General features: G+C 37.1%; 1 protein-coding gene and 1 long non-coding RNA gene across 3 annotated transcripts in view; both read right to left on the bottom strand.

Moving 5' to 3' along the window:
• Positions 1-35,565: 35,565 nt before the first annotated feature.
• Positions 35,566-51,979, bottom strand: LOC115215247 (MIEF1 upstream open reading frame protein). 2 transcript variants are annotated; one of them, XM_036505358.1, is made up of 3 exons: positions 51,808-51,979; positions 41,572-41,754; positions 35,566-36,073 (listed from the first exon to the last, which is right to left on the bottom strand). In XM_036505358.1, exons 1-3 carry the CDS (start codon positions 51,853-51,855, stop codon positions 35,999-36,001), a joined length of 306 nt encoding a protein of 101 aa, XP_036361251.1. In that variant the 5' UTR covers positions 51,856-51,979; the 3' UTR covers positions 35,566-35,998. The 2 variants fall into 2 exon arrangements, with proteins under 2 accessions (XP_036361251.1, XP_029640348.1); XM_029784488.2 differs by having other exon boundaries at positions 35,566-37,735; positions 51,808-51,955.
• A 2,272-nt stretch (positions 51,980-54,251) lies between these two features.
• Positions 54,252-65,000, bottom strand: part of LOC118764537 — a 21,771-nt gene continuing 11,022 nt past the window's right edge. The window contains exon 3 of the long non-coding RNA XR_005000347.1: positions 54,252-54,523. This is a non-coding gene — a long non-coding RNA (uncharacterized LOC118764537). The remainder of the gene's footprint in view (positions 54,524-65,000) is intronic.

The raw sequence follows: 65,000 nt of genomic DNA, 5'->3' as shown, positions 1-65,000 counted from the left end.
ATTATTATATTATTATTATTATATTATTATTTTATTACTATTATTCATACTATTATTATTATTATTATTATCATTATTTTTATCATCATTATATTTTATTATTATTATTATTATTATTATTATTATTATTATTATTATCATGATTATTATTCTGTTGTTAATAATGATGATGATGATGATGATGATGATGATGATGATGATGTGATGATGTGATAATAATAATAATAATAATAATAATAATAATAATAATAATAATAATACATATGATGATGATAATGATTTTTATTAAATAATAAGGTGCGCTTGCAGAATCTTTAGCACGCCGGGTGAAATGCTTAGCGCTAATTCGTCTGCCGTTATGTTGAGAGTTCAAATTGCGCCGTGGTCAACTTTGCCTTTCATCCTTTCGGGGTCGATTAAATAAGTGCCAGTTACGCACAGGGGTTGATATAATCGACTTAATCCGTTTGTCTGTCCTTGTTTGTCCTCTCTGTGTTTAGTCCTTTGTAAAGAAATAGGTAATTCGTCTGTTGCTAGGTACTAAATTTAAATTCCGCCGAAGTCGACTTTGTCTTTCATCCTTTCGTGGTCGATAAAATCAAGTACCAATAAAACACTGGGGTTGATGAAATTGACTAGTGCCTATATTAGTAAGGATTATCATGATTATTATTATTATTATTATTATTATTATTATTATTATTATTATTATTGCCTTTCCACAGCTTCTAACGCTGAAGATGTACTACAGTATCAGCTGTTCACTACCAGTGAACTAAGGTAGCTCCTCTTATTTTTCGAGCACCTTCCAGAGTATTCGAGCGGTTCCAAGCAGTGCTGTTTTTTGCAAGTGCTTCACCCTTATTGCAGCCACTATTTGTTCCAGGTACGTCTCGAGATTTTTGCTCACAGTTCCCAGGGCTCCGACAATTATTCATACTACTGCTACCTTTTTCATCGGCCACAACTGCTTTACCTCCCAAGCTAACCTGTCATGTCTCTCGGCTTTTCTTTCTTCCTTATCGCATACCTTGTTGTCAGCTGGGCATGCTATATCTATGATCCAGCATAGTTTGTTTTCTTTCTTAATTAAGACTATATCCAGCTTCCTATTCTCTGCCTCATGGTTGCACTGAATCATAAAATCCCTTTGTATTTTTGCCTTTCTACTTTCGAAGATGCCTTCAGGTTTGTGGTCGTACCAATTTTTTGCTCTGTCAAGTCCATACTTGTTGGAAAGTGTCCAATGGACAAGCCTGGCTATATTGTCGTGGCGTCTCTTATATTCCTTCTGGGCTAGTGGCGTATATTGGCTGGTATTATGCCATACGGTTTCATAGTTTTGTCCACAGATTCTGCACTTATTACTTTCGGCTATGTTATCTATTCTGTATTTTATGTAGTTTGTTCTTAGTGCTTGCTTTTGGGCAGCACAGATTAGAGCCTCTGTTTCCGGTTTTAAATCACTTTTAGTCATCCACAGCCATCTCTTTTCTCTGTCTGTCTTATCTTCACCATCCCTATGAAGTTGTCTATGCACTCTTTTCTTTGCCCACCTATTTTCAGTTTCATTCGTTTTCAGTTTCTTGTATAGTGCTTTCTCTTTGCAATCTTTCATCCTACAAAAGCTTGACCTTCCTACTTCTAATAATAGTGGTTCTGTGGCATATTTTTTACATATTATGTTATGTTGTTTTCTTCTGCTCTAATGCTGTGTTCGCATCCAACAAGTCCTCTTCCTCTTCTTTTTCTTGGTACATACAGTCTGTTTGTGTCACTTTTGGGGTGGAGTGACCCATACCTAGTCAGCAACTTCCTTGTCTTTCTGTCTAAGCTGTTTAGTTCGTATAGTGTCCATGCGATTACCCATGCTTCATATCTAAAGAGTGAAACCGCCCAGGTGTTGATAGCTTCGATCTTATTCCCTCCGTTTAATTTCGACTCAGTCTGCGCAAGTACTCCATTTTTCTCTGTCATTTCTTTCTCCATTAATTTATCCATTTCTAAAATCCCAAAGTACTTATTGCCCGTCTCTTCGATCTGCTTCATAACCTCCCCGACGGTATCGTTAGCCTGTCCATACATTTGATTTTGCGTCTCTTCAACACACCACACTTTCTCAGTCCGAACTCCATTCTGATATCAGCACTGAAGGTATACACCGTATCAACGAGGGAGCTGACTTGGGTTTCATCTCTATCATAAAGTTTGAGGTAATCCATGAATAACAAATGGTTGATTTGTAGTTGGCGGTTTTTGAATACATAACTAGCTTTTGCTTTCCTCAAAATCAGTGTTAGTGGTATCAAGCACAATACAAAGATCAGTGAGTACAAGCAGTCCCTCTGGAAGATGCCCCTCCTAATTTCTACTGTGCCTTAACTTCATCCGTATGCTGTCAGGTCCATCCTCCAATTCGCTATACTTTTTCCAAGCAAGCGCTCAACATTTGATGCACTACCAAATAGGTCCATACACTCCATAATCCAAGAATGTGGGATCATATTGTACGCCTTACGATAGTCGATCCATGACATGGCTAATTTACTTTTCCTCCTCTTGCAGTCTCTAAGTACAGTTTTGTCAATCAGGAGTTGATCCTTGGTACCTCTGAACTTACGCTTGCAAATCTTCCGCTCATGTGGCAGGATTCCAGTTTTTTTTACAGGTGTTCGTACATTGACTCTGCGACTATTCCAGTCAATAACTTCCACATAACTGTCAAACAGGATATCGGCCTGTAATTGTCTACTGTATTGCCTTTTTCGATGTTTTTCAGGCACAGCACTTTCCTACCCAATGTCAACCACTCTGGTGTTACTTGGTCGGCATTTAACAGAGTTTTGAGTTGTGCAGCTATTCGTGCATGGCATTCACCAAATCTATTGATCCAGTAGCCTTGAACTCCATCTGGTCCCTGGGCCTTCCATTTGCCCATTTTTTTCTGATTTCCTTCACTTTCCTTACTGAAATTACTAGTTTTGCCTGTTTTGGACTGGCTACTGTTTGTTCCATTTCTTGCAACCATTTAGCATCCTTCTTGTGCTCCTTATCTTTGCTCCAGATGTCACTCCGAAACCTTTGACTTTCAATGTTATCTGGTATCAACTTTTCATCTGTACACTCTCCATTCATTTCTTTATAGAATATCTTTCGATCTACTCTGAATAACCTATTCTGGTGGTAACCTTTCATTCTTTGGTCGTATCTTACCAGCTTTGCTTTCTTTGTAATGAGGCGCTGTTTCAGTTCCTCCACTACTACTTTCGCCCTGTATTTTTACTCGCTTTTAAGCTCACCTTTCTCTTTTCGGTCTAACACAGATTTCATTCGAGAGATTGTCTAACCCTGCCTGGATTCTTCTTTTCCACCATGTCACTCCCATTATGTTTCTTTTTCTTGACATCAACACCCACGTTTTCTGCTATAACAATCCTTGCTGCTTTGATCAAATTATTTGTTTCTGTGATGTTGTTTGTTCTGATGTATTTCAGAATTTCATTGACATTTTTCCTTTCTTGGTTTAATTTCCGTCGATCAACTTTTTAAGGTTGCAAATAATGTCGCTATCTTTCTCCTGTAGTCTTGCCATTATTCTGTCGTAGATTGCATTTTCTTCTTCTGCCATGTCACCATTAGTTTTATTGTCTTCTTTTAGATCATCCATATGTTTCTCATCAAATAAACTACTACTGCTGTTGAACTTATAACACCTTTCTTCATCCCCTTTAATTTTCTCTGTCGTTTGTATTGTGTTTATGTTTGATCAATTAATATATAAATATCTATATATTTATACTTAAATAATCGTCATCTCAAAATCTTCAGTCTTTGCCTTCTTTCTGTTTACAAGTGCACACACAAACACACACGCGCGCGCACGCTCACACACACGTACACACACTCTTTACCTTGCAGAATTGGTCCCGCGTAAAGAACTCGGAGTCTAATTTCAAGTCATTTGAGGCTACCAAGCGTTCTCTATACCGAGAATCTGGATCTCATCCGTTACTGTATATTTATATGTATGTATATATACATATATACGTATATATATATATATATATATATATATATATATATATATATATATTATATATATAATATATATATATATATATATATATAGGTAAACGTTAAAAAAACACAAACTGGGACAAGAACGTGAAACATTTTGAAGACGGCAAAAAAACACACAGACGGAACTTTCGAAGCTCTCAGTCATCAGTCAAGAACCAGATCATCTTCGCAATTTCGGCTGATTAATCTTGAGATTGCTCCAATCTGGGCAGCCCGCCAAGGGAAATCTAAGCCAATCGCATTAGATTCCTTGGAAGAAAACCTCGAAAGTATACAACACGGTGACGGAAAAACGGACGATGTTACTCGAAAAAAAAAAAAAAAATTCAACAATACGTAAAAACAATAAAGATAGCACGGATAAAAATACAAAATAACGTAAAAACAATCATAACAATATATATATATATACGTATATATATATATATATATATGTATGTATGTATGTATATACATACATACATTCATACACACACACACACACACACGCACACACACACACACACACATATATATATATATATATATATATATATATATATATATATATATATATATATATATATATATATATATATATATATACGTATGTACATATATATGGAGAGAGATAGTGAGAGAAGTGGAAAGAGGGGGGGAGAAACTGACTGACAAAGCAAAGAAAGAGAGAAATGTTTGAATACGTCTTCTATACATACATACATACAAACAGGACAAACGGTTTATTCTTACATGCTTCAAAACTTTATTTTTTCATATCAGTTACCAATCAGTGAGGATGGTGGTGATGATGATGATACATCGGCCACCATGGCACAACATTCAGTGGTGAATATATTTGTTTGTTGAAACAGGTTCGAGCACGCGTGTCGAAAATTGTACTCCCACAGCAAGCATACCTGCCTGGTATGAGATTAGATCCTGTTGGAAAAGTATCAGAAATTGCTTTTACAACACAATCGCAGCAAAGATCCTTGATTATATTCATTCTAGCTGCCCCGCAGTAAACGTCATATATTGATATTCTAGTGAGGTTTGATGAACCACAACATATATGTTCCAATCTGTTGAAAGCTACATTGGCAGAACAATGATCCATGGATGCATCTATACCTTGAAACGTACCTTAATACAACAAGTGATGTGCTCTTGCGAACTGCCCTGATGCATGAAGATTCCAAGCAAGCTTCAGTCATGAAGCTTAGTAAGAAATTTAAAAAGTCTCTTGACCTACAAGTTAACAATAAGAATGACCAAAGACACCTAAATACTGACAGACCTGATTTAGAAATTAATATTTAGAAAGACCAATGAGATCCAATTAGTGACAAACCCATCACTGATGCAAAGAACATCAAACAAAACGCAAAGAAGGCTTACATGAATAATATCGAAGACAACTGGAAAGGCAAATTCCTGCATGGAGAATACCCTAACCGCCTGTCCAAGCCAGATCCTAACACATCACTGGCTACAAGGGACAGGTGAGAAAGGGTAAACAGGAGGTTTTGTTACTGCAGCGCAAGATCAGAGCTTACCTACCAGAAACTACCATGCAAACGTCCTTAAAAATGGATCTGACCCCTTATGCAGAATTTGCGGAAAATTCACCGAGACAATTGATCATGTTGTTTCGGGCTGCCCAGTCCTCGCTGAAAGGGAGTACCTCATAAGACATGATAGATTAGGGCAGTACATCCACTGGAATGCTTGCAAATACTACAAAATTAAATTCCATGATAAGTGGTATAGGCACCATCCAGAGGATGTAGTAAATGGCGAGGGCGTCACTATCGTTTGGAACTTCCCAATACAAGCATATTAAGCAACTCCCTGGTAACTTCAATCTCCCTGATGGGTACAGCCCATATACTACGGAAAGCACACTCCATCTAAAATGGAATAAATGTGGTGATAATTTTAGCATACATAGCAAAACAAAAGTGCCCTTGCTACTCTTGGCCTTCGGAGGATGCCCGGTACTAAGGCAGCTGAAATAAAGTTATAATGAAAAGAAACCATAAATAATAATAATAATAATAATATAATAATAATAATAATAATAATAATAATAATAATAATAATAATAATAATAATAATAATATTGGAACTTCCCAATACAAGCATATTAAGCAACTCCCTGGTAACTTCAATCTCCCTGATGGGTACAGCCCATATACTACGGAAAGCACACTCCATCTAAAATGGAATAAATGTGGTGATAATTTTAGCATACATAGCAAAACAAAAGTGCCCTTGCTACTCTGGCCTTCGGAGGATGCCCGGTACTAAGGCAGCTGAAATAAAGTTATAATGAAAAGAAACCAAATATAATAATAATAATAATAATATAATAATAATAATAATAATAATAATAATATAATAATAATAATAATAATAATAATAATAATATGCCCTGATGCAGTACCAGGCAGGGCTCTCATGGCTTCTGATCTTAACTGATTGGAAGTGTTTCATGTACATTGTTTTGTCTTGGTATAAAAGATGGGCTACAGCAAATATTCTGCTCAATACCACAGATTTGCTTGTCAGTTTTTGACTTAACCAGTTGAGCATGTCTCTAGTGGCTGACGATATGTGCGTCTCTGATCACGAGCAGAAGTAGTGGGGGAGCATCATAGCCATGTATTGAGAGGGATTCTTTGGGGTTTGAATAGTTCACCTCTGGAAACATGGGTGGTTCTTTCAACATCCTTAAACAACCCTTATTCAGGGACGTTTGAGCGGGATGGGCTACTCAACCTGAAGAAAATTCTAACTGGGCCCCACCTGCAAGGTCATGTGCTGTTTATCTTGATATGAGATCACCATGTCGCGCACATATGGTTGTGATGCATGTGCCTGGTGTACCTTTATCAGACGGGTAGTCATGATGGGTATATTGGGCTTCGTATATTTTACCCCAGTGTCACTTTTATGGCATGAACTGCTCTCTCACTCAATAATAATAATAATAATAATAATAATAATGCCCAGATGCAGTACCAGGCAGTGGCTCTCATGGCTTCTGATCTTAACTGATTGGAAGTGTTATCATGTACATTGTTTTATCTCGGTATAAAAGATGGGCTACAGCAAATATTCTGCTCAATACCACAGATTTGCTTGTCAGTTGTTTGACCTTAACCAGTTGAGCATGTCCCTTAGTGGCTGACGATATGTGCATCTCTGATCACGAGCAGAAGTAGTGGGGGAGCATCATAGCCATGTGTTGAGAGGGATTCTTTGGAGTTTGAATGGTTTACCTCTGGAACATAGGTGTTTCGTTCAACATCCTAAAGCAACCCTTATTCAGGGACCGTTTGAGCAGGATGGGCTACTCAACCTGAAGAAAATTCTAACTGGCCCCCCTGCAAGGTCATGTGCTGTTATCTTGATATGAGATCACCATGTCGCGCACATTGGTTGTGATGCATGTGCCTGGTGTACCTTTATCAGACGGGTAGTCATGATGGGTATATTGGGCTTCGTATATTTACCCCAGTGTCACTTTGATGGCATGAACTGCTCTCTCACTCAATAATAATAATAATAATAATAATAATAATGCCCAGATGCAGTACCAAGGCAGTGGCTCTCATGGCTTCTGATCTTAACTGATTGGAAGTGTTATCATGTACATTGTTTTATCTCGTATAAAAGATGGGCTACAGCAAATATTCTGCTCAATACCACAGATTTGCTTGTCAGTTGTTTGACCTTAACCAGTTGAGCATGTCCCTTAGTGGCTGACGATATGTGCATCTCTGATCACGAGCAGAAGTAGTGGGGGAGCATCATAGCCATGTGTTGAGAGGGATTCTTTGGAGTTTGAATGGTTTACCTCTGGAAACATAGGTGTTTCGTTCAACATCCTAAAGCAACCCTTATTCAGGGACCGTTTGAGCAGGATGGGCTACTCAACCTGAAGAAAATTCTAACTGGGCCCCACCTGCAAGGTCATGTGCTGTTTATCTTGATATGAGATCACCATGTCGCGCACATATGGTTGTGATGCATGTGCCTGGTGTACCTTTATCATACGGGTAGTCATGATGGGTATATTGGGCTTCGTATATTTACCCCAGTGTCACTTTGATGGCATGAACTGCTCTCTCACTCATAATAATAATAATATAGAGAAATTAAGGCCAACAGACCGATATAGTTGTCAAGATCATGAAGAAAAAAATGCTTTCTAATTGATGTATCAATACCGCTGATGACAACGTGTCTCTAAAAGAAATGGAGAAACTCTCAAAATACAAAGACCTGTAAATAGAGGTAACTAGAATGTGGAATCTGAAAACAGAAACAATTCCTATCATAGTAGGTGCATTAGGCATGATAAAAAAATATTCAGACAAATACATAACAAAAACACCAGGACTTACAAACACATATAACATACAGAAAATTGCTCTACTAGGCACTGCACACATCCTACGCAGAACACTTTCCATACAATAACCATCAGAGCATCACAACAAATCACAGCACATACCCAAGGCACACAGAGCTGTGCTCGGTAGTGAAGTGAAAGCACGCTATAAAAATAAAACTACTGAATAATAATAATAATAATATTATTAATAATAATAATAAATGCAGTGGCTCTCATGGCTTTTGATCTTAACTAATTGGACAGGTTATCATGTACATTGTTTTGTCTTGGTATAAAAGATGGGCTGCAGCAAATATTCTGCACAATACCACAGATTTGCTTGTCAGGTGCTTGACCTTAACCTATTGAGTATGTCCCTTAGTGGCTGACAGTATGTGCATCTCTGATCACGAGCAGAAGTATTATTTGGGGTTTGAATAATTTACCTGTGGAAACATAGATGTTTCTTCATCGTCCTGAAACAGATATACATTTTGAGCATGATGGGCTACTCAACCTGAAATTGTCAATAACCATTATAATTTATGCGTCTCGAAACAAGCCGATAGAAATTTCTAAGTGATTGCCTTTTCCATGGGTATGAGTAAGTATTTCATTTATGTCTTACGTATTTATCGCTGAAGAGGGGAAATTTCTTATGAATTAACTCCGAAACTGGGACCAATACGGTAATAACGAATTTTTTAGAAATTTCTATCGGCTTGTTTCGAGACGCATAAATTATAATGGTTATTGACAATTTTGTCTTTTTTTCGGTATATTTGGCATTAGAATTTTTCTTTTGCCCTTATTGTATAAGTTATTTATAAATTTAACCTTTAAAGGTATTTTTGATGTACTGGCCATTGATAAAATTTTTTTTCGAAAAACATTTTATCCTACATCAGTTGCATATATATATATATATATATATATGTATGCATGTGGCCGCGTGTGTACCGTTGGCGATTTTTTTCCTCTGTCTTCCCTTCTTTGGATCTTTCCTTTTCCTATGTTTCTGACGAAGAGCTCCGCTCGAAACGTTAAACCTTCCTTCTTTCCTTCCTTCCTGAGCGTCCAATAACACTATATTTGTTCTCTTTGTGTTTTCATGTTTGGATTAACTTTATATATATATATATATATATATATATTATATATATATATATATATATATATATATATATATATATATATATATATATATATATATATATATATATATATACATATATATATATTTATATGCATCGGATCAGCAGAAAATTTCACAAGCAGAAGCGTTCACTGGTCAAACACGAGAGACTTCCAACCGGATTTTGAAATATATTTTTGAATTATATAAAATTGTAATAGTACTTTAAACGTAAAACAGTTTGTCCTTGTTTTCACTTCTCCTTACAACTCTAAAAAGACTCTGAGTCGTCATCTTTGCTTGACAGAAAGCAACTCGAGTACTTCAACCCATGGAATGACACAAAATGTTGTTTCCATAAATTGAAAAGGTCATTGTATAATTTCCTTAAAGCAGATCCATCCGAGAGGTATTCACAACAGCAACTTTTTGACAGAGTATTTTTATTTTCCCAGATTAAGCTACAACTTTCTAAGTTTTAATTTCGTATTCTTGATCAGTTTCGTAAACTCCATTGATAATTGCCAGGATCCTGATCTTTTTTTGTTTTTTTTTGTCTTTTTGGTTTCAGCACTTAAGTCATGTTTCCAGGCAGTAAAATACTTTACTTTTAATCTTTTCCCTTTTCGTAGTAGTAGTAGTAGTAGTAGTAGTAGTAGTAGTTGTTGTTGTTGTTGTTGTTGCTTGTGTTTCTGTGTGCGTGTTTGTGTGTTTGTGCATGTGTATGTATGTACACGCCAAAGAGATGAAACTCACAATATTCAACATGTTGCGCTCCTTTCGTTTTTTTTTTATGGGAAAGTTCAGCATTTTAAGCATTTTCTCACAAAGTGAGAACCTCTCGCAAAAATTGCAATCGAATTATGGCAATAACATTATCATATGTCTGTTTTATGTTTACTGTGAACTATCTGTGAGCAATCAAATATCGTTTCATCACACATCCTACATTGATCCGGTTTATCTTCAATGCTTGTCTCTGTGCTGCTAATAATCAATCACTTCTCTCTCTTAAATATTCTTTTCTTAACCAAGGCCAGCTATACTCGTCATCCCTTATTCGTTTATCCTTTTCAACGACAGAAATTAAGTTTCACTAATCTTTTCTAATCACATTTTCTTGATGATTTTCTTTTTCCTTTCTTTTTTTTATCTTAGACTCTGCTAACTCTGCAAATAACTACATTGTGTATAATTTGTTATTTTTTTTAATGGCCGTAAGTATGAAAGCCACATTGGTTTTAAGTTTGCAAACCTTTTGAAACAATTTTCGCATCTGCTATGCTTTTGTTTTCGAAGGTGGCAGAGCAACTGTTATAACAGCTATCCTCGCCTGTTGAATGTGGAACGCGCTTTATGCTTATCTTTTAAAATCTACTTTGTATTACAGTGAATCAATTTCGTTTTTGCGTTCTGAGTTGAAATTTCACCGAAGTCGACTTTGCCTTTCATCTTTTCGAGGTCGATAAAGTAAGTATTAGTTGAGCACTGTGGTCGATGTAATCGATTAGATCCACTACAAATTGTGTCTTAAGCGGAAAGGATTATTTCGATTTAATTTTCCAACATAGCTAAATTATTTTTAAACAAGGGAGTTTTGGTAGCAGATATATTTATAATATGTCCTACCTCATCTTGAAACAATTTCAGGTTTCACTCTTGCTTGCAAAGGCGACATTATAGCTACCTTAGGAGATAGCCACTCAGTCTCACCAGGTTTCAACAACGATAACGACAGCCCACTAAAATGCAACTACGACAATAACAACAAAATATGAATTAAGCTTCGTCATCATTTCCAACAACAATGGCGGCATGGAGGCGCAGTGACCCAGTGGTTAGGGCAGCGGACTCGCGGTCGTAAGAACGCGGTTTCGATTCCCAGACCGGGCATTGTGAGTGTTTATTGAGCAAAAACACCTAAGCGCCTCGAGACTCCGGTGTGGGGTGGTGGTGATCCTCGCTGTACTCTTTCACCACAACTTTCTCTCACTCTTTCTTCCTACTTCTGCCACAAAGCAGAGTAACCATGGCGTAACCCACTATGGTGTGGTAAACTTGCAGAATCCCAGGATGGTTCAGCTCTCCACCGTTTACGGAATGAGAATAACAACGTAACTTTCGCGTCCGTGCAACGGCCAGTCTATCTTCAAGTTGCCACACGCATTCTTAGTAGCTTAGAGTAGGCTCGAATTAGAGATTATTCTTTGTGGCTAATGATTGGAAGAAGAACAACAAGAACAACAGCGCCGACGATAATGACATAGCGACAAAGCCACAATTCGGTATCTTACGGACCAGAACGGAGTGCGTCCTCGTCCTGGTCTGTCAAAGATATATACAGTTTTCGTCGTTGTTAAGCTCGGAATTTATTGAAAGGTAGGTAAAAGTTGTAAGAAAGGCTAGGACGGGTGGCACTACGATAAGAACAGACCTGTGAATAGGAAAAAAGAAATTAGAGCAGGTATTTCCCCTTGGTGTTCAGAGCGATCTTGGTTAGTGGGTTTCCTCGATTGGCCCTAGAGTTCTTCCTGTATCAAGATTACACTACAATCAAGTGTACTTTTCAACTGATGTATACTATATATATATATATATATATATATATACTTCATTTCTTTTGTTTATATTGTATAGCGCTTATATTTTTTCTTACCATTTTATGTAAATCTCACACTTTAAGTCCATTTTTGTATCGTCCTCCTCACTTGTCACAAATAAAAGAGGCAAATAAAAGAAATCAGTGGTGGTGGTGGTGGTGGTGGTGGTGGTGGTGATGATGCTGCTGCTGCTGTTGCTGCTACTGTAAAATGTTATCCTATTAAGAAAACCGTCAAGCCTCTCCGGTGAGATTTGTTTCTTTATTTGGTTTCTTTTTCGATAAAATTAGATTTATTAGGGGAATTCTTTGCATTGTCCTTACATAAAAAAAAAAACAATCAGAGGTAACACGTTTATTATTCGCTAATTTATTCTAGCATCATACGAAAAGTTCCCTTACAACAACATAACAATTACTATGACGATTGAAGGAGGTTGGTCTCAAGAGAAGGGAATAAATATTCTGAGGCGGGGGAAAATAAAAGAAACTGACATTTGTTGCTGTCTTTTAGAGTAGGAAATATCTTTAGTAATTACTACGACTACACATAAATAATGTCAATACCAATAAATAAATATGTTAACGTTGAACTCACTTTAGGAGATGGATGAAAATATTAACCGAGTGGCTATGTGGTAAGTAGCTTGCTTACGAACCACATGGTTCCGGGTTCAGTCCCACTGCGTGGCACATTGGGCAAGTGTCTTCTACTATAGCCTCGGGCCGACCAAAGCCTTGTGAGTGGATTTTGTAGACGGAAACTGAAAGAAGCCCATCGTATATATGTATATATATATATATATGTGTGTGTGTGTGTGTGTGTGTGTGTATATGTTTGTATGTCTGTGTTTGCCCCCCCCCCACAACATCGCTCGAAAACCGATGCGGTTCGGCAAAAGAGACTGATAGAATAAGTACTAGGCTTACAAAGAATAAGTCCTGAGGTCGATTTGCTCGACTAAAAAGGTGGTGCTCCAGCACGGCCACAGTCAAATGACTGAAACAAGTAAAAGAGTAAAAGAGTAAAAGAGAGTAACAAATACAGCAGTAGGCGCAGGAGTGGCTGTGTGGTAAGTAGCTTGCTAACCAACCACATGGTTCCGGGTTCAGTCCCACTGCGTGGCATCTTGGGCAAGTGTCTTCTGCTATAGCCCCGGGCTGACCAATGCCTTGTGAGTGGATTTGGTAGACGGAAACTGAAAGAAGCTTGTCGTATATATATGTATATATATATATATGTATGTGTGTGTGTGTTTGTATGTCTGTGTTTGTCCCCCTAGCATTGCTTGACAACCGATGCTGGTGTGTTTACGTTCCCGTCACATAGCGGTTCGGCAAAAGAGGTCGATAGAATAAGTACTGGGCTTACAAAGAATAAGTCCCGGGGTCGATTTGCTCGACTAAAGGCGGTGCTCCAGCATGGCCGCAGTCAAATGACTGAAACAAGTAAAAGAGTAAAAGAGTAAAGAGTAATCCGAACAACAACAACGATAATAATGCTGTCAACAACAGCAACGACGACAAAAGACATACTGTCAACAACTACAATAACAATAGCAAAGTAAATAACAACAACAATACTTTCGAAGACAACAATGACAGCCGTTATGCTGTCGGCATCATCAATAGCATTGATATTGTCAGTAACAACAATAACAGCAATTGTATTGTCAATGAGAACAATGACAAGTTATAATACTTTCAAAAGAACAACGACAGCAATAATGCAGTCAACGGCAACAACAGTGAAAGCAATTCTATTGTCAACATGAACAATTATGTAGTCAGCAGCAATAGGGATCTTTTCCTTTTGAACGGCAGTTTTCAACACAATTTCTAGTTAACTAAACACTTTTAAACTTCGTATACTGGTAGAATGCGTCAAAATAAAACATTTTTTTCTCTTGGCTTTCTTGAGAAAATTGTAATTTGTAAGTTCAACGTCTAAGAAATGAAATTTAAACTTTTATTTATTGAATTTGTGTGTGTGTGTGTGTGTTATTATTTAGCAGCAGATCTAATCTAGTTGAGATATGATCAAAGATATTCTAACAACTGATCAGACTACCGTAGTCTTTTCTAGATAGTTTATTTGAGGCTACGTCACCCAATGTCTTCCATATTTGTTCAAGAGGACATAATGTGATTAAGAGAGAAACGTTTATTTCAATAAGGTAGAAAGATTTCCTCATCTAACATTCTTGTTGTATAAGGCGGCGAGCTGGCAGAAGCGTTAGCACGCCGGGCGAAATGCGTAGCCATATTTCGTCTGCCGTTACGTTCTGAGTTCAAATTCTGCCGAGGTCGACTTTGCCTTTCATCCTTTCGGAGTCGATAAATTAAGTACCAATTACGCACATGGGTCGGTGTAATCGACTTAATCCGTTTGTCAGTCCTTGTTTGTCCTCTCTGTTTTTAGCCCCTTGTGGATGGTAAAGAAATGAGTAGTTCGTCTGCTGCTACGTTCTGAATTCAAATTCCGCCGAGGTCGACTTCGCCTTTCATCCCTTCGGGGTCGATTAAATAAGTATCGGTTACGCACTGGGGTCGATATAATCTGTCCTTGTTTGTCCGCTCTGTGTTTAGCCCCTTGTGGGTAGTAAAGAAATAGGTATTTCGTCTGCCGTTACGTTCTGAGTTCAAATTCCGCCGAGGTCGACTTTGCCTTTCATCCTTTCGGGGTCGATAAATTAAGTACCAGTTACGCACTGGGATCGATGTAATCGACTTAATCCCTTTGTCTGTCCTTATTTGTTCCCTCTATGTTTAGCTCCTTGTGGGCAATAAATAAATAAAAAACGTTATCACGCCGGGCGAAATGCTAAGCGATATATCGTCTGCCTTTACGTTCTGAGTTCAAATTCCGCCGAGGTCGGCTTTGACTTTCATTCTTTCGAGGTCAGTAAATTAAGTACCAGTTGCATAATGGGGTCAGTCTAATCGACTGCCCCCTTCCCCAAAATTTCAGGGCTAGTGCCTAGAGTAGAAAGGAATATTCTTGTATCGTTGGAGGATATTTCCAGTGAGAGTAGTTAGTACTTGCCACAAAGTCAGCAGCAAGTGAACCTATCACATGTAAATTCTCATTTGCAAATCATCAGTATGATTTCTAACACAAGATCGTTCATTCTGTGGGAAGATGTCTTCGATTAAATCAATCCAGTATTTGATCATTAATTATTTTTTTCAAATGCAGAAGGATGAAATGTCAAATTGTATTGTGATTTGAACTTAAAAACACAACTAATACATTTTGGTTGGCGTTTTATCGATCCTGCCACCATCGTTCTTTGAAAGATTTCTTCTCCCCACCCCCTCCTTCCACCCACCATGAATGAATTGTAGAAGGAAGGGCAGCACTTTTTACCTTTGTAGGGTTTCTGTTACTGGTAGAAAAGAAATGTATACTCAGACCGAAAATCTGGTCAGTATGCTTGCAACGGAACAGACTCGCTTGTTAGATGTGATAACTAAGCGGTTCTTGAAATGTGATAAATAAACACCGAACAGCAAATATCATTTATTTTATAAACACATATATTTTTATTCAAGTAAAATTTAATTAACATTTTGGAGCATATCCCATTTCTTCGGTGAAGTTCCTTCATAAAGGTTCAATAAGCCTGGAACACTAATTATTTTTAAATCATTTTCTAAACTCACATCTTGTATAAAATACGGTAGGAAGGCGAGTTGGCAGAAACGTTAACGCATCGGCCGGTACCTCGTCTTGTCTTGTTACGGTACTCACCTGGAAGGAGTTAAGCCGGCTCCTATTGAGTTCACTGCGCCACGGGCTCAAAGCGGTCCACGCACATCAGTCAAGAGCCGATTCTGCCACATGTTGAAGCCATTCCCTGTTGCAGCGACGAACGCCCAAGACTCGAGGGCCGGAAACAAGTTCCTTATCTGCTTTGACAGTCATGACCCACACCTTCAGCTGACCACCTCTCTGCTTACACGAACCCAGGGTAGGATCTGATGCTATCGCCTTACAGACGAGTTTGTCATGAGAGCGGCGCAACACGTTGCCCCCATGACAAACTCATCTGGAAGACTGCTCGTCAGAAGAGTTCCCTCAAGAGGTGAGAAACCGCAGTGATGGTAGCTGCTACATTTACCAGGCGCTTGTCCGAACGGTTCTCTTCTGGTTGTGAGACCTGGCCAATGCGTGTTGCTGATCCCCAGAAGCTGGAGGTCTTCGATCGCTTCTGTATTCGTCGTCTTCTCAGACTGCGTTTCGAACCCGCTAATTTACATTGGGCGGTACCCGAAATTATCTAAATAGTCCTTTGTACTATACGAACAAAACCTGAAAATATGGGAGAGGAAGCTAGCTGATTACATCGCCTGTAGTTCTTTATCGACCCCGAAAGGATGAAAAGTAAAGCCGACGACGGCGGAATTTGAACTCACAAAGTAAAGACGGACGAAATATCGTTTAGCATTTTGTCTACTGTGTAACGAAATGTATATGTATATATGTATATGTATGTGTGTGAGTAAGTGTGTGTGTGTGTGTATGTGTGTGAAACCTAACATTCTACATTCCTCATATTTATGCTTTCACAAACATCACATTCGAAAAATTTCCAACTACGCTATTTTTATATAAAATTTTATTATCTAATATCTTTATATGCGAGGTAAATAAACTAATACTTTGAATATTCATAGCCTATCAAGTGAACATTCTCAACAAATTTCGTTTATTAACAATAGTGGTTATTTTTACAAGAAAACAAAAGGCACAGATTTTTACTTACTAATTAGATGGATTGTTTTTTTTTCTTTTTACAGTGGGGAGGAATATTTTTCTACTCTCATTAAAATATATACCATTGTTTTTTTGCAGTGCAAGTTGATCTGAACAGGTGGAAGCTTTTAGAAAACGTATGGGAAAAAAACTGAAAAGCATTTTATTTCGCTAGAATTATAAGGTTCCAACTGGTCTAACAGGATACATGACCTTGAAAGGTTTTAGGAAACAAAATCAGTTTTTTTTCTTTTATGTTTTGTTTTTGTATCGTTCATTTTAGCTTCTATTGTTTTTCAGTTCCTATGTAATGTTTTAATGCTGATATTTTATTAATGAAGCTTCTAATTAATTATAACACCGCATTCATTTCAGATTTGATCAAACCAGAGCAAAAATTGTACATAAGTATATCAACGTGACAAGAGTGTCATGAGAAAAATAATAATAAATCTTAACTTTGTGTTTGTCTTCTAAAATTCATACTTATATATATATATATATATATATATATATATATATATATATAATATTACTCCTACACACGTACTTTCCACACACACACATACACATGAGTGAGTATGTGTGTATGTGTGTTGTGCATATGATAAAAAATGTGCGACTGAATTCTATGGTCCTTCGTAGAATTTTTTTTTTTTCTGTGGAAAACATTAGAATGTTTAATATGCACTCACCTCAAAGCGATATATATTTGCTTAGTACCAATTTTTATTTCCAGCCCTCTGTTTCTTCCAAAGTAGCTAGTTAGTTAGTTAGTTAATTTGGCTCAAAAGCAAATAGCAAGGCCATGTAGGGGGACATGGAGTTAAGTAAAGGGTGGTGTTCATGTAAAGAGTTCAGGCCACTTGAGGTCCAGGGAGGCTTTGAACAAAGCGGTCGTCGGCATCTTCACCATCTCGTCTGGCAGCTTGTTCCACGGATCCGCAACCCGGACGGAGAGAAAGCTCCTCTCCTTCGATTGAGATGAAATCGTCGCAGGTAGAGCTTTTCGGAATGACCCCGCAGCCGACGCTCTGGAGCAGGAGTGAAGAACAGCTCTTTCGAGAGGTACACTTTCCGCTTATGATGTTGTGGGCGAGAATGAGATCACTACGGCGGCGGCTTTTCAAGAGAATAAAGGTCGAGCGTCCTCAGCCTTTCTTCGTAGGACAAATTTTTGAGACCATGAACCATGCGGGTAGCCAGCTTCTGGACTCTTTCGAGATGCTGTATGTCTTTGAGGAGATAAGGAGAAGAGGCTTGAATCCCATACTCCAATATGGGTCTCACCAGCGTGACATAGAGTGGTAGGAATATGGCTGCTGTGAGCATTCCGAATGACCGTCGAATCAAGAACAGAATTCCGCGTGCTTTGTTGGCAGCATGGACGCACTGGGCCGAAGGCGAAAAGGAGGAATCCACCAAGATACCTAGGTCCTTTACCTGATCGGTCCTCTCCAGCAGCAGACGACCCGGCTCGAAATCAAGTTGAGTTGCAGGAGTAGAGCCGACAGGCAGATGACAGCACTTTGACACGTTCAGACACAGGTCCTAATCGTTAGACCACTTCCAAATTTGGTGGAGGCATCGACGAAGATCTTCTATATTACCGCGAGGAGCGACCAGTTTGATATCGTCGGCAAATAGAAGGGTGTTTTGCGTGAAGTCGTCGGGCAAGTCATTTATGAAGACTAAGAACAACAAGGGCCCAAGCACTGAACCTTGAGGCACGCCACTGCTCGCACTGGAGACGTCGGACCGCGAACCATTAACTTGGACTTGGAAGGAGCGATCTGAGAGGAAGGCACCAACCCATCGTACAATATCCGGATGGAAACTATATGCTTGAAGCTTGACAAGTAATAGGCGGTGGTTTACCGAGTCAAAAGCTTTGGCAAAGTCCAGTAAAACGATGTCAACAGCATCACTATCATCAAGGATGCGCGTCATCAATTCTTCCATTACTAGTAAGTTGGTCAAGCATGATCTCTTCGGCACGAAGCCGTGTTGGGAATCAGAGATAGAGGCTGTGTTTAGGAGGTGGAGCATCATACTTTTCTTAAGGATGGTTTCGAACATCTTGCTGATTATTGATGTAAGGGAAACCGGTCGGTAGTTAAGCGGGTCTTCGCGGCTCCCTTTCTTGAAAATTGGGCAGATTATCGCTGTTCTCCAGTCTGCAGGTATAACACCCGTCGCCAATGACCGGAGCCAACGCTTTGATAACCCGTGGGTGTATGCCGTCAGGGCCGTGACCCTTGTTGACATCGAGGCCTTGAATAACACGTTTGACTTCGTCCCGCGTGATGACCAATCGAAGCATTGGAGGTACCGATCTATCAAATGGAGGGGGTTCACGACCATCATCTTGTTTGAAAATAGTTGCAAAAGCCTCGGCAAATAATTGACTCTGTTGATAAGGGTCCTCAATCGATACGCCTGTTGAGTCTACCAACGTTGCAATCTGGTTGTTCAAGCGGGAATTCCGCTGGACATGGGCAAAGAAGGTTTTTGGATTGCTACTGGCATTTGCCGCGATTTTGTATTCATAACTGAAGCGTTCTTTCTTTTCGATTTTCACGGCTCGGTCTCGTTGAGTTTTGTACACCTCAAAAGCTGCAGTCGAATCCAGATTTTTGAATTCAGCCCAAGCAATATCTCTGAGTCGACGTTGAATCATATTACTATAGTTACGTACGTACACGTGTGTGTGTGTGTGTGTGTGTGTGTGAGAGAGAGAGAGAGAGAGAGAGAGAGAGAGAGAGAGAGAGAGAGAGAGAGAGAGAGAGAGAGAGAGAGAGAGAGAAAGTGTCTGGCTAAAGGATGGTTTTATAAGTGTAATAACTGTGAATATGAACTTGGAAAAAAGTATTCTCTACATGTGCGAAGTCAGTGTCTATTGAAAGTGTCTTCGAAGTTTCGTCAGGATATATTTAAGGCGAGCTGGCAGAATCATTAACACGCCGGGCAAAATGCTAAGCGGCATTTCGTCAAGCTACACGCTGAGTTCAAATCCCGCTGAGGTTTACTTTGCCTTTCATCCTTTCGGGAATTTGTAAAATAAGTACTAGTTGAATGTAATGGATTTATCCCTTACCCTGAAATTGCAGGCTTGTGCCAAACTTTGAAACATATATATATATATATATATATAATATATATATATATATATATATATATATATATAAATTAGAGAAATAACCACTATTATGCAATACAAACAATGATAGACAAACCAAATCATAAATAAAAAATAAAATATATTTTTATAAAACATATAACTAGATCACAAAAAGTATAAAAATGAATAATCAATATATAATAAGTATAAAAAAACTACGTATGTTTCATGGCTATAATTAAATTCGAATTACAATTATATAGATATCTTTCAAAAATATTTATGAAATAAAAGATAAGAATTGAAAAATTCCAAAGTAAAAACGTATAATTTATCTTTATAAATACTTATTATTACTATTCTTATTAAATGCAATAGTACTAGAAATATAATAAGACTATAAATATAATAAGAAACTTATAGTTAAATTAAAACATTTTTACGATCTAGATCCCAAAGTGACTAACTAATATTTTTAAATTTGCGTTCAGATATAATAATTATAAAATAATAATAATTAAATAAATGTGCATATCTAAATTATCATTAACAAATAAGAAATTATAAATACATATTTAACAATCAATACTTATATAGAGTACAATAATATTACTTAAATAAAAATATGCAATTGTTTACATATATATTATATATATATATATATATATATATATAATATATATATATATATATATATATATATATATATATATATATATATATATATGTATAAACAATTGCAGCGTGGTAGGTGTCTATAATCCGTTTAAAAACACAAAGATTAGATTCACTTCAAAATTTTAATTTAATTTGTGTCGAAATATTTTCGCTGCTTTGGAACTGCAAAACTTCGTGCATATATATATATATATAAAATTAAAATCATGGTTGAGACTCATGCGGATCTCTCTTTAGCGTAAGGGCGTCCACATAGTGGATTCTCTCTCATATTTGTATATATATATATATATATATATATATATATATATATATATATATATATATATATGTATTATATATATATATTATATATGTATCATATATATATATATTATATATGTATTATATATATATTATATATGTATTATATATATTATATTATATATATATAATATATATATATATATAAACGGCAGTTTGTCTGTCTGTGTGTCTGTCAGGTTGTACCCTCACCCTGACCACGGCTTTCAACCGATTCTGATGAAACTTGACACACACATAGCCCAATGTCATAATTCAAAACTAACGCAGCGAAAATTTAGAAAAGTTCCCCAAGTTCTGAAAATAATCGAAAAATACGACATGGGGTCGAGAATCTAAGCTTTTTATATGCAACACATTTTCTGTTGTAGTTTTCGGAACTTGCAATCGATTTTCACCAAACTCATGGTGAAGCTTAATGTTACCCTAAGAAACTTATTTCTGACGTTAGTTTTCCATGCAATACCTTACCATCAGAAAAAAATCGATAAAATCATGCCATTTTGGGAAATCGCGTTCAAATTCAAGATGACATATTTTCGACAATATCTTTCACAAATTGGCAGGAATTTTTTTAAAAATTCACAGCGAGCATCATGTCTGCTCCAAGGAGCTATATGGCCCTTTTTATTCCAATAGGATACTTTATTACTGGAAAAAATCGGTTAATTAAATCATATGTGGCACACATAGCAAACCGATTTGCGTATTAAACACAAACCACAGACTGTCTAAGGGGCGCAACCTTTTTAACTCTCGGAACACGTGGGGTAAGTATCCCAAAATGTATAAAAATGTACAAAATCGGCAAAAAAGCGGGCAGCAATGTGAGTGACAACAACGAAAAAATCAAAAGTGACCAAACTGAACAAACGAATGGAAAAAGTGTTTTGGTGCACACGACAAAAGTGGTTTATAATAAACCAAGAGTTTGCAAGTAGCGTTCGAGGACCCTTAGGGTACGTCAAAAATTTAAGGTAAAACGTTTGAGGTGGTAGTTATAAAGAAAGTTTAAACAAAAAAAGTATTCGAATAACTTGTGGCTGCAGCAGCTATTGGCAGAAGTGGCGATGTTGGGGGTAAAGTCTCGAATGTAATTTCTTCCTGGTAGGAATTGGTTGTGTTGAATTATCGATAGCTGTTTGATACTTATTTGGGAGTGAAGAAAAGACATTGCAACCTACACATGCGCGTTCGTTCCCTAGAGGGAAAGGACTAGATTGGGATTAGTCGTTGCCTACTAGGGGCTCTTACATACCCGGGCAACGCCGGGCTGTGCTGCTAGTATATTATATATGTACTATGTATTATATATATATATTATATATGTATTATATATATATATTATATATGTATTATATATATACATTATATATGTATTATATATATACATTATATATGTATTATATATATACATTATATATGTATTATATATATACATTATATATGTATTATATATATACATTATATATGTATTATATATACATTATATCTGTATATATATATATATATATATATGTACTATATATATATATTTATATGTACTATATATATTATATATGTACTATATATAATATATATATAATATATATATAATATATATATATATGTGTATTATATTATATATATATATATATATAGTATATATATATATAATATATGTATTATATATAATATATATATATATTAAGCCGAAATTACTACGATGATCCGGTTCTTGACTGAATACTGAGGGGTTCGAATGCCCTGTCCATGTTTATTGTGTCGTCGTCTTCTAAGAGTTATACTTTCTTGTCCATGTTGTATTTTTCTACATACCTTAATATATAATATTTATATATATATATAGTTATTATATATATATATATATATATATATATATATATATATATATATATATATATATATTATATATACTATATATATATATTATATATTATATATGTATTATATATATACATTATATATGTTATATATATACAATTATATATTATTATATATATATACATTTTATATGTATTATATATATACATTATATATGTATTATATATATACATTATATATGTATTATATATACATTATATCTGTATTATATATATACATTATATGTATTATATATATATATTATATATGTACTATATATATTATATATGTACTTATATATATATTATATATATATATATATAGATATATATATATATGTGTGTGTATTATATTATATATATATATTGTATTATATATATATATTATATATGTATTATATATATATATATATATATATTATAGCCGAATTACTACGATGATCCGGTTCTTGCTGAAATGAGGGGTTCGAATGCCCTGTCCATTTATATTATATCGTATTCTATAGAGTTATACGTTCTTGTCCATGTTTATATTTTTCTACTACCTTAATTATATATATATATATATATATATGTATTTTTTTTTATATTTATATATATATATATATATATTAATATATATATATATATATATATATATATATATATATATATATATATATATATATATATTATATATATATATATACTCTTTTATTTGTTTCAGTAAGTTGACTGCGGCCATGCTGGAGCACCGCCTTTAGTCGAACAAATCGACCCCGGGACTATTCTTTGTAAGCCCAGTACTTATTCTATCGGTCTCTTTTGCCAAACCGCTAAGTGACGGGACGTAAACACACAGCATCGGTTGTCAAGCAATGCTAGGGGGGCAAACACAGACACACAAACACACACACATACATACATATATATACATATATACGACAGGCTTTCAAATACACTCACAAGGCATTGGTCGGCCCGGTGCTATAGCAGAAGACACTTGCCCAAAATGCCACGCAGCCACTCCTGCGCCTATATATATTATATATATATATATATATATATATATATATATATATATATATTATATATATATATATATATATATATATTATATATATATTATATATATATTATATATATACTTACACTACACTACATACATGTGTGTGTGTGCATGTTTGTCCTCCAACACAACCACTGTAGGTGTGTTTACTACTGCCCCTAACTTAGCGTTTAGGCAATAAAAATCAATAGAATAAGTTCCAAGCTTGAAAAAACAATAAGTACTAGGATTGGATTCATTCGAATAAAAATTTCTTCAAGGCGGTGCTCCAGCATGGCTGCAATCTGATGACTGTAATAAGTAAAAGATAAAAGATATATATATATATATATTTGTGAAATATATGATGAGGACACCTTGTACCAAATGAAAATATCCGCTTGATAGTCGATGAGCTGACTATGATGGACGCCTTCACAGACCACGTTAGATATATACATCAATTTTTTTTTTTTATTATTGAAATATATTAATAAATTTAATTTTCAAGTCTACAGAACTATTTTATATACACCTACACACAAACATTGTTAAACGTGTTGGTGCATTTGTGAAAATCTCTCGATGTTTGCTGCAAAAACAACCTTGGAGAGACCTGGTTGTCAGTTATTTGTACAGAAAGCTCGCGATCTTCATTCTATACACGGGAATAATGAAATGCGAACTTGATGTGCCAGATAAGCTGGCTGTTGCCCTTATAACTCTAGTAGCTAAAAGCATGAGACGCATGTGGCTAAAAGTGCTTGGAGGTGATGTATAAAATATATGCAGATTGCTCGGGATTACGGCGAAATACACAATATGATGACTGTTGAACAGGCAGGAAGAAAGAAACCTCAGGGCTGTGCGAGCTCCTCACCAACAAAGCGGATTAAGGAAGCAAAACAGCACCGCTGAATCGTGATGACTATATGGCTAGTATTTAAGAAGGCTTTTGACTCGTTTCCTAACTCGTGAATTATAAAGTCACTATGCCTTGCGAAGAGTTCAGCTATTATCTATTGTCGATGCCATTAAGATAACAAAATAATCCAAAGGGCAGCCGTTTTAGAACTGAAGCTCACAGTATGGTAAGGTCCAGAATTAGGCTGTCGATGGAAATTTTTCAAGGTGACAGCTTATCTGTAATGCCTTCTGTCCTAACGGGGCGATTCTTGTCAGCCTTGTTAAGAAAATTCAATAGTTGCATGGTTGAACCAGCAGATGAAAGAATAATTGATATTGACATACCCTTCTTGTTGATGACCTTAAGCTGTGCTCGAGTAATATTTACAACACCTAGAGACAATTAGAACGGGTCACAAGCTTGTAAATGTATGAATGGAGTTTGGTCAGGACGTGTCTTCATATTTGATAATAAAACTAGGAAAGATTGTTAGTCAGACAAGGGGTAGGGATACCAATGGCTTGTCTTTATACCTTTTCACCAATAATAAATGTTATAAATAGCTCAGAATCGATGAGAATATTACGTACTGTGATTAAAGCTAGAATAACGGGAAAATACTTCAGCAGACTTCGGGAGGTATAGAAGCAGAATTATTAGCATTCAGTAAAACATCTCACAACGCTTTGGTGGCGCCCGTGTACCAGTATTTGAGATACTAAACTGGGCACTTGAAGAGATACGCAAACTGAGCATCGAGACTAGAATGGTAGTAACAAAACTGGTTATTCCTTGTCAACAATGATAATGATAGAATTTATACTAAGCCAATAGATGGAAGCAGAAGCATTAAGTCTGTTTTGAGTGCTGCATCGCGTCAGTTAGAAATCAGCTTCTGAACAGTAAAGATAGAATGGAGTATATCACGTGTATACTCAACAGCGAAGGTAATAACGAAATTAGGCACGGAACACCTGGATGGCAGCTGTTTCATGTGAGCCAAAGATATCTGGCTGAACTACATAAATAGCAACTTGAAGAAGAAATACTCTTCGTATCAGCGGAAAGTACCCATTGATACATACTTCAGAAGCTAAAAAAATGTCAACAGGCTTGCGATTAATGCTTCACATCTCACCTGGAAGACTACGTTTTTACCTTCAAATAACAGGAGACAGTTGTAAAATACCCGGTCAACAAAAGATATTGGGACTTCTGTAGGGTTCAAAGTTTTGATGAAAAATGTCGATTATGCTATACGAGAGTAGAAAACACACCACCACTGTCATAAGCTGCAGTCTAAAAGTATCTGCAAGATACTACCTTCTCAAGTAACATATCATGTTCGCTAAAACCGTCAGCAATGTATTCACATCTTAAGAAATAAAGAATACTGGTAGAATATTCCAAAAGAGTAACCTACAGAATTGTTGCATGGGACAGTTATATAGTGTTGTAAAGATTAGCTACCCAACAAATGTGAATGTTTTGTCGAAAACTGAGGAAGAAAACATTTACGTGGAACTTATGCGATAACCACCACTGTTATATCCAAGCTCTAGATCTTAATTTCGATTTATGACAAGTCCACAAAATATGTGACCATCCGATAGTATGGCCGATAATGTGATGCTGTGAAATAAATATGTGTATGCGCGCGCGCGTGTGTGTAGGCTCATGCGTACTGTGGTGGGAAGCTTGCATCCCAAATACATGCTTCTGGGTTCAGTCCCACTATGTGGCACCTTCGTTAAATGTCTTCTACTACGCGGTCTAACCAAAGCCTTGTGAGTGGGGTTGGTAGATGGAAACTGAAAGAAGCCCGTCGTATATATATATATATATATATATATATATAATATATATATATATATATATATAAGGAATACAAAAAATGGGACAAGAACGCAAACATCCAGACAGATGATACAAAAAAGGGACAAGAAAAAACAAGGACAGGTGGGGCATTCGGATTTTCTTTCCTCAGTCGATTTTCAGATTATCTTTGCAATTTTGACTGGTTATACTCGAGATTGCTCCAATCTGGCCAGCCCCAAGGCAAAACTAAGCTAAGAGCACTAGATTCCTTGGAAGAAAGCAGCGAATATACGGGAAAACAAGGACGAAAAAAAAAACGGAGAAATGGTATACAAATGCAAATAACAGGACATAACAACGGGTGTCTTTCGACTAAGGACGAATTAGATTAAGCTGGCGTATGTGGAAGTGAAGCCTCACGAGGGGGACATACGCGATGGCAGGCATGGGGAGGAATATAGATGTTGCACGGATGGTAGTCGAACCAAGAAAGAAAGGTCCGGCTTGGCCGAACACCGGTCACGTGATACGCGCGCACACACACACACACACATATGTATGTATAGCTCTATATTTAAGAGATGAGGAATTACGTACATTATTTACATTTGACGGATATTTGTCCTCATCTTGTTTGTTAACACAAGGTTTCGGCTGATATACTCTCCAGCATTCATCATGCATCTTGGGGAAATTTCGAACCTGGGTTCTCATTCCTAAGGTATTTTCGATGTTGTTGTTGTTATTATTATTATTATTATTATTATTCAGGGCACTACCTGGAATCGAACTCGGAATCTCGGGGTTAATAACCCACGCTCTTAACCACTACGCCATATGCCCGTGGGAGTGAATTTTAGGGCTTATAAATCTTATATTTTCCTATCCTTCCTTAATACCGGTTCCCATATGCTGTTCATATCTATACTCGGTCTGCTTTGGAGGTTGTTGTGTCCTAGCATATGTGCTGCTTCTTTTAATTTTCGTATTTTTCAGTGGTGTTCCCTATCTATTATTTTAACTTCATTCCACAGGGGGAGGTGGTCTCCATTTTCCCAAGACACCTGATGAAGGCTGGAAGGTACATCAGCCGAAACGTTGTGTTAACAATAAACGAGATGAGGATAAATATCCGTCAAATGTAAATAATGTAAATAACACAACGTAACAATTTTCAAAAAAAAATGTTTATTGTATTTTATTTTTTATTGTTTATCAATCCATTTTTTCTGCTGATTCCAAAAATTAAATTATTTTGTGTATCATCAACAGTTAAAAAAATATGTCAACTTTCAATGTTATTATATATTCGGTATTGTTATAATGTTCCGCTACTAAATGTATGCCTTATCTTCTCTTTCAGACCAATTACTAAGTTCTGCTACTTTCAGGATGGCTACTAGAGTATGTAAAAATTCTCCAGATACATTTTGCTATGTGTGTGGTTATTACATTGGAAAAAAGCAGGTGTTACATAAGATCGTAAAAGGTGTCAAATTGTGGATAGCGTACAGACTCTATTTCGGAATGCCCATGGGTGACCAGGACAAACCATGGGCCCCACATGTGATATGTGGAAACTGCCAATCTCTTTAGAAGGATGGCTAAGAGGTACAGGAAGGTCAATACCTTTTGCCATTCCAAAGGAATGAAGAGAGCCAAAGAACCATCACGATGACTGTTACTTTGTATGATCGATGTGACAAAGTACAGAAACGTGAAAGGAAGACAAGCTTTTCAGTATCCAGACATACCATCATCTAGAGCACCTGTCCCACATTATGACAGTTTATGAGTATCACTACCACTAGAAAATATTTCATCTGAAGAGTCAACAAGTAGCAGCAGCCAAGAAATAGAGGAAGCTTTCGTACCAAGAACGACTTTGGAGCCTCACTTTCCGAATCAGAGTGAGCTAGATTATTTAATCAGGGATCTGGGTCTTACTAAGTCAGGAGCTAAACTTCTTTCATCAAGGTTGAAGGAATTGAATCTACTGGGGGAAGACTGCAAGACATCTGAGTACCAGAAATGCCATAAAGAATTTGAAATATACTATGAAAATATTAATGATCTGTATTATTGTAAAGATGTGATTGGTTTGTTTACTGCTATTGGACGCAAGCATGATTCTGCAGAATGGTGACTGTTCATAGATAGCTTAACACGAAGTCTCAAAGCAGTGTTGCTCCACAATGGAAATAAATATCCTTCTTTGTCTCTTGCACACTCCGTACAGAAGAAAGAAAATTGCGATAATGTCAAAGAACTTCTCAACAAAATAAATTACGCTGAGTTAAAGTAGGATGTTTGTGGGGATTTCAAGATGCTTGCCTTATTGCTTGGCTTGCAAGGGGGATACACAAAGTATTCATATTTTCTTTGCTTATGGGACAGCAGAGCTAATGATGATCATTACAAGAGAGTATATTGGCCTCCACGAGTGGACCTACAGCCAGGAATGTTAATTGTTCTCAAACAGCCTCAAGTAGATTCCAACAAAATCTTATTACCCCCACTTCATATCAAACTCGGATTGGTAAAACAGTTTGTGAAGGCCTTAGATTTTAGAGGAGAAGCTTTTCAAGAAATTTGTCTTATGTTTCCAAAGCTAACTGAGGCTAAGATCAAGGGTGGCATATTTGTTGGGCCCCAAGTAAATGCAATGTTGAAGTCGAAGAAACTGGAAAGAGCGATGACAGCAGTTGAAAAAAAAGCTTGGTGTGCATTTCGTGGATTCCTAGGAAATCACAAGGATCCTAATTACAAGCAGCTGGTAGCAAATCTTATTGAAAACTTCAAGAAAATGGGTTGTCGTGTGTCTTTAAATGTTCGTTTTTTGCACTCTCACCTAGATTTTTTCCCCCCGAAAACTAGGGTGATGTCAGTGAGGAGCATGGTGAGAGATTTCATCAGGACATCGCAACTATGGAAAGAAGATACCAAGGACGATGGGATACTGCTATGATGGGAGATTATATATGGTCTCTAGTCAGAAGAGATGAAGGTATACACTCAAGAAAATCTCGATCGTCAAAGCACTTCTCATCTTAAGAAAATAGTTATCAAGGCATTTACAGTGCAGAGTTTTATTGTTTCTTTTTGTTCTAACTAATATTATACTTCCTAAATACCTTTCAATATATGAAAAAGTACTAAATGTTGTGTAATTATCCTTACAATACTAGAATAGATTGAACCAACAATGTGCTGTAGAGAAAAGTTACAAATATAACGAGCAAATATGAAATTAGGAATAAATAAATAACTATCGATGTTACGTCAAAATGAATGTGATTTTTGAATTTAGTGGCAAAAAATGCATATATGAACATTAAAAAATACAAATAAACAAAACATGTGTTACATTGTGTAATGTATGTATGTTTATGTATATGTATATATATATGAGTGAGAGAGAGAGAGAGAGTGTGTGTGTGTGTGTGTGTGTGTGTGGTGTGTGTGTGTGTGTGTCTTTGTGTTTGCCCACCACTACCACCGCTTGCCAACTGATGCTGGTGTGTTTACGTCCCCGTAACTTAGTGGATCTGCAAAAAAAAAAGACTGCGATAGAATTGAGTACCAGGTATTTTTAAAATACGTACTGGGGTCTATACATTTGACTAAAACTTCTTCAAGGCGGTGCTCCACCATGGCCGCAGCCTTGCGACTGAAACAAGTAAAAGATGAAAGATAAAAGATTATAAAACATAAACGAAGATGAAAAGATAATGCCCATGCTACAAATATGCCAGTTTTCATTATTTTATTTGCTAAATTACCTACCATTTCATCAAGCATACATGAGCTATTCTTCGATAAAAGTCACTCCGTGAAGAAATCGTACATTTGAATCACATCAAATGTAGGTAGGAGTTAAAATTAGAAAGATAGCCAATCAGTCAGCATTATCAGAGTACCATTCTGTAAAAATGGGGGTGGTTATCGTCTGTCGGCATACGAACGTAGACATTTGTAACCACGGGTTCTGTGACAAGTAGTTCTCCCCTGTTCGTCGATTTTTGCGATGGCTGAAACGAAGGAACAGCGTGCTTCCGTGAAATTCTGTTTTCTGCTGGGGAAAACGGCGGCCGAAACAGTTGTCGTGCTTCAAACTTCAAAAACGCTGCCACGAGCAATGCACAAGTTTACAAGTGGTTTTCACGCTTCAGGAATGGTCACTTGTCGCTCGAAGACCAACCTTGTTCAAGATGACCGTTGCTCCCTTGAACGAATGAAGATATCACGAAAATTCATGGAGAGCCGTCGCCGAAAAATTGACTGACTTTGATATGACTAGTGTGTCCTGGAGCTACTGCCAACAAATTTTGAGCGATGAATTGCAAAGGAAAAGAGTTGCAGCAATAGAGGGTTGATGGGGTTAAATGTCCTCCCTTTGAAGCGAGAAAACCATTTCTGTGCAGTTCTTTCAGTTCTTTCTCCACGAAGGGACCCAGGAGTCGAAAATATGCATTTTGTTTTTCTATTTGGCACTCCAGTGGAGGCGCAATGGCCCAGTGGTTAGGGCAGCGGACTCGCGGATTCGATTCCCAGACCGGGCGTTGTGTGTGTTTATTGAGCGAAAACACCTAAAAGCTCCACGAGGCTCCGGCAGGGGGTGGTAACGACCCCCTGTTGTACTCTTTCGCCACAACTTTCTCTCACTCTCTCTTCCTGTTTTTTGAGTAACGCTGCGATGGACTGGCGTCCAGTCCAGCTGGGGGGGGGACACAATCGCCACAGAAACCTGGAAACCGGGCCCATGAGCCTCGCTAGGCTTGAAAAGGGCGATGTTTATCGTCGTTTTTATTTGGCACTCCATTATCATATGTCAGAAAAAAATTAATTTATTCAAATTTCAGAATTCAAAAATGATAAACAATTGTCGTAAATGAAGAATAGAGCTACAGTAAATAAATAAACAAAATACTTAGATAAGAATATTTATCGTGGTAATTGAAATAACATTAGAAAGTAACGAACGAATTTATCTAACAACCTAACACACACACACACATATATATATCAATGTGAGTGTGTATGTGTATAACGGAATTCCTTCAGTTTCCGTCTACCAAATCTACCCACAAGGTTTTGATCAGTTCAGTGCTATAGTAAAAGTTATTTGCTCAAAATACCACGCAGCGGGACCGAAACCAAGGCTGCCTGATTGGGAAGCAAGCTTCTCCTCAACAAACTCACATGATAGTCCCTACTGTAATATATGAAATTTGTAATATATACGTACATACGTACGTATGTATATATGTATCAGCTTGTTGGCAGAATCGTTAGCACGCCGGACAAAATGCTTAGCAGTATTTCGTCCCTCTTAACGTTCTGAGTTCAAATTACTCCGGAGTTGACTTAGTCTTTCATCCTTTTTGAGGTCAATAAAATAAGTACCAACTGAACACAGGGGTCCTCCAAATTGCTGGCCTTGCGCCAATATATATATATATATATATATATAATTTTTTTAAATTTTTTTATGCTCCCTTTTTAAGCCTAGGCAGGCTCATGGGCCTGCTTTCCCGGTTTCAATGGTGTATGTGTTCCCCAGCTGGATGGGACGCCAGTCCATCGCAGCGTTACTCATTTTTGCCAGCTGAGTGGACTGGAGCAACGTGAAATGAAGTGTTTTGCTCAAGAACACAATGCATCGCCCAGTCCAGGAATCGAAACCACAATCTTACGATCATGATGCTGACACCCAAACCACTAAGCCACGTGCCTCCACTATATATATATGTATGTATGTATGAGATGAGAGAATCCATCATTGTGAATAACAAATGAAGTGGTGATCATGTTCTATGGACATACATGTATTACTTGAGACTTGCTGGTGCCTTGGAAACCTTTTGGTAAATGAGTCAAGCTGAGGACTCAGTTTGCTTGAGTGCTTGTGGAACATTTACGTGTCCCTTGAGTGAAGGGCCAGGCCTACTTTGCTCTGTGTCACAAAACCGCAATGACAGGTAAGGTTTGCATTTAGAAGAGCAGCATTTTGTCAGTGTGCTTTTGTGGGTGTGTGTGCGTGTATTTGCACATGTGCATGTAATTGTCCTTGTTCCACCTTAAAAATAGGTGAGATTGTCAAGTTTGAATATATTTGATTACAGTTGACTTTAATTGTAAACAATTACCTAATTACGCCTTTCTGTTTCAGATGGCGTCCTGATAAAACAACTTTGTAACAGGTTTGTTTCATTGTGGTATATTTGTTCAAGGTCTTGTCTGAGTTGATGTTTCCCATAACAAGTGGGAAATTTTCTCGGTACAAAAACACTAAGAGAACAACTTGAATTTTTTTTCAAGATGAATATATTTACTTGTCTAATATGTCATATGAAGTTATCAGCATAGCCCATTTTTTTTTTCAGATAAATCTAATAAAATAAAAAAATAATAGCTCAGAAACAGGGGTATATCTCTGAGTAAGAGAACCCAGGAATCCGAAATAATACTTTGTCTCTCTTATAAAATCATTTAATATCTCATTATTTCTCCCACTAACAGGTAATCCCCAAGGGTTCTTGCTATGTGAAAGATACCTCCACATTTATTGTAGACAGAGGTCCACCTGGGGTTTTGTTTTGTTTTGTTTTGTTTTTAGCCTAGGTCAGCCTTGATCCAGCAGTACTGTAATTGAAAGAACATTCCAGTCATGACCATCCAGACTTTTTCATAGCACTGTGCTCTTATCCTTTGTTTTTTTGGGGGTTTTTTTCTGTGACAGTAAGGCATGAATTGAGGTTATTATTGATGCTTGAGTGACGATGCAGAGGATCCTTACTTAATTCAGTTCATCTGTTTCATGAGTTATGTTGACATAGGTTAGATATGATTGGGCAAACCATTGGTACATGTGCATTCAGTCAAATCCATATCTATGGTTGATGCAATCCACAAATCTGTTACTACTCAAGACATACCAGACTTCAACCTAGTGAAGGCCACACACATCAATCTGGTATGGAATGGTTTATAACAGTGTAGACATGTAGTGTTTTTTTTTGTTTTTTTCAGGATGTTGTAGGTACATGAGTTATAGGTCTCAGTATTTATCTCTAGTTCTATTGCATTCTTGCAGTGCTTATGGCAAATGAGATAATTGATGGTACTGATATTTTCAAGTGTGTGCTTGCTTTTTACGTCATCTTGTGTGTGTGTTTCAGCCAGCAAGCTGTGATCATGCCGGTGTACTGTTATATTTGCTATCTCTTTTTTTATATATTTGCTTGAACTAAGTGTGAAGGGTAATAACATTAGGATGGCTTTATTATGTTGTTGAAATGCCTGGTGCTTGTGTGCTACTGCTGTAGTGCTCTGCAGTGACAAAATACATCATAAACATGTCTAAAATTGTCACACTTGTTGACTTTTTAATTCTTAAGCTAATGAAAAAGCAACTATGCAATCACTGAATCTGATGGAATTAGCAGCCAAAGACACATTTAAGAAGAATGCATTTCAGGGTTTATTATATTGCTACATGAATAGACGGAACAATGCTCACTGGTACTGAGATTAATTGTTGCATAAAACAGTTATTACTTACAGCCGTTCGTCAGAAGCAGATGTTTAACAATGTTTGAGGAATATTGGTGTGATAATGCTTGAAAAGATTCTCCATACATATAGTAGTTAAACTCGTCAATGCAAGCTAACAACATAATGAGTTTGTCATAATCCCTGCTTCATAAATTAATGACAGGAGAAAGAACTGGCCAAACTGATAAGACAAATATCCAGCATAAATCAAAATCGAAATCGAAATAGATCAACATCAATGGAAATTGTAGCTGTGATACCAGTGCCAGTGGCACATAAGAGAACTATCCAAACGTGGCCGTTGCCAGCTCCGCACCAACTGGCCTCCGTGCCAGTGGCACGTAAAAAGCACCATCCAATCGTGGCTGTTGCCAGCCTCGCTTGGCCTCCGTGCCGGTGGTACGTAAAAAGCACCATCCGATCGTGGCCGTTGCCAGCCTCGCCTGGCACCTGTGCTGGTGGCACGTAAAAAGCACCCACTACACTCACGGAGTGGTTGACGTTAGGAAGAGCATCCTGCCATAGAAACATTGCCAGATCAGACTGGGCCTGGTGCAGCCTTTTGGCTTCCCAGACTCCAGTTGAACCGTCCAACCCATGCTAGCATGGAAAGTGGACGCTAAACGATGATGATGATGATGATGAAATATCCCAAGGGAACCATGGTCCAAGAAAGAAATAAAAGCCTAGAATAAGTTCCAAACTTTAAAAAAAATATACTGGGGTCAAATTGATCAACTAAACTCTTGAAGGCAGTGCCACAGCACTGACATAGTCTAATTAGTAAAACAAGCAAAAGATAAAAGATGAAAGATAAAAGAGAAAGACACAGTCTAGATGCATGTACAGAATGAACTTGCTCTACAGCACTTGGTGGTTGTGTTGAACTGTATAATGAATTAGGTCTACTACCCAAAAGTAGATGCAGTCCACTGGTTAGGCTTGAGCAGAATGTGCATCAAATCAGTTTCTCAATTTCATTTACAAGGCTCGAGAGAGGGAGAGTGCATGCATGCTTCTGTGAATTCTTATCCAAATGTATACAATAGCAGTATGTCTAGACACAAGCAGTGTTGTTCAATTACAATCTTCTATGTAAACATGGCTAAGGGCAAAATATATGTTTGGAAACAAGAGAGAGTTGGCAATAGGAAGAACATCCAGTCATAGAAAATCTGCCACACAACGAATTCTGTCTGATCTCTGAAGGTATGGAAAACTGGACATTAAGACAATGATGATGATGATGAAGACGATGATGATGATATACAAGTTCCCTCAGTGATTCATGAAACAAGAACATATATATTCATAAGAAGTTTAAGAAACTCACAATGAAATTGATAATAGAGTTATTTTATTTCAAAAGATTAAGGCTTGTGCTGGTTAGAACAAAAAAAAAAAGACAGGATTAAGTGAGAAGTTCAAAACTGTAACATCATTTATTGCTGGGTCGCCACATGAGATTCTGCTTAACCCTTTGATTTAAACTCAGTTGTAACAACTACTAGGTCTTATATATTTCCTTTTTAAAAGTGTTCATATTAAATTTTAAACTTCTTGCCATGATTTAAATTTAAGAATTTTTTGTTGATTTAAATTTAAGAATCTTTTGCTATAATCCTGGCACTACCTTCTTGATAAAGTTAGCTATTTCACTAAATCCCACCAAGTTCATGATTATTTCTAATATGAATTCAAACACCTAGGTAGTGTATTAGAAATATCACAGACAGTTTAAAGAGTTCTCTTAGAGAAAGTCAATATTTTAAAAAACAACTCTAACCAAAATCAAAATCTTACTTCCAAAAAAGTCCTTTATCAAAACCCCAGGAGCATACAGCTATGTAAAAACAGAAAAAAAAAGTATCAACATCATTTGAATCATAAGTTTGTCAAATATGGTTTCAAAATCTTGGACATGAAATCTCTGTAATAACAATATCTGGATCACTTTAACGGAATCTTAACATTTAATTTTTACTAAACAGGTTAGAAATATTTTTTCATAATTACTGTTGATTTTCTATCCCTAGATTCTATTGTAAGCAGAAACTCAAACATACAGACTCATTGCTCTGGCACAAAATTCACAACCATCAAAAAAAACCGTGCTGGTCTTCACAACAGCCTTGCTATGTGAACATTCTTTCAAGGCTCTGTTGAAGTTACCAGTAACTTTCACCTATCAGTGACAATTAGGAAGGCACATTGGTTTATTATATATATATATTCCAAACCACAACAATTTAGATTTCCCTAACTCAGTAAAAATTATTCAGCTCTTTGTCGCATCATACAGAGGTAGCACCAGGAGTACAGTCATAACTGATAAGTGCTTAATTAAATATTAAAGTCGAGCTGAAAGATGGCTAGATAAAGAGATAGTGACAAACACACACATACATCAAGGCAGAAAGATTTTGTCTTTAATTACTCCTTAATTAATTGAGAGTACACTGGTTAGCAAATGAAAGGAGAATGTGAAAGGTTCCAAGGTCTTTCTTTCAACTTCTCTAACGTAATCCTAACCCTAACACTCCCTAAAGTAGTTACTGAAATGAAGAGCATTCAGCCACAGAAAGCAAGCCAGTGCCGTGTGCAAACACCAGTCTATGTAAGTTAGCGGCTCCCAATAAGAAATGGCTATGGCAACCCATCCAACCCATGCCAGCATGGAAAGCGGATGTACAATGATGATGATGAATATGTATGCCTTTTTTTAAATAAACACAATTTTAGTCTTGTGAAAAATGACAAAATAGTTACACAAGTTTTATCTCACCTTGGGCAACAGAAGCTAGATTGACTAGTTTTTAGTTGTCAGTGACCTTCACCAGAGGTAGAGTACCCATCCTCTGTCCAGAGAGAAATGTGTAGCTTATGGCTATTTATGGTATACAAACTAAGACTCAACTAAATCAGTTAGTCAAGTAATTACTTCAATTATTTTTAGTAGTGCACTATTAATTACTCATCTATGTTACCATCATATGCACTTTTATGCAAATTAGAGTTTAACACAGTTCAAACCATTTTTGCAGTTAAATATTTTAGATGAACTAAAATGTTAATGCCTAGTTAACAAGTGCGTATATCATATACATAAATATGTACATCATCATCATCATATACACATGAACACATATACATATATATGTATATACATGCATATATATATATGTGTGTGTGTGTGTATATATGACGATGATGATATATATTTATATCACATGGATGAACTAAAATTGAACTTAAGAGCTCATAGGCATCTATGTATCAGTAGAGAGAATTTTGCAATTGTTTGGTTTAAAATTATTGAGTGATGGTGGGATGGGTGAGAAGATAAAACCAAATCACCCAATAGTTTTGTTGCTAACATTTTCCAGTAAAGGTTGCTTCAGCTAAGGAGGAAAATATTTAGAAAGACTATTTCCAAATTAATCAATATTTCTTTTACTGGATTCCCTCACAGAAGTCTGTCACGACGCAAAAATGCTTTGCCCTTCTGAAAATAGATGAAAATACATATAGAATAACATAACATAACCTAAAATGTTTTGGGTTTTTGTTTTTTCTCTTTACAATTCAGTTTGTATTAGAATGTAGAATATCCTTTCAAAGAGGTTAAAGCATGGTCATTTATATCATAGCCTCTGTTGATTATTCCAAAGCTAGTGATTGCTTTCAATGTTCACACCAAGCACAACTGACTGGGAGGAAACATCTGTATTGATATGAGCAACAATATTTACGGGCAGTTAACAACCTCTACACAGTCAACTGAAAGGATTGGACACATCTGACAATGTAGTTATATGAGATAGGCATGTTAAGAATGCCTTTTATCGTAGCTCCCTTCAGCTGGAGGTGACTCAATGCCAAACAACAAAGAATGAATGACAGTTCTGTGTAGAAATGAGAGAAACATTATTTAAGAGTCTCATAAAAAAATGTAGTCCACCATCCGAACATGGTCGATGCCAGTGCCGCCTTGTCTGGCTTCTGTGCCGGTGGCACGTAAAAAGCGCCCACTACACTCACGGAGTGGTTGGTGTTAGGAAGGGCATCCAGCTGTAGAAACACTGCCAGATCAGACTGGGGCCTGGTGCAGCCTTCTGGCTTCCCAGATCCCGGTCGAACCATCCAACTCATGCTAGCATGGAAAACAGACATTAAACGATGATGATGATGATACAATTAAATTGATAGATGCTAATTACAGGATTTGTCTTTTCACTGATATACTCAAGAATTCTATTTGCTGAAATTAACATTGATGACATGTAAGCAATAATATTATTTGAAGAGAAACATTTGCATTAGACTGTAAAAAATCACAAACTACAACAAATTCATGAATCTAAATTTGAAGAACCTTTTAATGAAGTAACGTCTTTGTAATGGAAAACATACATTACCTGTAAGCTAAACTACAGATCACATATAGAGGAGTTTAAATTTTGTTGAAATAGAAAGTACTAAACCTCATTAGAGCTAGCTGCCTTCCTTGTTCTGTATCAAAGCAATTTATATCATGGCTACTCTCTCTCTCTCTCTCTCTCATTATATTTGACCTTCGGATGGAGTCATAATAAAGTCCATAAATACAGTCACTGGTTGTAGTTGGTCTATATTTCATTTCAGTTTTTTTCTCTTTTTAAAGCAGTTGTGATACAATGTTTTCAAGAAAAATATGTTGTTGGGACATAAACACTACATCTATTGCTAGGTAATGCCGAGTAGATTTAGTTGAAGGGAGAATTCAAAGAATGAAGGAGGTTTTGTGGTTCTGAGATCATCATCCAATGTCTCTTTCATTACTTAAAATTCATTATGGCTCTTGCACACTTCTCATACTGACATTTCTGATGAAGTAATTGAGTTACCTGCTAACATGAAATATCTGCATCAATTAATATCCTCACCTACATGACTAATCAACACACGAGTGCTAGAAGCACTGTTGACTTCTATGTCACCTTAAAACACAACCCCACCCAGCCACAATCACTGCATGATCCAGCTCACCATTGTCTTATCAATTAAATACAATTCCTTTTAGCCAATAAAAGAGCAAACTCTACTCCCAAAAGCCATCTTCAGATCAATTAATCAGAGCTTCTCTAGTTCTAAACTGACAACTCTGGACAGTAACCATGCTACTCAAGACAGTTTATTGAGTGGCAGACATTTGTCAATTCAATATGTCTCTTCATAGAGTGAACACAACAAAATCTTACCACTGAAAACCCCAAAGTAGTTTTTCTTGTATGTGTACAAAGAACATAGCTGGAAGAAGTGTTCCACTGCCATCATTTAAAAAAAATCCACAATGTTACAATTTAAAAAGCATAAAATGGCTTCATGTATTGTATAGCCTGCTATCTGTCTCACATCCCAAATTGTTTGAGCTTTCTGGTCCCTTGTGAAAAAGATTTCAACTCCCCTTTTTAAAATTTCTCAGTTTTCCACAGCTTAAACATATGTTAATTCTGTAAGTAGTAATCATATTAACAAAGCTAACTACTGTGTTACTTCTTAATTCTGACCCAAAAGCACTGCACACATTTCACCAACACATAACTTACAACTGTGTGCGCACAGTCCTTACCAAACCCAATGAATTTACCAGTTCTGATGGTATTTCCATTATCCTGAAACAGTGCATTCTAGACTGGGCTTCTACTAGCACAAAATCATTCAATCTTTTTCTCATTACAGGCATCTTTCACAGTCTGTAGAAACAGTATTTCCCATTCTCAAGAAGGTCATCCTAGTGGCTCTGCTAACAACTTACTTATCATCTTCAATGCCAACATCCTAAAAGTAGTGGAAACAACCATAAAAAGACTCCTTATTTATCAACCTCAGCCTTTTGCTTCTCAGTGAGCATCAGTTAGCATTTCATAGAGTGAAACCCACTAGACACTTGCTCTCCTATGTTATGCACCAATAGTTTCTCATCCTTGTATATTTCTCGTGTTCATTGTACCTATGCATCTGCCACACACAAAGACTATTTTCCCAGCTAACTTTCCTCAGATATTACTACTTCTCTTATGTGTCCATAGCTTGCACCGGGTACATCTATGCCTTTTTTACATATCAAGCAAGGCCATCTACCTGAAGGGATTTATGACTTATCTGCTTTCCTACTATGGTCTTGCTAAATTAACTGTAAGGCCCTTTGATTACTGGTAGTGATTCAGCTACAAGAACATCAGCATAGAGGAGCTCCCAGGGGCAACCTGACTTAAATTCCTCTACTATTAACTGGAGGACTATGATGAACAAGAGAGAGCTGAGGACTGATCCTTGGTGAACTCCTACCTGTATACTGAATTCATCACTATACTTGTTGCCAACCCTCACCCAACAGACAACGTTCCTGTACATAGCTTGTACAGATCTCACTAGCCACTCTTCTATCCATAATTTCCACACTGATCACCAGATAAGGGAGTGGAAGACCCTGTCAAAGGCTTTCTCCATGTTGATAAAAGCCAAGTAAAGAGATTTATTTTTGGCTAGGTACTTCACTTGCAGCTGCATTATCAAGAATATAGCATCAGTGCCATTCTCCTTGGCTGCTGGTACACCCGTCATTGGGTTTGACTTCCTCATGTATAACTTGACTGACTATATGGGTGACTAGAGTTTATCCTACACTGCCAGATATTTTAAACATCTCAGCAGTGATTCTTGATGGGCCTAGGGCTTTCCCTGTCTTCATAACTTTAATTGTTTTATCTACTAAGCTACTGTCTATTTGGATAGCTGGTCCCTCTGTAGGAAACACATTAGGCAGACTCTCCTTCTCCCATGCATTCTCTACATTTAGCAACCTGGCTTCGATAACTCAGAAGTAATTCCTATAACTTTTTCCATGACTATTCCCAGCACACATTTTTAACAACTTTAGTGCACAACAGTATTTCGTATGTCCTACATTATTCCTTATCAACATATTGACAAATTCAATGTTACTTCTCACCACATATACATTTCTTCATAGCAACATGTGACTGGCAGAATCATTAAAATGCTAAGCAGAATGCTTATGGCACTTCTGCTTTTACAGTCAGAGTTCAAATCCTACAGGGGTCAAATTCACCATTTCTCCCTTCAGGATTGATAGAATAAGGAACAGTTGAGAACCGGGATCGATGTAATTGACTTACCCCATACCCCGAAATTGTTGGCCTTGTGCCAAAATTTGAAACCAGTATGTGACTGGTTACACTTGAGTATGTTCTAGATCACATAAACCATTTCATCCATGTAAACATAAAAAAATTAATGAATGCACAACATAGGAAAAAAAAAACAACAAATACATACCTCAAGAGAGCGCTGTAGCTCATGAGGATCAGTGATAGATTTGTTCTTATCAAATTCCTTTCGAATTCTATGCAGATAAAAGTTCTTGTCAGTGTAAGAAAGTGTCCTTGCTTTACGAATCATTTGTCGGTACAGAGAGAAAATAGCAAAAGGAGAGGCAGGATTCATTATCAACACAGGTATCTGATCAGACAAAAAAAAAAACATGAATTAAGGTAATTTATTCATTTTCCCTATTAAAAAAGAATATTTAATTAATTCTATTTGATTTGGGGTAGCAGAAAGGGCTACAATTATCATAGGCTAAACATATACATTCTAATACATGATATTCCCTGCTGTGATAATTTGTTGGTGACATTTCATTGTGAATGGGTTCAGGGTTCCCTTTATGGGAAAGAGTTCACACAACTTACAAATTAACAGGACACAGGCATAGAAGTGCAGTGAAGAAGTAGTTTGTTCAATAATACCATGATTCCAACTACTGCAAGAATTTCAGCAGGAAATTTGCTGAAATTTTGGCATAACATCTTCAGATAAGGGGTCAGGGTACCATGTCAAGGGCCTTCTCCATGTTGACAAAAACCAAGTACAGAGGTTTATTATTGGCTTAATACTTCTGAAGTTGCCTGTTCTCACATCCAACTTCTTTTCTGCTTCTTCTTTGGCTAAATATACCTCATAACCTCCCTTTTGACTATCTGATACAGTTCCCTGCTACCACCACACTTCCAGTCCTTCCAGGCCTGCTCTTTTTCTCTAATGACTCAGTCAACAACATTATTCCACCACCATGTCACCTTAGGTCAAGAAGAGACTTTGCACCAGCTGCAAATTTGGTCAGTGGCCCTCAAAAGGTTGTTCTATAGAAACCTCCACATGATATGTCACTATATCTTCATCTTTTTCATCAAATCCTTCAAGTAACACATCTCTAAATCTCTGACCATTCAGAGGATCCTTAAGCTTCCAGACTTTTCTTTTCCACAGAGGTTGTCTTCTGGGCAGCCTTTTAGCCCTGATTCTGAAGCCACAAATGACTAGCCTGCATTGAGGGGTGCATTCTTCACCTGGGAAAGATTTGACATTTATAAGCAGACATCTTACCCGTTTTCTAACAAGAATATAGTCAATCTGGATAGTGTGTCCACCCGACTGTTAGGTGAACAAGTAACTGACAGGTTTCCTGAAGTTAGTATTACACATCATAATGTCATTTGCATCACAGAACTCCAACAGCTTGGTCCCCTCCTTATTACAGGAGCCAAATCCATTGCCGCCATCCATGCCATGGAAGCCACCCAAATGTTGCCCAGCATGTCCATTGATGTCACCAGCTACAAAGAGAACGTCACTGTCATTTGTCAATGAGGTAGTCTACAAAAGGGTGTCTTAAAAATCAGTCTTTCTATTAATCAGGTAGTCCCAATTTACAAAACTAGTCTAAGCTTAAGTATTCTATCACACTTTGACTACCTCGATTACCTTATCAGCCCATTTTTCAGCAAGAAGTATGCCCACACCCTCAACTCCATTACTATTCTCTACCCAGAAGATTTTATACCTATACTCTTTGCCTGTGTGGAACCCAGCAGAACCTCCTCTCCACCTTACTTCTCGTATGCAACACACATCTACAAGCCTCCGTTCAAGCATCTCAACAATCTCACCGGACCTACCTTTCAATGTGCCCACATTGAATGTGCCAACTCTAAGAGTGTGGAAGATGTGGGCCAGGGGGACAGCATTCTGCATCTGGAATGAAAGCTTGCATGTACATTCCCCAGACATATCATATAAGTTCAAATATGCTTCAGTGAGCATTTACTTCACCATCATTCATTCACTTCACACTTTCCACATTTACATGGAGACAGACCACTAGGAAAGATGTAGGAGAGAGACAGCATTCAGTAAAGGTTCCAGTAGAGGTGCTACGAGAAAGACTTCTGGTATAGGTGAGAGGAAGGGTTAAGCAGGCGCACCGCAAACAACCAAGCAGCATGGCTGCCCCAAGCCAAAGATCTAAGGCCATATAAAATATCCAAACAAAGGGAGGAGGGGGGAAGCATATTTTCAGTAGGATTGCTTAACATAGCTACTATTTAATATATAGCATGGAAACAAAGATTTTAGACATAATGTGATTGAGATGAAATTTTTGAGAATTAAGGCTAGGAAGGAAAAACTGAATTGCTTAATTGAACATAAGGATTACTTAACTTTACTGTTTAACATATAGCAAGGAAATAAACAAGGTTTTATAAATAATATGAATGATATGAAGTGAGGTGAGAAGTAAAACTAGGAAAGAAAAACAAAGTTGCTTATCTGAATATTTCTTCTTTATATCCATATAACTAGAATCACGAAATGAGGTAGAACCTTAATGAAGCTAAATCACAGAGAGAGTAAGTAGTGCCCTCTTGCTGAGGTTAAAACAGCCAACAGAAGTCGCACAACGAAAAATGCAACATGGGTGTCCCATACTAAATTTATAAGGCCATATAAAATATCCAAACAAAACCAAAAGGGGGGAAAAAAAAGCAAATTTTCACTAGGATCACTTAACGTAGCTACTATTTAAAATATGTATGCATGTATGAATGTATGTATATAGTAAAATAAGGATTCAGGCAGGGGTCTGAAGATACGTCATAAGGCTAAACCCCTTATGAGCGAGAAACCCAAGGCAACCCCATAAACTGGCCTACCCCAATATAATATATATGTATATATGTATACACACATGTATAATTAATGGTCGTCTCTCAAGTCCTAGAAAGACAGTTCTGCAATTTCTTCTTAAACAACTTGCAGAAATGATTTTCATAGTTTTTTTTAATGGTAAGATGCAATTTGAAAGGAATTTTTCTACTATTTCTAGCAAGTCAGGAGACCTGCAATGGCTTCTTTATTTGAATATATGTGACTAGGGATGGGCAACAAATTGCATAAGGTGTACCTAATTGATTAATTCTCAGCCAAATCTTATTTGTTAACTGACATCCTGTAATTAATGAATAAATATGAGTGAATGTACGCTAAAAGTAATCTTTCCGGTAATTAAGTGATTTATTTTGTTTCATCTTTTGTAATATCTTAATCTGATTCTCACACACAAAATGATTTTAAAAAATGTTTGATTGGCTCAGCAACAGTGAAAATGTGTGTGTGTGTGTGTGTGTGTGTGTGTGAGAGAGAGAGAAAGACAGAGACAGAGAGAGAGAGAGAAAGATAGACAGACAGAGACAGTGAATGAGTGTGTGTATCTACATATTTGCACGTAACCATGTTTAGCTATGTATCAATGTTTGCCAAGCATAACTAATAGTAAAGGTAGGCAAAGTAGTGAATGAATGCCTGATTAAAACTGTAGATATTAATTGTTAAACTTTATAAAGTAAACAATTCTCCATCTTATTTGGTGAATGTTATAAATGCAAACTCAGTGGTGAAAATTAAACATTTTTTATAGTGATAGGTTAATAAAAGATAGGATCGTGATGGGTGGAATGGCCATAATAATAAGCTTACTATCGTAGGTGTGAGTTGTATAAACATGGAGAGAAAGGATTTGAGCACTGCAGTTTCTACAATGGCTCTTTTGGAGGAAAGACGAGAGAGACAGACAGACAGACAGTTAGCGAGAGAGATGGTGACTGGGCATTCTTTCGATATAACTCGACAAAATCAAAACATTTCACTTTGGGTATTTCCGTGGAAGCAAGTGACAGTTCGATTCTGTTTTCTGTTTGGAAATGTTCAGATTTTACATACACAAATGTAACAGGTAAGAACAAATATGCAAGGCTTTTTTTCCTTCAAGTTTAAAATGAGACATTGCTGGCATAATTTCGTCATGTCTATACTCCACAACCCACGGAAATAGCCGAAGCGAAATGTTTTGATTTTGTCGAGTTATATCAAAGTTATGCCAGTGACTGCTAGAAAGCAAGAGGGTAAGAGACAAGCAGAAAAAGAGAGATGAGGCAAGTTCATATAGATATGACCCCCGTGTTGATGGCACGTAAAAGCACCATCCGTTCGTGTCCGTTGCCAGCCTCGCCTGGCCCCCGTGCCGGAGACACGTAAAAGCACCATCCGTTCGTGGCCGTTTGCCAGCTCTGTCTGGCCCCCGTGTCGGTGGCACGTAAAAGCACCATCTGTTCGTGTCCATTGCCAGCCTCGCCTGGCCCCCGTGCCGGTGACACGTAAAAGCACCATCCGTTCGTGGCCGTTTGCCAGCTCTGTCTGGCCCCCGTGCCGGTGACACGTAAAAGCACCATCCGTTCGTGGCCATTTGCCAGCTCTGTCTGGCCCCCGTGTCGGTGGCACGTAAAAGCACCATCCGTTCGTGTCCGTTGCCAGCCTCGCCTGGCCCCCGTGCCGGTGACACGTAAAAGCACCATCCGTTCGTGGCCGTTTGCCAGCTCTGTCTGGCCCCCATGTCGGTGGCACGTAAAAGCACCATCCGTTCGTGGCCGTTTGCCAGCTCTGTCTGGCCCCCGTGCCGGTGACACGTAAAAGCACCATCCGTTCGTGGCCGTTTGCCAGCTCTGTCTGGCACCTGTGCGGGTGGCACGTAAAAAGCACCCACTACACTCACAGAGTGGTTGGCATTAGGAAGGGCATCCAGCCGTAGAAACACTGTCAGATCTGACTGGGCCTGATGAAGCCTTCCAGCTTCACAGACCCCAGTTGAACCGTCCAACCCATGCTAGCATGGAAAACGGACGCTAAATGATGATGATGATGATGATGATTGAAACGTTGAAATGAAATTGAAATATTTAAAGTAGAGATGTCTCCCGTTTAAGTACATACCGAAGAACATCAATGTAATATAAAATTTATTCAACTGATATCAAAAATATTTGCTGGTTATTTTCTGCCTTTTTTTCTATTTTGGTAATTATGAATATCGCAATACTTTTAAAATCCACGGAGTTTTGCATCAAAAGCCAGTTATCCACTATACAGAATATAAACATGAATTTTGAGCAGAATAAATGGTATGAAATCACTGGCAACATAAGGGCTCCCAACAAATCTAAACAATACCTGAGGAATGAGAACCCAAGTTCGAAATTTCCCCAAGACACCTGATGAAAGCTGGAGGGTATATCAGCCGAAACATTGTGTTAACAAACAAGATGAGGACAAATATCCATCAAATGTAAATAATGTACATAATTCCTCATCTCTGAAATATAGAACTGTATTATCTAATCGGTATGGAGCCAACATTAGACTTCATCAAAAACTAGCTCATCTTTCAAACCATCTTTCCTGTGAAGATGTAGAGACTCAAAGCTGATACCACCTGGCTTGAATATAATGACACCAGTGGATTCAAAAAAGCTAAAAGAGTAGCGGAAAGGACAGGATATGTCCGCGTCCATGAGAGGATCTATTATAACCATTGAAAAAAAACATCAACTAAATACGAAATCAAAGAGAGGTTATCTTCATTACTTAGGAAAATAACCAGAGATGATGATAGAAAGAGAATCCAACAAGATCTAGAAAAGTCATACATGAAAGAATTTGAAATGGTGAAGACACGCCAGATTAAGAAATTTATGAAACTCAAAGGTCTGAGAATGAAGACTGAAGTCCGTCACCCAACTGTGAAAGCAGTAATTAATGTAAGTAGCCGACATCTAGAAAGCTCTGGAGAAGCAGGACTGAACAAAGGTCTCAACTTTGCGACAACCATCAAGCGCCTTCCATACTTGGACATAATAGCTCCTATTGAAGAGATACCAAAAGCTCAGGAGATGAACTAAGGTGGAAAGTGACACAGGTACTGGAAAAAGCGAAACTTCCCAAACCAAACATCACTAAGGAAGAAAAGTTCACTATCAAAAGACTACAGAGTGACAATTACATCATTAAAAAAATAAGCCCACGGGCATATGGCATAACTGTTAAGAGTGCGGCTACTAACCCCAAGATTCCGAGTTCGATTCCAGGCAGTGACCTGAATATAATAATAATAATAATAATAATAAGAAGAAGAAGAAGAAGAAGAAGAAAGAAGAAGAAGAAGAGAAGAAGAAGAAGAAGAAAAGAAGAAGAAGAAGAAGAAGAAGAATGAAGAAGAAGAAGAAGAAGAAGAAGAAGAAGAAGAAGAAGAAGAAGAAGAAAGAAGAAAGAAGAAGAAGAAGAAGAAGAAGAAAAGAAGAAGAAGAAGAAGAAGAAGAGAAAAGAAGAAGAAGAAGAAGAAGAAGAAGAAGAAGAAGAAGAAGAAGAAGAGAAGAAGAAAAGAAGAAGAAAGAAGAAGAAAGAAGAAGAAGAAGAAGAAGAAGAATAACAATACCTAAGGAATGAGAACCCAGGTTCGAATTTCCACAAGATACCTGATGAAGGCTGATGAGTATATCAGCCAAAACGTTGTGTTAACAACAAACGTAAATAAAATCTAAACAAGAATGACACTTTACATCATCAAGCGCTGCATGCCACATCCGCAGATCAGCTCTACAATGATATGTTTCGTAATTAAATTTGGTCCCCCACGAGACATTTTTCAGCCGCTACGATGGTATTCAAACCTACTAGTGTCGTTATCCAACAATTCGTCAAGATGTGCTCATCTCACTTCGCCAAATTGTAGATGAACAGTACTAATGGGATGCAGTTGACAGACAGTCGACAAATCTTCACTAGTGGGGGTTATGGATAAATATACTAACACATAACTACATTTGGTCTTGCAGTATAATTAAACCCACGACTGCATTTTTGGTAGATTGAGATAAGGATCGAAAACAAATTGGTCAGTTTGATCCTCATAACAACTGTTAGAATAGGAAGTTGAACTAAAGGGTCTGACCCGGTCATAAAAAAAAAAAATAGTGTAATAGGTGTAAAACAACTTGCTCTAAACGAATATGACAAAAAAAATGCGTGCTCACGAAAGAGGGGTGGGGGAGAAGACTCGGAAAATTCACATCGTGAATTTCCAAAAGCGTCTGACTGTAAAACAACTTGCTCCAAATGAATATGACAAAAAAATACGAGCTCGTGAAAGAGGGGTGGGGGAGAGGACTCGGAAAATTCACATCTTCAGTCCATGGCCTTTAACCCTTTAGTGTTTAAACCGGCCATATCTGGCCCAAATATTCTATTTTTTATATTCAAACCGGCGATATCTGGCCTCTCACACCTCATCTACATTGGCATTCTAAAAATAAACAATCACATCACTGAAACCTCAAAAGCTATAAGATAATGCAGGATTAAATAAAAACAATTTTAATAAAAAAAAAAGCATTACATTTAACAGAGTAATCTGAACACTAAAGGGTCAAACTATAGTGTTTGACCCGGGCCAGAAAAAATAGTGTAATTGGTGTAAAACTAATTGTTCTAAACGATTATCAAGAACACACACATACACAAAGAGAAATGGTTGGTTCACTGCAACATTTAAATCTCATTGCAATGTCGATATTTTTGTCACTTTGAAACCGAGACTTGTTCACTGACAAAATAGATGCAGCACAAGTTTTTGTCAGGGGTTTGCCATGGTTTCAAAGACCAAAAATATTTAGACACAAACGAAATTTAAATCTTGCAGTAAAAGTAACGGCTTTTGTTGTTCTGGAATTGCTTACAAACATCTTACACTCTGCAAATTCTTTTAAATATTCAACCTTACCCTTCCCCTATTTACAAAACTTGCCACACTTTTTCATTTTTTTAATTCTTTATGCAGACAGTTTGTGTTATTAAATTCTCTTTAACATACATTTAAATTATTATATTATAGAAATAGCATAATAATGTTGCACATTTCTTGAGTACAAATAGCAAGTCCAATTCTTGGGTATAAACAAGCAGTCCATGTTTTAGGTATAAACAACAAAATTACAACTTATTATCTTCAGACCTGGCTGAGGTTTGCACCATCTCAACCAGGCATCTCTTACCCTTGTCTCTCTTCTCTAAAAATTCTGCTCAATCCTTCCCTGAATGGTATCACTTTGGAGCTTCTTCTCTACTCATGTCTTTATTGCACATGTTCACTTGCAATGACTCAAGAGGAGCATTAGAACACATTGAATGGTATAATCTTTGGTACACCACTCTCTTCCACTTGTTTCAGTCATTGGACTGCAGCCATGCTAGGGCTTAGCCTTAAAGGATTTTACTCAAACAAATCAACCCCAATGCTTATTTTTTTAAACTCTGGTACTTATTCTGTTGGACTTTTTTGCTGAACTGCTTAGTTACAGGGATGTAAACAAACCAATGCCAGTTGTCAAGTAGTGATGGTGGGGTACAAAGACACACACACACATACAACAGACTTCCACAGTTTCTATCTACCAAATTCTCTCACTGGGCACTGGTCAGTCTGGAGTCAGGTAGAGTAGAAGGCACTTGCCCAAAGTGCCATGCAGTGGAACTGAACTTGAAACCATCTTAACCACACAGCCATGCCTGACAAAAAGAAAGAGAATCATTGAGATGGTCATGGCTAGGCTACCTTTGGTTCATAAGTTTACTTGATTTGAGCAAACTTTTTGGCTAAACCACAAAATGAAGCGATCAATGTAGTCCATAGCAAAACAACTTCTCTTCTTTTTGTCAGGGAGATTTTAAACACAAGGGTTACTGTTTGGGGGAAGTCTTATTTCTTTACTGTTATGGATATCGCATTTTTCTTTTGTTTTTTTTTTCTGCTGACTTGTATTGTATATAGTCTTTGACTCAATTCAGCAGTGCCAAACCAAAAGTATAGAAACTATTATTTCACTTCAATGGTGTTGGCTAATGTATTGATATTGATATTAATAACTTCACCACACACACACAAACACATTCAACACCATAATAATAATAATAATAATAACTATTTCTTTACTACCCACAAGGGGCTACACACAGAGGGGACAGACAAACGGATTAAGTCGATTATATCGACCCCAGTGCATAACTGGTACTTAATTTATAGACCCCGAAAGGATGAAAGGCAAAGTCGACCTCGGCGGTATTTGAACCCAGAACGTAACGGCAGACGAAATACGGCTTCGCATTTAGCCCGGCGTGCTAACGTTTCTGCCATAATAATAATAATAACAACAACAACAGATACAAAAGATGGTGCTATGGCCTTTTCTTTGATAATATCTTTCTTGCTTATTTAAATTCAGTTCAATGCACATTTGCCTTGAACGAACCATTTCTCTTTGTGTGTGTGTGTTCTTGAAAATCATTTAGAACAAGTAGTTTTACACCAATTATACTATTTATTTTTTCCGGCCCGGGTCAAACACTATAGTTTAAAGGCCATGGACTGAAGATGTGAATTTTCCGAGTCCTTTGCCCCACCCCACTTCGTGAGCGCGCATTTTTTTTATTTGTCATATTCGTTTAGAGCAAGTTGTTTTACAACTATTACACTATTTTTTTTTTTTTGTATTTATGACCGGGTCAGACCCTTTAGGTTGACCGAAAAGGTCTTCGTGGGCTTCATTGTACAGCCAGACTATTCATATATTTATTATTATTTATTATTACTATTAGTTCTAGAGTAATTTATATAAACTGACAGACGAGCGCAGCGTGTGAATGAGAGGTATATGTAATAGCTACAACAATACACAATCATTGCTCAACAAACAGATACATTCAGAACACACGCTACTATGACACCATACTTGGAATTCTATCACTTCCCATTCGGTTTAGACAAACACGTAAACAATATCGGGGCAATGAATGTTGATTAATGAACACAAACACACACGCACATACACGTGTGTAGGGCGAAATTGATAGAGTCGTTCAAATGGTGAATAGAATAACTCGCAGTATTTTTCGATAACCACACCAAATCTAAATTAAACCCTATGTTGGAATGCAATCACCGTTGAAGGATCTATCTGTTGATTAGACCTGCTAGAAACAGCAGCCATATCTCCGGCATCCTATCATCTCAACAAGAACCATGTACACAAGCCAAAGAGGAAGCCTCTATGTAGCTCGTTAGACTTGCTAGAAATAACAAACATAATAATCCATAAGAAGATTGTCCCCAACATACACTAAAATATAGATTCTGAAAGGGAAAACAATATATATGATTACGGTTGTATTTGAATATGTCGTCTCCTCTTTCGTTGTTGACTCAAGGTTAAATAACGACGTCACTAATAATGACGAAGGTCACTTATGATATACAAGGACGGAAAAAGAAAGATAGAATGACAGTATTACTTGCTCAGGGCTGACTTGGGTGCTATGCAACTGCAACACTTTGGGCATTTAAAAGTGGGAACCACGACTTATGCCATTCATTAAATTCCAGGTGTACCTCTCCCGATCATCCGTAATATTTACTTCCTCGTAATATTAACGGGAACTTCTTCATAAAAGCAAAAGTTAATAATTCATAAAGTAGCAACTTACATGACAGAAAAGAATGATAATATTTTATCGTTTAAAACTGGAAGGAAAATCAATTCCGAAATCTTGCAGAAGGAATTAATATTAGGAAAACATCAATTTTCTAGCATGTGCGAGGTCGATTTGTTTGGCCTGACATCTAAGGGCGATAACTTCCATTGGTGCTTTACAAATATTACCAATTTTATTATTATTACTATTGCTTGGGTTTGTTTCGACCCTTTAGGATTGGAATTTTTGAAAAGTAAAAATTTTGCATTATGTAGCTTTGGGGGAACATTTTTCTGGTTGAAATACACAGCAGTAAAAAATTCGTAAAAAATAGGGATTTTCATAGAAAAAAAGCACCTTTTTGATGTAAATAATTTTTGGTGTTAACATGGTCCGATTTGAATTTTTTCTTCTACGGAAGGAAGAGCAAGCCTTCTTCTATCATACTCTCAATTTTGGTCAACTTGCGCCGCAGGGTCTCGGGGGAGATAGTGTTAGTTGAAGGCTACCAAACCTGCCATACACAGACAACTTATATATATAGAGAGAGATTTCTACTATAGTGACTTGGTTAATATAAAGATCTTTACTCGTTAACAAAAACCAAAAAAAAAGCCTGTTGGGTGTTAACAACTGTGTAGAAGACGAATATGACAAAAAAATTGCGCAAACGAACCTGGGGGGTGGGTGCGGATATTCGGAAAATTCACAAGATCCGATTTTTCCGTCATAACTTTCGGGAAAATGGATATATATTGATTTTTTTTTTTTTTTCTTACGGAATCCCACATTTTTGGTTATGGAGGATCCGGTTCTGAAAAAAAGATTTCAAAAGTCGCATTTTCAAAATTTCAATTCTCCAGGGCCTTCAAGCAGGCTATCCACATGTTAGAAATAACAGCCAAATCTCACAAAACTGCGATAACATAATGAAAGAAACATGTAATCAATCTACTCACCTTTCTGCAAATATTTCTTTCAGAGTAATTTCCCGCATTAATATGGCAAATTCACGTGAAATAAAAGTTTTATTTATTTATTTTATTTACTCTTTACTCTTTACTCTTTTACTTGTTTCAGTCATTTTGACTGTGGCCATGCTGGAGCACCGCCTTTAATCGAGCAACTCGACCCCAGGACTTATTCTTTTGTAAGCCCAGTACTTATTCTAGCGGTCTCTTTTGCCGAACCGCTAAGTAACGGGGACATAAACACACCAGCATCGGTTGTCAAGCAATGCTAGGGGGACAAACACAGACACACAAACACACACACACGCATATATATATATACATATATACGACAGGCTTCTTTCAGTTTCCGTCTACCAAATCCACTCACAAGGCATTGGTTGGCCCGGGGCTATAGCAGAAGACACCTGCCCAAGATGCCACGCAGTGGGACTGAACCCGGAACCATGTGGTTGGTTAGCAAGCTACTTACCAACCAGCCACTCCTGCGCCTATTTATTTTATTTATTTTTTAAAAAACTTTTTCGATTTTTTTTTTTTAGTCAATCTACGTGGGAAAATATGGAGATTAAGAAAATGGAAAAAATAAACACAAATTCAAATTTTAATTTCAAATTTTTTTTTTAATGAAAAACTTCGACCAAAATTCCCCCCTTCCCTCCCCACTGTCTAAAAGTGAAAATCAACGGTTGTTTTGTCTGTTTCTGCATGCGTTATAGTGAAACAGTAAAAGGATCTCAGCAACGCCCGGTCACTAAAATGAAAAAAAAAGTCTAATAGATGTACATTATGTTATTGCAGTTTTATGAGATTTAGCTGTTATTTCTAGCATGTGGATAGCCTGCTTGAAGGCCAAGGTCGTAGAATAGGGAGAAAAGGTGTTGGGGGTGTATATGCATATATATATATATATTGGAAGGTTTGGAGGTGATGTACAGGTATTTTATATTAGAAGAAATGAGGTACTCTGAAATTTGGATGGTTTTATATTTACAGATATTTATTTGTATATTACATGTTTTTATACATCATGATCTAAGTTATATGATGTATAAAAACATGTAATATACAAATAAATATCTGTAAATATAAAACCATCCAAATTTCTGAGTGCCTCATTTCTTCTTATATATATATATATATATTGTTGTTGTTGAAAAATTGAAATTTTAAAAACATCTTTTTACAAAATCCTAATCTTCGTATTTTTCTACGTATTTCGGAAAAAAACAAAAAACATCCAGAAAAAGTGAAAAATGAAAAGGGGGTGGGGGTGGAATTGAAGTTTTGAAAATGTGATTTTTGAAATTTTTTGTTTCAGAATCGGATCCTCCATAACCAAAAACGTGGGATTCTGTAAACAAAAATCAATATATATCCATTTTCCCGAAAGTTATGACAGAAAAATCGGATATTGGGAATTTTCCGAAAATCCTCTCCTCACACCCAGGTTCTTTTGCGCAATTTTTTTTTTTTGTCATATTCGTTTTCTACACAGTTGTTAACACCCAGCAGGCTGGGTTTTTTTTTGTTTTTGTTAACAGGTGAAGATCTTTATATTAACCCTGTTATTAATTTATGTTGTTCATTTAAAGATTTATTTATATATTTATTGTACCGATTATTCGGTTAATTATTTATATGAATGATATTTTTTTTTATTATTATTTACTGGTTGTGGCCCCTTTGTGTATTAACATTGCCAAAAGTATATCACATAACAAGAAAGCTTATTACAATTATTTTTTTTTCGGAATGGCAGTTTATTTTTATCTAATAACTTAGCAAAATAATTTAAATGTATTCAACCAAGGGTAAAGGTTATTGATTGTTACACAGTCTTAAACATACCAGTCATGTTTTTTATTATTATTATTATTATTATTATTATTGAGTGAGAGAGCAGTGCATGCCATCAAAGTGACACTGGGGTAAAATATACTAAGCCCAGTATACCCATCATGACTACCCGTCTGATAAGGGTACACTAGGCACATGCATCACAACTATATGTGCGCGATATGGTGATCTCATATCAAGATAAACAGCAGGTGGGGCCCAGTTAGAATTTTCTTCTGGTCGAGTAACCCATCCCGCTCAAAAGGTCCCTGAATAAGGGTTGTTTAAAGATGTTGAACGAAACACCCATGTTTCCAGAGGTGAATTATCCAAACTTCTAAGAATCCCTCTCAACGTATGGCTATGATGCTCCCCACTACTTCTGTTCGTGATCAGAGATGCACATTACTATAGCCACAAGACCTGGACTTTGGGCGGAGGGATTAAATTGATTACATCGACCCCAGCACTTAAGTGATGCATATTTTATTTTATCAACCATGAAAAGATGAAAGGCAAAGTCTGAACTCAGAACATGAGGCCAGAAGAAATGTGTTGCGAAGATTCAGCAAACTTCCCACTTTCAATGGTACTTATGTTAATAAAAGAGATTATCTATAGACAACTATTGAAAATTTATAGTCTTAAATACTTTGTCTAACTTAGAGGATTAGTGCCTATATGTCTTGCAGTTCATCAAAGGTCATTACAGTGAAATTTAACTAAGGTCAATCACGAAGGGTCTTAGATTTTCTTCAAATTTATATCTTTTTGTTAGTATTCATGAGGGGAGTACTTCCTGAAAGTTTCAGCTCCATAGCTGTCACTAGTGAGATTTTATGGCTATGTAAATTTTAGGCAATTTTCGAAATATTGAATTTCTTTCATTTTCAGGGGCCCATCATTCCAAATAGGCTTAATACCATACCTTGGGAAGTATGTTTCTTTAATTCCCACTATCTCAAGTCTCTCAGACACTAAAAGTTAATTCTTTTAAGGCAGCCAATGTAGAAAAAATGTCAACCAAAAATTGCAAAACTCCGTGTACTGGAGGCTAATTAAAAAAATAAAATGTTTAGGTAGCTATTACTTAATAAGAACAGTTGGTGAACATTCCATCTTCTCTAATCTTATAGAAAGGTTTGAAATCTTAACATACATAGGAATTCTCTTACGCAAAAGTTTGTTTTCTTGTGCAACAGGGGGAAGCATCAAAAACAGGACAAAGTGAAAAACAATTGAAAATTCAGTGTTTTTCTTTTTGTAAAATTTTGAACCTGAATAACTTCTTATCACTTAATTGAAACTATATAAAACTATAAATATTCTGAAAATACTCCTGATGAAAATACTCCTGATGGTGAATAAATAAATGTAAAAGTACGGCATTTACTCATAAAACTTCTCTAAATATTAATTACCATTCCCCAAAATGGCAAATTCCCATTTTGGGAAATAGTCCAAAGCCACAGAAATCAATGTGCAAAAATGAGAAAAACTTTCAATTATGAAAATGTGGTTTGCAAATAGAACCTGATACTTTTACAATACCTTTAAAGATTCAGGGGATTGAAAGGAAGAAAAATTCTACTAGTCTCATTTGATAAATGATGGGACAATCATAAAGTCGAAAAAAAAATTAATAAAAGTTTTAAAAAGTTAAAAGCAACATGAAAACAAAATGATTTAAAAGTTATTTGCTAGCCTAATATCTAGTTTCTTGTGAATTCTTAGTGTGTAAGAGCACCTTTTGGAATTTGTTCAACTGTCCACTTTTTCAACTTCTCCAACCAAGACAGCAACATGCTGACTCTATAAACACTCACTTGGGAAGAGTGCTACTACATTGCAGTTCTAGGGTAAAAAACTAATGGTCATTACATTGATATAATATGTGAAAACATTGTATTTTATGTAGTTCAAAAGACAAATAGAATCTATTACAGTCACTTGTTAATTTGCTTTTGTGCTCTTTTATGATTGCCAGTTATATTAATATTTATGATCATATGATTTCAGAGTAAAATGGAGAATTACAGTTGCTCAATAGGAAAGGTATTTATTGATGAATTACTGAAACACAACTTTCCTAAAATAGGGATTATTTATTTCAATGATGGGTCATTGACACAATGTGAAAATCACAAGAATTTTTCTAATTTGATCTTCCACGAGCATGATTTACTGTTAAAAGCAGAAAGACACTTTTTTGCTAATTCACATAGTAAAGATTCTTGTGTTGACATCGATGGGACCATCAAATGCTTATCAGCACAAGCAAGTCTGCAAAAATCGAGTCTCAGGAAAGATCATAACCCCCAAAGCAGTTGTTTGAATTTGCCAGAAAAGAAATCGATGTAGTAAGGACTTGACTAATTTGGGGATTTCTCTCCTTTAGACATCAAAGGAAATATATTTTGGTCCATCATTGCCAAAAGATTAACAGAATATCAACTTGCCAATGAAAGCAACGTTACGAATGCCTAAAAAGTAAGAGTCCCAAATGCCACGAGTGCACACAGCTGTCAGTCACATGATTAACTCTTTTCTTACCAACCCGGCTGAAACCGGCTCTGGCTCTGTAGTACAAATATCTTGTTTTCATAAGTTCTGAATTAAAATCTTCTGCTAAACCTTAGTCACAGTTTATGTTCCTAACACTAGCTGAATGATAACCAAGTTATTTTACTAAATTCTTTGTTATATCTAAAGTAATTGAAAGAAACACAGAACATCTGAAAATAAATACGGTAATGAAAGGGTTAAGGAGACAAGGATGAACAACAATACACTCATAATGGCATGGTTAGATCCCACCAAAGCCTACCCAAATGTGCTCCACTCACTAATCTAAAGTGCACTAGAGTACTACCAAGTACTAACAGCAGTTGTTGGATTCATAATGTGGCACGTGAAGATAAGGCACAGCGTGAAACATTTCAGCACTATGTAGAAGAGACTGAGAAATGGACTTTATAGCAGAGTGCACATTATCAGTGATTCTATTTGTATTGGCCACAAACCTATTTTAATAGTCGAGAGGAGCAGAAACTGATAATACAAGATATCCACTCTGCAGTGCCTTCATGCAATGACAAAACTGTTATGATACCAAGAATCCAATGGTTGCAGTGGACCGTGAGCCCCCTGGAAAAAGTAGCTATTTGAAATTCCATCCAGCAAAATCTCAGATCCTGCATATCCTCAAAAGAAGGATGACTAATAACATTCAGGGGTCTGAAGTTCTAACAAACCAAAATAAGGAAATTCAATACCTTGGGAAGAATTGTGACTACTTTTTAGTTCAATGATAATTTTTTAGTACAACATCAAATATACTAAGAAGCAACTAAGTAACTGGCTGAAGGTAGGTGATGAAAGCCAACTACTTGGAAAATGCTTCCAATATGGCATGGAGAGATTGTGCAGGAAATCCACGCGAAGGTAGGCTGGGCGTTTTCCTAGCTTTCAGTCCAGTCAACTTGTGCAGTAAGATCTCTAAGCTCTGTCTATCAATTTCGTCAGTGGTGGAAAAATTTAAAGCCACCAAAAAAAGAGATGAGGGCATATTGCTACTGAGACCCCCTTCGGTCATGACTGACCGTGGGATAGCACCTAGAAAGTTACCCTCCCAGGCACAAGTCTGGGTAAGGTTGTTTATGGAAGGCCAGCAGTCGCCCATGCATACCAGCCTCCCCTCTCCACGCCACCAGTGTTATCCAAGGGAAAAGCAAAGGCCGATACAGCTTGGCACCAGTGACGATGTAACTCATTTCTACAGCTGAGTGAACTGGAACAACGTGAAATAAAGTGTCTTGCTCAAGAACACAACACACAACCCAGTCCGGGATTCGAACTCACAAACTCACGATCGTAAGCTCGACGCTTTAACCACTGAGCCATGCGCCTTCACTTTATTGCTACTATGATGGTGACAAAGTCAGACAGACATGCTAACAAGATCATAAACGACAGCAGTAGCTGGAAATTTGAGGAAGCAGTGAAGGTAGTGGAAACATACTGGAAGCCCCAGGAGAATGTTGGCATGATCGGTCAAGAAGTTGGCAATTACAGCATCATGGGGTGGAGATAAACCAATACCAGAAGCCAGAGAATGTGCAAAGTAGCTGTGACTTCAAAGTAGAATGCTGTGTAAAATTGATAGGTCTTGTCTGTCAGGTACAATGGATGCAGTGAAACCAGGCACTGTCCTGGTGGGAACTCTGGGGCACTAACAAGGAAAAATTGTCCTACTCTTCGTGTACCGCATTTGACTTCCTGTCCACACCAAATAATCTTAAAATATAGGGCAATAAAGAAATCCATCTGCAAGCAGAATGGTGTAACCCATTACAATCTGAAACCACACTTTGACCAAATACTCTAGGGCAGTGGTTTTCAACCAGGGTTCCGCAGAACCATAGGGTTCTGCCAGTACAGTCCAGGGGTTCCGCAAGAGGTTACAAAACTGCTAAAATCGGCAGTAATTTTTAATTCTCCTGTGCAGATATATGTGCATAAGGCTATTAAATTATTGCACAGGGGTTCCTTGAGCCAGTGGAATGTTTCCTTGGGGTCCCGCTCCAGCAAAAATGTTGAAAAGCACTGCTCTAGGGCACTGGGAGGAAGCTAATATAGGTGGAGGCACGAGGTCGACTTTGCCTTTCATCCTTTCGGTATCGATAAATTAAGTACCAGTTGCATACTGGGGTAGATCTAATCGACTGGCCCCCTCTCCAAAAATTTTGAGCCTTGTGCCTAGAGTAGAAAAGAATAAAGGTGGAGGTACGACAAGGTCTTTCAGAACCCGCCAAATGACCAATATCAGGATTGTGTTTTTATTGGAGTATCGCCACTATTCCCTGTTTTTAAAGGCGTAAATACATTTTCCTTCCGACATGTCTTTAACCTATCCATCAGAGCAATCCTTTTTGCGGATAATATTGTAAATAGTTCTTGCAACTATATCATCGAGCTTCATGGGTGGCTAGTATCTTGTAGACATTTTGAAGCAGTTGTAGATGATACAGGTGATACCTTTCACACAGGTGTTGCAGAGCCGGCATTTCCTATCACAACATGGAGGTTTGGTGGTATCTTTGTTTCTCACTTGTTTATCAGGTATTTAGTAGCTATCACCTATTTGTGGATAGCAAAGGCACATCCTTCTAGATCAGTGCTCCGCAAACAGTATGCAGCGGCACAGTGGTGTTCCACAAGACCATGTAGTTATGCCTAAAAAATAAATAATAGATATAGAAAATTTAAGATTCAAGAGCAAAATATTTAAAATAATAATAATGAAATAATTGTATACAGTGCTCAGATGCACCACAACTTGTCAGAAAGTGCGTATAAAGTATATGCAGTAATGTACAAATGTCTGGAAAGTGAACAGTGTATGAATCAGATATATTCTTGCATGTGTATGGAGGGGAGAAAATCAGGTGTAGTGTTGGCAAATCTCAGGAAGCATGGAAGTTTTGAAGGATGCAGTGCTCCGACAACTAACAACTGATGCCGGCAGTCTGTTCCATGCTTCAGCAACTCTCAGCGTGAAAAAATGTTTCCTGAAGTCATGGGGGCTGTGCTGTTTTCTGACTTTGTAAATATGTCCACTGGTGTTAGACGGGTGGAGTTCGAAAAGGTGCTCAGAGTTATTGTTTGTAAGATGGTTGATAATTTTATGGGTGTCTGCCAAGTCAGCTGCCAGACGTCAGAGTTTCAATGTGTCCATGCCCAGGGAAGTAAGGCGTTCAGAATATGGCTTTCAGAATTTTAATTTACAATTGCTTTAAAGTTTTTTGACTTATTATTAACAGAATTAACGAGTGTATGTTCAAATCTGAAAATTTCATTTTGAATGAAATGTACACTCAAATTCCCAGGGTATGTTTTATCATATGCACATATATAAACGTTAAATAAATCGAAACTTTTGTTTACGTAGATTACTAAGACTTGTTTTGCTTGCAAAAATAATGCAAACTTAATAGAAAATACAAAAGCAAAATAAAATATTAAAAACATTTCAGGCGCAGGGGTGGCTGTGTGGTAAGTAGCTTGCCTACCAGCGATATGGTTCCGGGTTCAGTCCCACTGCATGGCACCTTGGGCAAGTGTCTTCTACTAAAGCCTCGGGCCGACCAAAGCCTTGTCAGTGGATTTGGTAGATGGAAACTGAAAGAAGTCCGTCGTATATATATGTATATATATATATGTGTGTGTGTGTGAGGGGGTGTGTATATGTTTGTCCCCCCCAATATCGCTTGACACAACCGATGCTAGTGTGTTTACGTCCCCGTCATTTAGCGGTTCGGCAAGAGAGACCGGTAGAATAAGTACTAGGCTTACAAAGAATAAGTCCTGGAGTCGATTTGCTCGACAAAAGGCGGTGCTCCAGCATGGCCGTAGTTAAATGACTGAAACAAATAAAAAAAAACAAAAGAAAAAAGTATGCAAATATAGAACTTACCACCGGTAGCACTTCTTCTTCACTTTCTGTTATATTTTTAGTTCAGACGTGTCGCTGAATTTTGGAAAGTGATAAGAAGTAAGGTTACGGAGCACCACTGTTTTGGATGGAACGTAACTTAATCTATCACAAGTCCAGGGGAGGCTACTCTTCTTCACGCTGAAGTTATCTTCCAGCTTACAAGATTTGTACCTGTGCATTATTGTTTTTTTGATGGTGTGCGTTTTGGTGGTTCTGTTTATGTAGGCCAATCCACCCTCCTTTGGGTCACGTGCAACACTTGTATTCTCAGAATATCCGCTATACTTCCCGTATTTGAAGATGTTGTTTCTTGCCACACTGTGGGACTGACACCAATGACTTGACCGGGATGCAAGCTTCTTACTGCATCGCATAACAAATTCTAGTTAACTATTTAATATTATGTTTACATTAATTATTCTAACCCTAACGGGATCTTTTCGGTTTGAACGGCAGTTTTTTCTAGCGGTGTCATATGAAATTGTCACCCATAATTATGACCCTAGTATCGATCTATTGCATTTCGATCTCTTTTAGGGTTAGGGTTAATTAGGGTTAGGGTTAGTTAGGGTTAGGATTGGGGGTGTTGGGAAGGGTATCTTTTTTTTCTTCACAAATGTAAATAAACCCAATCTGTTTCTTAAACGAGGGACATATTCATACGGCACAGAATGTTTTTGTTTTTTTTTGCCCAATGGACGTCATCGATTGGTTGAAATTGCAGAAATTGAAGAAAAAACAACAACAAATATCTTACAAATTATAGAATTTTCTCAATAAAAGCCAAGAGAAAAAGATGTTTTATAAACACATTCTACCAGTATACGAAGTTTAAAACTTTTTAGTTACCTAGAAATTATGTTAAAAACTGCCGTTCATACCACTAACACACCCACTAACGTTACTATAAGTTCATACCACAAACACACACACATAAATAAATGGGTTTATGCATTGACTCAATTTTAATCGCTAATCGATACTCAATCCACCTTGACTTCTACCGGTTAAACTAATTTATAAAATACAAATACATAATCTAAGGGAGATAACTTCTGTAATAATTACCTCCCTTGATATTCAGCTAGTTTTTACGTATAGAATGTAAAATATTCCTGTGGATAAATATTTATATAAAAAATTATTAATATTCATTATATTGGGCTATATATAGATTTGTTTTGTTTCTTATATTTTTTCCTGTCAAGAATAGGGATAGTGTAATACTGGCATAACACTGGAATTCAGTATTTATCGCTGCGCTAGAATATTTAAAACTTTGCTTCAAGGGAGACAACTCTGTAGACATTCTATCGGACAGAGTCAAGACTATTGAAAAGGTTGCAAAACGCAACGAGAATTTTAGGAAAATAAAAATAAGAAAGTGGAAGTTTTACTGGTGAGTGTGTTACATTATAAGGCACAAAAAGAAAATAACTCTCCCCAGACACAACAGAATATATATATGTATATATATATATATATATATATATATATAATATATATATATATATAAATAACTAGGTGCGTTTGTCTTTGTGTCTGTAATTGACACCCCCGATCATTACCGTTTGACAGCCGATGCATGTGTATTAAGGTTCCCGAAACATGAGCGGTTTGGCGAAAGAGGCCGATGGCATGAGAAGTGGTCTTAAAATAGGTCCTGGGGTCGATTCGTTCGGCTAAAAAACCTTCTAAGGTTGTGTTTCAGTATGGCCGCAGTCAAGTGACCGAAAGAAATGAAAGAATAAAGGAAAAGAATATATAAGAATGTATTGATATAAGAATAGATAGATAGATAGATAGATAGATAGATAGATAGATAGATAGATAGATAGATAGATAGATAGGTAGGTAGGTAGGTAGGTAGGTAGGTAGGTAGGTAGGTAGGTAGGCAGGTAGACAGGCAGGCAGATAGATAGATAGATAGATAGATAGATAGATAGATAGATAGATAGATAGATAGATAGATAGATAGATAGATAGATAGATAGATAGATAGATAGACACACATTTCTTTTACAGTGGTCTTCTTTGTGCCCGAAATATATATAAATGTTTTCCAACTTTCATCCATGCACTGTTGGAAACTTCCCTCATCTCATTTATTATTCCACTAAGTTTCACGGTAATTGATTGATGAAGCTGTTCGTTTTAATTAGAGATTTTCAGTTAGTCGTAACCCACTGTTTCAAGTTTCGTTGAAATATGGAGTAGTTTATCGATGATGTTCCATGCTACTGGTTTCCCATCTGATCTCCAATCGTTGAGCTATCAGACGGACAAGTAGAAGGAAGAAGAGCTTTTCATTTTACCTTGAAATATTCAAGTGTAGCTCTTTGTCTGGTTTTTAGTTTATTCGCGGAGTATTCCATATAACTTCCTCCAATGCCATCCGAAGAGATTGCAGATGATTTAATCGCGGTTTTAGAGAGTTCTCATACTCTAAGTAAGCATATCGAAGGATCGTTGTTGTTTCAATTCGGTTGTTTCAATTCAGGCCGTTTTCTGGGATCTTTTCGGTTTGAACGGCAGTTTTTAACATAATTTCTAGGTAACTAAAAAATTTTAAACTTTGTATACTGGTAGAATGTGTTTATAAAACATCTTTTTCTCTTGGCTTTTATTGAGAAAATTCTATAATTTGTAAGATATTTGTTGTTTTTTTTACTTCAATTTCTGCAATTTCAACCAATCAGTGACGTGTATTGAGTTAAAAACATTCTGTGCCGTATGAATATGTCCCTCGTTTAAGAAACAGATTGGATTTATTTACATTTGTAAAGAAAAAAAGATACCCTTCCCCCAACCCTAACCCTAACCCTAACTAACTCTAACTAACCCTATGAATATGTCCCTCGTTTAAGAAACAGATTGGGTTTATTTACATTTGTGAGGAAAAAATATACCATTTCCCCCACCCCTAACCCTAACCCTAAAATAGATTGAAAGGCAATAGATCGATACTAGGGTCATAATTATGGGTGACAATTTCATGACACCGCTAGAAAAAACTGGCGTTCAAACCGAAAAGATCCGTTTTCTGTTTTGTTATGTGATAGGTGAACCGATCGCATCAGGCAGGAATGGCTGACCATAATATTCTTGGTGTTTTAGAGTTTGTTAAAATTATGTGAAGGTGGAAAAAGTTGCCTTACAAGATACAGAATGTACCTGGCTCTGTCAATGACTACATTCATGTTGAATTGTAGATTAACCCTGATTACCTTCTTCTTTCTTATTCTACTTTAGTGTGCATAAAGAGGGGTGTTCATTACAGCGAGGCAGCTCGCTAAATCCGCTGCTCTTTTACATAATCCGGCTGTAAGATTCCTAAATATGGCTAAGGATAAGTTTGACATCTTTACTTAAATATACGGTGTCCTCGTTTGGTTTCCCTTTTGGATAAGTATTCGCTCACGTTTAAATCTAATGTTGTGGAGGCACATGGCCTAGTGGTTAGAGCAGCGGACTCGCGGTCGAGGGATCGCGGGTTCGAATCTCAGATCGGGCGATGTGTGTGTTTATGAGCGTAACACCTAAGCTCCACGCGGCCCCGGCAGAAGGTAATGGCGAACTTCTGCTGAGTCTTTCGACACAACTTTCTCTCCCTCTTTCCTCCTGCATCTTGCAGCTCACCTCCAAGGTGGGGAACCTATACGCCAAGAAACCGGGAAACCGGCCCTTATGAGCCAGGCATGGCTCGA

Source organism: Octopus sinensis, linkage group LG8 (assembly GCF_006345805.1).
Source record: "Octopus sinensis linkage group LG8, ASM634580v1, whole genome shotgun sequence".
Taxonomy (NCBI): domain Eukaryota; kingdom Metazoa; phylum Mollusca; class Cephalopoda; order Octopoda; family Octopodidae; genus Octopus; species Octopus sinensis.
Note: the sequence above shows the minus strand (reverse complement) of the source record. Positions and strands in the feature narration are given on the sequence as shown.

Excerpts from the sequence above, each read along its gene's own strand:
- LOC115215247 (XM_036505358.1), bottom strand. The coding sequence starts at position 51,855 with ATGCCCAAAGTGTTGCAGTTGCATAGCACCCAAGTCAGCCCTGAGCAA. Across the intron at positions 41,755-51,807 it reads CCCAAGTCAGCCCTGAGCAA|ATACCTGTGTTGATAATGAA; the intron begins GTAATACTGTCA and ends TTGTCTGATCAG. Across the intron at positions 36,074-41,571 it reads AGCTACAGCGCTCTCTTGAG|CTGTATGCTCCTGGGGTTTT; the intron begins GTATGTATTTGT and ends GTTTTTACATAG.